Source organism: Hemicordylus capensis, chromosome 2, assembly GCF_027244095.1.
Source record: "Hemicordylus capensis ecotype Gifberg chromosome 2, rHemCap1.1.pri, whole genome shotgun sequence".
Lineage (NCBI taxonomy): Eukaryota > Metazoa > Chordata > Lepidosauria > Squamata > Cordylidae > Hemicordylus > Hemicordylus capensis.
The window spans coordinates 313764477-313836565 of NC_069658.1; the positions used below are offsets into that span (position 1 = coordinate 313764477).

Below are 72089 nucleotides of genomic sequence, written 5' to 3' on the forward strand. Positions count from 1 at the left end.
TAAACCACTCCTGTATTCTCCCAAAGACAACTACAGGGCTCTGTGTTTGCCAGGAGTCAACATATGTCAAGAAGAATCACCCAGCAAGTGAGAATCTGTGACATGGTTCAGCAACACAAACTTTTTCATATACTACTACCTGCTGTTTCTATAGCACACACTTGGTTTGTAGAAGTCCCAGGATCAAAACCCATTTTAAAAGCTCTAAGGAAGAGCTCAGCCTGAGAGCTGCTACCAGAACAGATGGACCAAAGGACTGGCCTCACTTTAACTCAGCTTTCATATCTTCATATTGTAGGGCTTCAATAATTGTAAGTTTGCTTTGTTTTTATATAAAGCTAAAGTATTTTTTTAACCAATAACAGGATATATACACAAAGCAGGTTTAGATGTCTGTCTTAAGAAACTGCTGAAAATTATGATGCATAATTCCAGTGATCATGGTGCTTGTAACACATTTTGTTTTTTATTGAATATCCCTGGTGAACTGAGGATGAGTATGTTTCTTTTTTGTTACCAGACTGTAGTGAATGTATAACACTTAATGTGGCTAAATTTTGTGGAGCAGCAGTCAAGATTAGATCTAAATTGTTTAGAGTAAATGGTATTAGAATGATTTGGGGTGTGTGTGTATATATATGTATATATTTACCCCTTTTTTGTATTCTGTCAAACGAGTTATATTGTTTTGTTTCTGTTATGGGTCATTGACCGTAATAAAGATTCAAAGTTCACATTTTGTTTCATTTTATAATGCTACTTTTCTTACTAAACTTCTTTGCAACAGAAAAGGTAGCTATACCAAGCAATCCCTTAAGCAAACTTAAATGAACATAAGTTAAGCAATGTAGTGCAAATGACATTCTCCTACTCAGTACAAATTACCTTCCAGATTATTAAAAAAAAGTCCCTTTAGTTGCTAGATATTACTGGCCTCACAGATTTTTTTTTTAAAGCTATACTAGAATATACACCACAATATCAAAATAGCTACATCTCACCTCTGAATTGTTATGAATACAAGGTTATGAATTGTTATGAATACGAGGTTCAATTGTTATGAATAAAGGACTGAATTACAATATTCTTGTATGAAAATGTCCCATAAAATAAGTTTCCGTTTTACCTGTGACGTTAACTTTTTCAAATTGTTTTTGTATAATTATTTGCAACAAAGTAATTAGCTGAAACAAAAGACCCTACATTTCTCGGTTCCCATTTCCTTGTGACCACATGCTCTCTCTCATTATAAAATCAGACTGAAGCTGCTAAGGAGCTTCAGTCTTATGACTTCCTCATTAAGAAAAAAATCTGTCTTTTCAGTGAAGTGAGCAAAGACCACGAACAGACTTGTCTGTATAAAATCTTTACTGAAAAGCTTTGAGAATTATAACAAGGGTGAAACAGTATTTACAGTATTACTTGCTGAAATATCCAGCACTTTAGAAATCCAACCAAATGGGCATGCACACTGAGAACTTTGGATGTGCTACTGAAAACTGCATTGGCTGTGCAGCGCATTTCAATTCTGCAGTAAAGCCAGAACACAACACATAACAACCAGCAGTTATAGAGACTACCTTCCAATTCCAATTGACTGAGTTCAATCAGCTTTTTGCTAGATACCACTGTATTCTGACTGGAGAGATAGGAATGGCATATTAGAGTACTGCTTTCCAATTTAACAGCACTGCCCACAGCTGAAATTAGGCAAGGAAAAGTAGCAGCAGAACGGTTGCTTAAAGGAAAGTTAGCTACTTATTTGGACTCAATGTGGGCACCATAAAGAAAAGGACTCACATGGACTAGGACAGCAAAATGGTTGTTCAAAGGGAAATCTCCTTGGGGGAAACCCCACTTTTTGCTTTAAGCATTAGCAAAGATGACATTACAAATGCAGAACCAAAGCATGGTTCTCATGTAGCTGCTCCCAGAGTTTTATCTGCTGCTTTAGGATGGATTATATGAATGGAAGAGTCACAGGAAATACTAAAGTCCTAGAAGTCTTTTAGCCTCTTCACTTTGAGCCATAAGAGCTTCACTGGCATATTTCTGAAGAAGTTCCATCTTCTTTCTTCGAACAAGAGCTTCTTCAATCTGCAGATAAACAACAATCAGCCTGAGAATACAATATGAAACTCCAAGGATTGCAGATGATTTGGTAAAAGTAGCCTAAGGAATATGCAGGTTCTTTAAAAGGAATGAGCCAATTAAAAGCATGGAATTGTGCCAAATACTACTTTTGTAACTACAGAGTCTAGTATTTATTGACTTAGTGTGCAGTTTTTGTTTTTATGGAACAGATGCACAAATTCAGGAAACTCTTCAATGGTAGATTCCTGACATTACAGTTAAGAATAGTACTGCTCCTTTAAAAGCAGATAATAAACTTGTGGGGCACCTCACAAGTTATGCAATAGTGTTTTCTAGTGTGTGTATAAATAAAATATATATGCATGGTAGAGAGCTGTGCCAATCTGTCTTCTTACCATAAAACCCATTGTTCTGGGACATGATGTGTGAAACAGCCCCAAGGATGGACAGTATATGAAACCTTTTGTCCGTACCTTAAGGTTTTAAAATTCAAGTGAGTACATTCATATTTCAATTAGTCATCTCAATATTCAGAATGTTTACAAGAAAGCAAACAGATAGCAAGATACTTCAAGTATTCTGATTTACAGGTTCCGATTTAAGCTTCCTATGCCAATTTTTCAGGTCAACAATTTGCTTCCTATACCTTGCCTGCCTGGAACTAGGCTCTAACAGAAGCTTATATGGCTCCAATGTTTATTTTTACTTTGAACCTATGTACATATGCATATACACAATGAAGGCTCTAGACTATAAAAGTTTGTCATGATAAATCTGTTTTTAAGGTCCCCCAACACTTTGTTTTTACTGAAACTGATACACATGGTTACCCCTCCAAAAGTTGAAACTAACTGTATATCTTTCATTTTCTCTTTTGTCTCTTACCTCCTGTTGTGATGGTACTGGGACATGAGCAATGAACTTCTGCTGGCTATCCTCTCCTTCCTTTTCCTTTTCACCTTCTTCATCAGACTGTAAACACATTCAAAATACACTGATGCAGTCTTAATTCATCTAAATTTGGAAACATTCCCCCTGCAGTTGACAACTGTGTGTTATCTGTATAGATGAAACTTAAATTCTACAGAAGGATTAAATTGTATCCATCATGTATATGGAAACAATAAAATATGAATTTGGTAAAACTTAAATGCAGAGTTGCTTAACTATTATTTAGCATTCATGCTATTTTAGTAGGACTTCAAAGCCTGAAACCACAATACCTCTTCATCGTTTACTGCATAGATGTTCACTTCCTCTTCCTCCTCCTCCTTGTCACCTCCTGCAAGTCGTTCTTCTCTCTCTGCTTTCCATTTTTCCACTGCTTCTGCAATAACTGGAAAAGCAAGAAGTTGCATCAAGAAGTATTTAAGACAGTGTTCTTCATTGCACGGCCCACTGACAGCCCACACAGACCCCACAACGGCGGGGAAGGTGCCTCGCAAGCACCTTCAGCGTGAACCTTTTGCACTTGCCACTGGGTTGCATGCCGCTGGGGTGTGTGTGCATGCGCTGGGCTAAGCACAAGGGATGTGTCGGCTGTCCCTGCTGCAAAATGAGTGAAGATCACTAATTTTAAGAGATATATCAAGAACACCAAAGATTGAAAGTTAAGCTCTTCTAAACCTGTAATACTTTTGGAACAGCAGGACAGCTGTCTCTTCCAAAAGGTTTGAACCTAAATATTTCATATTTAAGAAGCTGCTAAAATAGAAAGCAAAGAGAACCAGATTTTTCACTGAAAGGAGTCAACATTTAGTGAACCTACAACTGAATGCATCACTTTTTATTTGCACAATTCTAACCGCACTTATCTGAAATGAATAGATGAAAGATTGAAAAGGTAGACATGAAAGAGCAGGAATCTTATTCTTATTTTATTTATATCCCAACCATTTTTCCAGGGGCTCAGAGGGTAATCTTTTACCCCCGCAACAATCCTGAGGTAATTTGGGCTAGGAATAATGAATGGCTCATAGCAGCTGAGTAGGGATTCCAACCCAGATCTTCCTATTCAAAGTCCATTATACCACACTGGCTCTCCTAAAATGAAGTAATTCAGAGTGAGGGTTTTTGGTTTTAAATCGCAAATACACCAGTTTTACTTGATCATCAGGTTTCAATTTTATGGTTTAATTGCCCAGCTTTGATCAAACTCTGCATTCTCAGTACAAGTTAGACTTTGCTGAAGAGAAAGAGAAATAAAATAATCATTTTGTCAAATTTCAACTATTCAAGAATGTGTTAATTAGTACACATTGTAGTCCAAATGAACACCATGTGGCTTATCTTTCTCCAGGCAGAAGCTGACCAATTTTTTCACTCTCACTCTTTCATTGCTTTCACAATGGATCCTGCACTGCTATGGTTTCCAAAATATAGATTTAACATCAAAAAAAGTTCTATTTATGGTAACTGCTGCTAGATTATCTATAGCCAAACACTGGAAAAATCAAGCCATGATGCTGAACATCTGGTAAGAATTTATGGCATATCGCGATCTCAGAAAAGCTAACCCATATTATTCGGTTGCACTCAAATCAGGCCAGAAATAATGCTTTTTGTGTTATTTGGTCAGATTTTATTCTTTGCACTAATTGGGAAAATTATGGTTGTTTTCCCACTTTAGATAACATCAGAATTTGGATGGATTGATGAATCGGGGTTTTGGTGTCTCTGTGTGTGTGTGTGTGTGTGTGTGTGTGTGTGTGTGTGTGTGCTGTTTGTGTTTTGATTAATGTTGTTTAGCATTGTAATAATTTATTTTAATAGGGATATTTTAAAAAAACCAATTATTAAAAAACCACAGAGCTGAACAAGATACATACAAGTGAAGGAGCGCACCAGGCCAGGCAGCTACTGGGAACAATAGCCTGTTAGGGCCTGTTAGTTCAAGATGGGAGATACTTTGTTACATGAAATTTCAACCTCCCACACTGCATTCACAGCTATGAGAGTTAGGCAGCAGGCAAAGCATGAGTCCATTACGAAAGCAGTGAGGCAGACAGATAATGGGCAAACAGGCAGGGATTAGTGTGAATGGGAAGGAATATATCTAAGGCACCCCTTGTGTTTGCATGTAAATAAGAGTGAGGATGTTTGTCTACAAACACCATTGGACCAGGAGCCAAATTTTTATAATACAGAGACAGACCGAGTAAAAAGTCAAAAAAACCGCAGCTGAAGACAAGCTTCCAGGCACAACCCATAATGCTTAAACGTTCTTTCCCACCTTGCCAAACTTCACTATTGCTACACTACTAAAACTGGGTGGTACCAGGCGTTGCTGCTGAAACCAGGTTGTATGTACTGTCTAATTGGGGGGGAGCCTGTTCAGACATGCCACCACTTATCTCCTTTAGCTGCTGCAAAATTTCCATGTTAATCTAGTTTAATATTTCTCTCTTTGGAATGATTACCCAAAGAAGCTAAATGTTTGAAATCAAAGGCCATGGTTAGAAAGGGGGAAAGGACGGAAAGATAAAAATCACAGTGAGAGCAACATAAGTGTCTTTAAAAACCTAGAAAACTTGATGAAGGAAACTTGAGAGTAGTTTGAGGAAGATATCCGGCTTTATCAAAACCAAAATTAGGCTGCATCCTAATTTAACTTGGAAGTAAGACTCATTGCCATCAGAATGCTTATATCCTTCTTTGATACAGTAACAGGATTAAGCAAGGTAAAAGTAGTCAATATGATACATCTAGATTTCAGCAGGAATTTACTGATAGAGAGATGGGGAATTTATTCAAACACAGCAGCAAACAAAAAGCTGTCTTCCCAATCTTACACACAGAAAGATTGGCTAACTTTTCCACAAGGAAGCCTACATAGAGCATAGCATGCTAGCCAACCTGTACTCCCCTTGAAATGCTAAAACTTCAGTTAATACAGCATATCAGTAGAATGCTTTGAGAAACAAGCTGCAAGTTGATCCAAATTTAATTAGTTAATTAATCAGAAACACTTAATATACCGCCCACTCCGAAGACTCTGGGTGGTGTACAAAAACATGCAAAGCAAGACAACATTAAAATTTCCATTCTAAATTAAAAACTAAAGTAACTAACAAAAAAGAAAAAATCAAATAGGTAAACTATAGGGCAAAAGCCTGGCAAAAAAGAGAAGTCTTCAATAGAGATTTAAAAATTGGTAAGGAGGGGGCTAAATGAATCTGAAGGAGAAGGGAGTTCCAGAGAAGTGGGGCAGCAACCGAAAAGGCCCTTTCACGGATCCTAGTAACCCGAACCTCTCGGAAATCAGGGACCAACAAAAGGGCCATCCGAGATGATAAACAGCATCTAGTCCACCATCTAATCACTAAAATATTCCTTTATGAAAGGCATAACCAATTTTCTGAACTTACTGATAAGCTGTTGGGCATATTAAGTTAGTTAAAAAGTACTGGAATGGTGGTGAGAAAGAAACTCTGTTGGGAGGCAACCATTCACGTCTAATTCTAGTGATCTGCCATAATCAGCAGCAGCAGTTTAGTTATTTCCTATCTGTAATTCATCTAATTTTCTTGAGATTCATTTCTTTCCCGTATGTGAATTAATTTCCGCTGTATCCATGTGGTTAGCAACAACATAATTGAAGATCTATGTACTGAAGTGAATCATTAAGTAGTTTTGGATAAGTGCACTGATAAATTTCAATCATATTTTTGGAACTGCAACATCAGCAAGATCATTACTACTACTGACATTTGACTGCCTTAAGAAAAGGGGTCTTCAGCATCCCTAAAGTAGAGAAGGCTTGACACAGATACACTTATTTTATTATACTGTTAAGACTAAATTTGCAGAAGCACAGCCCCTGGCACTTGATTTCAGTAATTAAGTGTTGGTAGAAGCTTATTTTGTCCAGTATAAGAGTGGATGTCATGAACAATGGCTTTGGCATTGCTATCTACTGCAAATATTATCTGCTTTTGTCTTGTATATCATGCTGGTATGCACACAGGTACACATGAAGCATATGCAGAACTCTTTATTAAACCTGGCTTTTAGTTTATTTTAAAAAGTGTGTTAATAGATAACAAGTTCAAGTCATCCAGGAGCACGCAGCTAATATAATATGCAAGATTTAAATACTGAACAAAAATGAAATCAATTTTTAAAATGGGACAGACTATAAATTTTGTATCACACAGGTAATTAGATGTGGAGACTCTTGCAAAAGGCATTAAGTGCATCCCCAATCTACAGTAGCTTTACTCACGTATACCTTTCCTTTCATGTTCTTGTTCCAGTGGTTCTAAAACACCATCATCTTCATCTCTGTAGCCATAGTATTCTGCATCAATAGCCTTCATGAGTTCAGCTCGTGTCTTCCTTGGAGGAGGAAGAGCTGAAGGAATAAATGGATGGTCACTTTTAACTACAACACAACTGGAACTCACAGGTTACCCTCCTGGCACTAGCTTGTCAAGAAGATTCAACCAACTGATCAGGTATCCATAGCCAACATGCAAAGCACGAGTCTCCATTCTTAGTTCTCCCAAAGACACAACCAACATTTCCCTTTATTTCAGGAAATTAAGTGCCAGCCTTTTTGTATCTTCACACCAAACATTACTAGCATTCATGTTTTAAAAGCTGACATCATGAAAGAAAAACCTGAAAGATCCTGCAGTACCAGCGCTGCTTCACAATAAGCTGCATTCTGATGTTGCTTAAAAACCCAACAAACATACATAAGGGAAGGGAAGTCCAGCTTGTTAATCAGTCTGAATTGTTCCAGAAACAAAAGCCAGGCGTTGCCAGGGTCGGTAGGAGCTTAATGTGGATTTATACCTGATCCAAACAGGTGTTTATGTGGATAGACATTTGATTAGCTCTTTTCTAGTTGGTTAATAATATTTACACAAAATAATGAATATTAGTTTTTAGTTAATAAATAGCTGCTTGCAAATTGCACTCTTGGTCCTCTTTATTATATTCAGTATAATGTTGTGATTTGATGCATTTTATGTGTTTTTAAATAAAGTTTATTATTATTATTAATATGGATGACCTATCTGGTATAGTATTCATAAGGTTCACTTTGCGTAATAATTAAGTACTGACAAGACTACAATACTGACCTCAAACACTAATTATCCTGTGTTGTAAGATATAAACCTTAAGCACATTTTCATATTGGTGCAACTTTCAGCAATTTTTTTCTCTAATAGAGATAAACCTGGGGTCCCCTAATTAGGATAATTATTTATTTTTCAACCAGCTGCAGGGTTAATTCTGTACAGGACAGAGCTATGAAACTGCATGCTTAAATAAATGGGTTTCTATTCAATAAAACAACATTTTTACATTAAGACATTAGTAAATATACTGCAAAAATTAAGCAGGCCAATCACCTGCATTATCTCTTCCCACCCTCACATTTTGCACTACCAGAAAAGAATTACCGGAAATAACTCCCATCAAATTGTACCAGAAAATGCAAAGTTTGCAAAGAAAAAACTGTATGTTGCTGATATTTAACAAAAATACTTACGTTCTTTTTCAAAAAGCTCCCTAACTCCAGGTAAGTCTTTAGCAGCTCCAAAATATTTGTAACCCCTGTTTCCTGGAACTTCCTTTCCTTCATGATCAAGCATTTTTGGACCAATTCTCTAAACAGAAACAGAAGACAAGAACTTTGGCTGATACCAGTGTTCCCTCTATGGCGTGCACATGTGCTTGCGCTCACACAATTTTTGATGGCTGCTCAGTTAATTTTAGATTCCGCTCAGGTCGGCCCCACTCTGCATGCACGTGCATACATACTGCCTTGATACTGCTGCCCAGAACAAAACTAATTCTACATACAGATTAAAAAAATTAGAGAGAACACTGGCTGACATACAGATTAAGTTATTCTTAATAATATTCTTATTTGCTGAGATCTCTCAGCAGCCTTTGATACCATCAGCCATGGTATCCTTCTGGACTGCCTCTCGGGTTTAGGGATTGGGCGGTGGTACTTTGGAGTGGTTCTGGTCCTTTCTTGGGGAGAGTTTCCACAAGGTAGTGCTGGGCAACTTTTGCTTGGCTCTTTGGCCTCTGGCATGTTTATCATCTACATGTCATCAGGAGGTTTGGACTGAAGTGTCATTAATATGCAGATTACGATCAGCGATACCTCTGTCATTGGATCCTAGGGAGGTGATGGACGTACTGAACCAGGGCTGGAGGTGGAGACAGGCTGGGTGTGGGCTAGCAGACTAAGGCTAAATCCAGACAAGATGGAGGTGCTGCTGGCCAGTAGGACAGTCAATTGGGATAGGGTGATTCAACCAGCTCAGGATGGGGTTGTACTGCCCTTGAAGGAGCAAGTGCGCATCTTGGGGGTGTTGCTGGATCTGGCTCTGCTTTTGGATGCTCAGGTGGAGGTTGTGGCCAGAGGTGCCTTTGCACAGCTTCGGCTAGCGCACCAGCTGCGGCCCTTTCTCAAGAAGGCAGATCTGGCCATGGTACCCATGCCTTAGTCACGTTGCACCTAGATTACTGCAATGCACTTTACGTGGGGTTGCCTTTGAAGAATATTCGAAACTACTGTCAATGCAGAATGCATCTGCCAGGGTTCTCTCTGGAACAGAGTATATTACACCTATTTTCAAAGGGCTGCACTGGCTGCCAGTTTGTTTCCAGATCCAATCTGAGGTGGTGGTTATTACTTTGAAAGCCCTTAACTGTTTGGGCCCTGGATATCTAAAGGACCGCCTGCTCCCAAGGGTTTCTGCCCACCCAACAAGATCATCAGAAGGGCCTTTGTTCTATATGCTGACATTAAAAGTAAAATGTGCCATCAAGATTTCAACTCCTGGCGCCCACAGAACCCCGTGGTTTTCTTTTGGCAGAATACAGGAGGGGTTTACCGTTGCCATCTCCTGCACAGTATGAGATGATGCCTTTCAGCATCTTCCTATATTGCTGCTGCCCAATATAGATGTTTCCCATAGTTTGGGAATCTCCGCTGGTATGTTTCCCATAGTTTGGGAAACATACCAGTGGAGATTTGAACCAGCAACGTCTGGCTTGCTAGTCAAAATCATTTCCTCGCTGCGCCATTAGGTGGCTATGCTGACATTAAGAGAGGCGAAATTATTGTGCACACGAGGCAGGGCCTTCTCTGTTGTTGCCCCCAGATTCTGGAATGCTCTCCCAGTGAATGCCCACTCTTTGACCTCTGTGGCCGCTTTTAAAGACCAACTAAAAACCCTTTTAAGTTGTTCAGGCTTTTACCCCTTAGAGATTGCCAGCTTTCTTAGCTTTCCTGTTTCTGTATCTTATTTATGATTGTTGGGATGTTGGGTGTTTTGTTTTGGGTGTTTTATGGTTTTTACTGTTTAACTGATCTTACAGTTTTAAACATTATTTTTATGGAGTTGTGTTATATTTTAACTTTTGTGAACTGCTTGGGATGCTTTATGAAAAGCAGTATAGAAATTGAACAATAAATAAAATTCATGAACAGTTCCACTGAAATTAATAGGAGTTAGTCCTAACCTGTCCAATTCATCTCAATGAGACTACTCATGAGCAACTTAATCTGAATGCTGGCCTATGGCTATTAACATTTCATCCGTATTATTAAAAATATTTATATTCCGCCCCCTCCTGCACACTACTGCTTGGGGCAGCTCACAACACCACAAAACAAAACACAATATAGAATGAAAACCTCATCAGGTTTTTAAACTCATCCTTTCTGGTTTACTAGACAAAACCTTCCATTACAGGTACAGCTCCACATGGTTTGTCCAGATTTTAACCATGGTGTGATTAAAATCTGCTCAAACCATGAGGGAGAATTCACATAAACTTTTGGTACTTCACTCATGCATTTATATTATAAAATTATCTAGGTCAACGGTTATTTAAGATCTTAGTTGTTAGCAATTTATGACCAGTACATTTGAACTGCTTGCATTTTTCCAGCACATAAATCTTGTTATTGTAACAGACTTACCCCATAATCAGGTCCTCCCAGCTCTTTTATCCGGACCTCCCAGTGTCCCTTTTCTCTTAGGAGTTTATTTATTTCATCATTCAAGTCACGAATTCTGAATTCACCTAAACCAGCTATTTTTTAAAAGAGAAAAACCCGTTGTTTCAAGTCACTAAAGTATTTATACCACTTGAAGAGGACATTATCTTTATTTTGAATTTCTGCAGGAACTGAAGACTATTACTCCCCTCTGTCACTGTTTCTGGATAGTTTTAATGTCACTCACTTTCTTTAAGCAATAAGTTAAACCAGGTGATCCAGCAGAGAGCATCTGTGCCCCTAGTTCTCCCTGTCTCCCCCCCCCCATCTTTAATTCGTCTTCAGCCCCAGTCCGTTCTCCTCACCTCCCTTCAGCCCCAATTCGTTCTCCCCCTCCCAGTCCGCTTTCCCTCACTGCCCACCCACCAGCCTGGCTGCCTCTCTCCCTCCCCGCCAGTATCCAGCAGCTGCTTGCAAACTCTCACGAGACCTGCTATGCATGGCATTAGCAACAGGTATGCCTAAGAGAAATATATATAGAGAGAAAGGTGTTCTACAAAGTCTAAATTTATCCAAGTTAGTATTTCAGCAACTCAAAACTTAAAGCAGCATGATCAAAGAAGTTACCTAATATCTAATTCAAGGCTAACTAGCCCTTCATTGCAAACTTACCATTTTGAATTTGTGCCACTTTCTTGGAAATTTCACCAATAATCTTAAAAAGAAAGAGAGGTTATGTAGCAACTATTTTTCTTTCAAATGAACAACAATATGTTAAGTATTAAAATTGTACTACATACCTTCAGAAGCAAATTATGTAGCTTTTAAAAAATAATAATCTGCATATCCAGCCTATTTTGTTAAATTATAGTTTTTGTATTGTTTAGTAGGTGGACAAGGATATACTGGGATAGAGGAGTGCTTAAGACTGCAATATGTTGGGTTGCAGCAGGGCATTTTGGTCGAAAGGCTATGAGAATTATTTGGAGAATGACTAAAGCTCTAGGAACATGAAGACACATATTGTATACTTGTGCAATACTATTGCTCAGCTCAACCATCTGGGACAGAACTGGCTACAAAATAAGTATTTAGAACTCCTTTAATACATTAAAAAGTGTAGTCCTACTTTTCCAGACACATCATCGTAGAGACCTTAGCACAACGTAGAGAGATCAGCACTTAGTATTTTGTCAACCTTAAAACAAAAAAGTCTGCAATTTGTCCCAATCTCCATTTGACAAAGAGGGATTTAGACCACAGCAGCTTAGGCCATAATGCACATGTTAGTCTTCAAGGTGTCACAGGACAGACAACTAAGATATCCTCTATAAATTAGTCTAACTCAAAAGTCCCAAACTCAGTTTTCCCCCCTGACATCACTTGAAATAATGACCCTATGTCATGTGAAATAATGGCAGCTGCAGGTCGGTCATGGAATAAGTCGTAGTAAACAGCGCATCTTCTGAAATAAAAAATGACACAGGATATACAAGGCACTGCTCCTGAGCAGACAGTTAGCCCATGTCCACACCAGGAGTGTTCTCCTGTCACCCTAATCTAGTTGCACATTAGCACATCCAAGATGAAACCATGGGTTTCTGCTTCTGTAGAGAGGGCTTTATTCTCTGTTTCGAAGCAAGCACATCAAACGAGCAGAGATACTGGGAGGAGATCAATTCCTACTTTGCCTTAAAGATAAAGCATGCCATCGAGTCAGCATCGACTCCTGATGACCACAGAGCCCTGTGGTTGTCTTTGGTAGAATACGGGTACGGGTGTGTGTGTGTGTGTGTGTGTGTGTGTGTGTGTGTGTGTGTTACTATTGCCTCCTCCCATGCAGTATGAGGTTACAAGTGTCCAAATTTCCCCTGGGAGGCCTTCCTCATATTCTGAGAGCCACTGCCTAAACAGCAGCAAAAAACAGTTTAGACTAAACATGAAGAACAGTCACATCCAAGATGAAACAGTCTATTTTATATAACATGTTAGAGTAACAACTATATGTACTGTTTTGATTGGTAAAAATGTATTTCCTGGGCTTTCACTGCAAGATTGGCTGCTTTAAAAGGTAGTCTGGGAAGTATCATCAGATGTTAAGCAAATTATGACATCCCAAATTATGACATTTTTTAAAATCCTGCTAAATGGGTTGTAGGCTAACCTTTGGTGGTGCACAGCTCTATTACTGGAAGTGCCTTTCACTTGGAGGACAGTTCTGCTTTTGCAAGGATGCTTTCCGCCCAAAGAAGGACCTTTGAGAAAGCATAAATTTCCTTCTATGAGCAGAAGGCGCTTCCGATGATGAAGCAGGGCTTGCAGAACATTTGGATAGGATCCAGTCTTGCCAGAAGTAGCTTTAAGATCATCATTTATGCTGTGTGGATATCTTAATGCTGCATTTTAGTGTGATCTCTGAAATGTTTCAATTAACTTTTCTTCATGAAATACTTTCCCCCTTTTGATTTGCAAGGTACAAGTCTGTTTCCCCACCAATGCAGACACCCAAGCCTGACAAGACTCCAGACATATTTAAGAACCCACATACTGCTTAGCAGTGATCGGTGCTCTCATACCTCACCCTACCCCCAGCCCGCAGCGGTTTTATATGGTAAATATGGTGGGGTTTCCTATTCTGAACCCTACTGCCCCATGTAATACATAGGCCATAGAGGATATGGGTCATGTTTTATTATACTGTAATTTTTATAGGGACTTGAGTGAGTTGCTAATTTTACCCTTGGTTAAGGACATACCAGGCTGAGGAGATGGATATATATTTCAGTTCTCTTGTCAGACTATCAAGCCAATGTTATTTATAATGTGGCTAAGTTCTGTTTAATAGCAATGATTATATGACAGCATCTAATAACTAATGTAGTGGAGTAATTTACTATGTCACTATATTTGTAAAGACATGTTGTTGCTATATTGTTGTATGGGTATGGCACTGTGTTTTTTCATGCTTCTGTACTGGTCAAAGACTGTAATAAAGTTTGTCTATCCATCTATCTGTCACTCTAACCTAGGAATGGTTATGGCTTTCTTGTTATTCAATTACTACTACTTCCATGGTTATAAAGTAAATGCAATATGGAATGCTGGTGGACAAAGAAAGATAGATAGCAGGGCTGTGCCAATCTTCAAGGGCTGAATTGAAACGTCAGCCATTTCAGTGTGAAATTGTCCCAATTCAACCTGTCACTCCTCTTCTTGACCCCTGTACTTTTGGGGAAGGCAGAAGACACTGGTGAGATTCTCTTTACCTTCAATTTGTTCCTGGTGGTACAAGAGCAGCACCTGCAGGTGGCTTCACTTTCAAGAGACTCCCAGCTGAGGCCCCACCCCCACCCTGCCCTGATGTCTACAGTTCTGGGGAAGGTGCAGGGTCTCTTGGGAGTCATAGTATTTTCAGGGGCTGCAGCCACTGCAGCAGCAACTCTTGGAAAGACCAGGATCCCCAAGAGACGCTATACCGGGGAAGGGGAAACCTCAGTTAGAGGCTTTTTTGAAAGTGAAGCCATCTGTAGCTGCTGCTGCTCCCTTGCCAGCAAGAGAGAAGCTCCCCAGAGTTGTGGAAGTGTGGGTTGCAGACAAAGCACGAAGCAATGGCGTGGGAGGAATTGAATTGAGTCTAATTGAGTCTAATTCAATGACTCTGAATTGGAGTTAGAGGAATTGGAGCTCTGACCAATTCAGAGCAACCCCTAAATCTGGGTCAAAGATAAAACACCAAGGTGACCCCTCCCAAATTGAAGGGTTGCTCTAATGCACGGTCCTAAAAAAGTGTCTCTCTTTAAAAGTGTCGCAATGCCATGAATTTTGAGGTGGGAAGCCAGCAGAAACACACACAGATTCTTCCCAAAATGGAAAGAAGAGAGCTCCAGCACTCATCAGCATCCTCTTGAGATGTGGTGACAGACAACAACCTGGATGGCTTTAAGAAAGGTTTGGATAACTTCATGGAGGAGAGGTCTATCAACGGCTACTAGTCGGAGGGCTATAGGCCACTTCCAGCCTCCAAGGCAGGATGCCTGAGTACCAGTTGCAGGGGAGTAACATCAGGAGAGAGGGCATGCCCTCAATCCCAGCCTGTAGGCTTCCAGCTGCATCTGGTGGGCCCCTGTGCGAAACAGGATGCTGGACTAGATGGGCCTTGGGCCTGATCCAGCAGGGCTGTTCTTATGTTCATCTCCACTACCCCTATGAATGACACAATGTCAAAGACACACAAGTATTTCAATAAATCTCTAGGAACAGATACAACATTACTTTATGCAGTTATGACTATTACTCAGAACATACCCCACCATTTTAAACAGTGAATACCTGCCGTCTCCACTTCTCAGCTTTAGGCAGCTCGTTACATTCTGATGCAAGAAATGGCCTTCGCTCCTGTTTGAAAGGAATAAATATATTACCACCATACTTGTGTCAAGTTTGTGTGTACTTTCCAACCACCTAAATTTGCACAGGCTAGATACATGACCAAAGCAGTCAACATTTCATCCTTTATATGTTTCTTTTCTCTATAACAGTAGGTTGTTCAGAGATTAATACAGTAATAGTCCAGTTTCCTTTGCATCACCCTGCCATGAGAATATTTGACTTTCGGTTACTGTAGGGCACAAGTTCTTAGCCCAAAAATACTAACCGGCTTTCCCACTACAATATATTTTGTCTACTCGTCAGTCACAAAGGAGGCAGCAGGTAAGTCTTGCACTGCTGCTATTGATACTCTCTCCCACTGTTTCCTCTAAGGCGTTTACATGCTCACAAGTTTTTGGATATCTGCTCATTTCAATTTAGATCCCACTCAGGTCGAATCAGGAAGGCCCCACTCTGAAGGCATGTGCACACACACTGCCTTGATACTGCCACCCAGAAGAAAACTCATTCCACACAGAGATTAAAAAAATTAAGTGGGACCACTCCTCTCTCCTGTCAGAGAACATACTAAGGTGAAGTAATTCATTCTCTTAACAATGAGTAAATGGTACTTCCATCAGTGTTTCCCTGTAGAAAAGGAAACATAACTGCCAGCATCTGTGAAAGGCTATAGCCAGGGACATTTTGACCCATCATGGCTGCCCTGCGGTTTTGCTTCAGATAATCAAACAATACTGGCCATTTGGAGACATCTGGCATTGCAGATGTTTCGTGTGGAAGTGATGATTATAGAAGGTAGGAAAGAGAATCCCTGTTTTTCACTCCAGTGGGAGAAACTGGAGTAGGGAAGACTAGAAAGAATTGTATAGGAAGGAGGAACTAGAGTTCTGCTTAGGTGAACAGGATTTTGCTGGAAGATTACATTAATGTCTTTCTGCTTTTCCAAAGTCTTACCTTTTTTTTTGTCCCTTAAAGCTGTGAACTTACAGGACAGATTCTCTTACTATTTATACTTGCTTTATGCTTTTACCTTCGTTCAGCTTATGAATGCAACAGTATACAGATTTAGAACAAACCATAGAATAGCTGCATTATTTCACCAATTAGTGAATGCACTGATTCATAATGAGCGATCACATGGCTGGCCATACAGAATAGTATCATGTGCAAGACTCGCGCTCATAATTGCTTCAAAAGCAAAATGTTCAATAGTTGATTTTCCTCACAAGACAAATGTCAAGGAGCAGGGAAAGGCATGGGGATCTCTCTTCTAGTTTCCCCTGTATAACAGTGGAAGCAGACAAGTGGAAGCATATGAGCAAAAATAATGGATGTGTAAGACAGCATCCATTTTAATGCTCAAAAGTTAGAAGTTCGCCTGTGATTAGGGCACATGACTTTGCCCTTCTAAAGTAAGGATTCTGTCTGCTCTGGAAAATTCTGGTCTAAGTCTAAATTACTAGAGCTGCTCCTTCTAACCTTCCTTCTCAGCAGACAAAGCATTTGGAGGAGATGAATCCCATTTTCTTTTATTTCAGCTCCATACTTGATTAAGTATAGAGCAGAAGATTTAGCATCTTTGTCTTACAGCTAGGGGATTCACACTGTCACCAACTCCCTTGGTCTGAGGCACAAAACTCTAGCCATGCAAAACAAATACCAACAACAAAAAAGCTTGCAAGAGAAGGCGTTCATTATGCAGCAGTTAACCTTTAGACCTAAAGGTTAACATCTGCACAAAGTAATTCCAAAGCCATTTCTAGGATCAACTTACCAATGTCATTTTCATAAATACCAAACTATCTGTATCTGTTACTTTTGATTGGCCCCTTGCTTGCTTTACTATGAAGGACTTTCAGTTCAAGCCCCTTCTCCAAATAACTGCTACCATATTTAGCATGTGATGAATAAGAGCACACACACAGTACAACATGCAACCCTCTGAATAATAATAATAATAATAATAATAATAATAATACACAACCTGTCCATTGCAAGGACAACAGGTGAGGCAACAAACACTTCAACCAGTATTCATAGAGCATTCCAATTCAAGGTATTTATTTCAACAATTCTTCAGCTTACCTTAACTTTTCCCTCTTCTAGCTGGGCTTGGCGAAATCTCGCCAGGGCTGTCCTAACAAGGGGAAAAAACAAACGAACATCCATCAGTCTCTGCCTTTCAAAGTGCTCATGGGAAGCAGATCTCCATCATGAAGTTCAGCAACGTATATGTTTGTAAAAACAGATCTATTTCAGCATTAACAGAAGTTTTGCAACCAGAATACTCAAAACTGTTAAGTGTTTTATTAAGATACTAGTAGGTAGGGCCTGTCAACTGGGCAAAGTCATTTTGCACAGATTACACTGATAGATAAATTAAAGATATGTAACAGAATTTTATTACTGCATTTGCAAAAGTAAAATTTGACATTTGTATGAGTTCAACTTCAAATATTATTCATTTTATTGAATTATCATCATATATGGTAGATTTGAATAATAGTAAATCTAAATCTGAGAAAGACCTGCTTCTCTTGGGCATGATGTTTTTGAATTATTAATCTGATTATTGGGTGTTAAAAATCTGTTGAGAACAGTTAAAATCTGCTGATTATATTCAGAATTTCATATAATGATTTAAATATTTCCCCCAACATATTCCAGTCTAAAAGTAGTTTATCCAGCTAATTTCAGAGGCAAGGATTGTGGATGCAAAATTTGGTATCAGTAGGTCATCAGGAAGTTTGACTTTATTTCACACCAACCAACTCGTCACAATATATAATAGATTCATGCAGTGTAGCACTGGAAGCACCAAACAATCTTCATGAGGAACAGGAAAGTAGATCACATTAATGTTTCAGGAACGATTAGTTTGCTTATCACTTTGTGAAATGTTATGCACAATGTTGGTAACAAGAACAGGCGAAACACACCAAGATTAATACACTGAACACTGCAGAAGTGCAGCATGACATTTTTAATTGATAAAGAGCTCCCATATGCTGGTCTAAGACAGCAGGTAGATCAGCTGTTAGAAAATGCAAACATTCTCAGTGACAGAAAATCAATATTCAAACTGTACTTACATGGCCTTTTCTGCATTTCGAGCCTTAAAAATGTGGGGGGAGAAACATTAATATAATTATTCTTAACATGGAAAATACTACAGAGGCCTAACTACAAAAATCTGGCAAATCAACATAGATAATAAAAATCGATAGTTACAAAAATTGGATTTTTAAATTTTTAAATTGGATTTATTTAGGTATTCACATTGATAAAAAACAATTCATAAAGAACATAGGTCAAAGATATCATCATGAATATTAAGCACAACTTCTAATTATGTTCTATGAACATGTTAACAGCTGTATATGGGGATGAGAGATAACAGACCTGATCAGTCCTATTCTGCAGGTGGTATACATGAAGAGCACGCACATGCGCACGCACACGCACACACAGCCAAGTCCTTGCTCCTTCCCCCAAAAGTGCAGACAAAGAAATTCAAGAACTGATAGAGAATGTTTGGGGGGTTTTTTGCAGCGGGAGGGGAGGAGAATGGAGTAAATCTGAGCAAGGAGGAGGAGTCTGGATATAAACGCGCGAGATGGGGAGGGGAATAAAAGCGAAACCAAAAGTGAACAGAACATATTCATGCAGTCCTAAGGAAACATTTTCCAAGTGTATCCTCCAATGAAGAAGACAAGCATTATAATGGCAGCAGGCCATAACAGAGACCCAATTTGGGAATATTTTAATGAAGTTCCTGTACCTGTGGATAAGAAAGGCATGCGGTTTCTAAAAATGAAACCTACATCCATCTCTGAATATGTCTTAAAATTATATTAGAAAACAAGAATGTACTTTTATAGAAAATGATGATTAAATAGAATCTTCCTGCTAGTAGTTTAAATTGTGATTTAAATCATGATTGAAATTGACTGGATTTAAATCAAATCAACCCTGATGGAAATAAGGTTAGTCATTTCCCACTTATGCCAATATTATGGAGCTAAACGCAGATGTACATCTATGGCCTACAGGGCCACTTTAATATTCTGAGAGGCCCAGAGGACAAGTGTTCATTGGAATACCAACACACCTCGCTCCATGAATACTGCACAACATTACGCATGCGGTAGAACATTCGCAGTGTCACAAGAACACTGTTGTGCAAGCAAAAATTGTTTCAATAGAGTGGTGTGACTGACAGGATAGTGCATTACATTATATACTAGCCAGGTCAGGCGCAGAGCATCTGTGCTTCTGGCTGGCCCACCCACTGCTGCTGCCTTTTTCTCCCCCCGCCCAGCTTTTTGGCCAGCCCGCCTGCTTCTTCCCCCACTTCTTTGCTCTCCCCCCACCCAATGCTTTCTGGCTGGTGGGCCAGCCACCTCCTCCCACCCACCAACTCCCGGCAGCGGCCACCTTCTCCCACACATCAACTCCCAGCAGTGGCCACCTCCTCCCACCGGCCAGGCCAGCCTGCTGCCACTGCCGCCTCCCAGCGGCTGGGCTGGCCTGCCACCAGCCAGCACCTCTATTTTCTTCCCCGTCACTATCCTATCCGGCAGCTGCTTGCGTACTCTTGCAAGAGCTGTCACACATGTGATTAGTGACGGATATTTTTAAGAGAATTATATATAAAGAAGCTGATAATGGCTACACCATCACACAACTTCATTTGCACAATTTTCCACTTGCATACCAGTGCAAATGTTATGCTCCACCTCATGTTTAATGTTGTGCAGCATGTCAGCCACTTTATCCTATGTCGATGTAATGACCCAAAAGACTGAAATAATTTTTGGTCCTGAGATAATATTTGAACTGATTTAATCTTCCTGCCTTCAGTGAAAAGGGCTGATTTGACCATTTCAAATACTGAACCATACCTCGCATGGAAGTTGGCTCCATGTATGGGGCCTGGGCAATTTCCCACCACCACATGGCCCCAAAGAGACCCTAGAGCCATTAAAGTTCTAAACAGAACTTTACTGAATAGAGTTCAGTAAAGAACTCCACTGAATAGAAGGCTTCTAAGTGTTGAGGCTCCAGGAGTGTAGGTAGATAGATTAGATTGACCCATATACCCAATTATATAGGACTAGCTGATCCAGCACAGATCATCCGCACCCCTAGTTCTCCCTGTCCCTCCCCACCCGCAGCAACAGATCTTGCTCCCTGCCCCGTCTTCATTTCATCCCCATCCCTTAAGCCACTTTGTTCTCCCCCACCCCACCCCACCCCACCCACATCCCTTCAGCCAGTGCTGCTGTCATCGCTTTCTCTCAGCAAACCAGCCACCGCTTTCCGGCATTCTTCTTCCAGCAGCACATGAACTCTCGTGAGAGCTGCCACGCACGGGATTAGCCACGGGTACACCTTACAGAATTATATATAGAAATTGTTTGGATTATTTTTTTCCAAATGACCCTGCTCTCACATGATTAAGATAAGAGTACTACATCTCCCCACCCACCAGCATGTGTAGTGTCATGGGTGGCAGGGTTGGGGGGGGTGATTCATTCAAACTCATCCTCCCCATGCACTCCAAATACAGTAATCCCTCGACCTACGAACTACTCGACATCCGATGTTTTCGAGTTACGAGCGACAAAAAAGACCGGAAGTAGTTGCCGGTTTAGATTCAGCTTACTCGACCTACGAATTTTTAGATGCGGTTTCCTCGACTTATGAATGTTTCCAGACTTCCGTGGTGCGCACTTCGACTTACGAAAATTTCGACCTCTGAATGTGCGTTCGGAATGGATTAAATACGTAAGTTGAGGGACCACTGTAATGTAATATTTGGAGCATGTATATTGGGGTTGTTTGGACAAAGGCCTTTTTATTTCTAGACTTTTAAATCTGTGGTTGACTTTTTCCCATTTTTATTCATTGCTGTGCTTCATGTCTGACTGTTGCTTTATAGACTGATTTTTTATTTCATTTTGTCAACTGCTCTGGGAGCAGAAAACCTGAAGGTCAGGTTATATGTTGTTGAAAGATCAAAACAACTAAAATCCTCCAAAATTAAACCAGCTACTTAACTTCATTAAAAAGGACATCTAGAACTTCTACCTCAAGTTTTCAGAAATAACATGCTTAGCCATTTATCCTTCAAAAACTAAGTGGACAAAGGCTTCTGTGCCTTTATCATCATCATCATCACCAAGCAGAAAGGCAACAGGTTCAACATGGTCCCAGGGAAATCTGCATCTGTTGAATGTTTATCTGCTGGTAAATACATCAATTCTGCCCCCAAAAACGAGGTGTCCTGTGAATGAAGCCGTGGGAGTGACTGGTCCATAGTGATCTGGGGAGCATCATGCCCGATGAAAGACGTCCCCCCCCCCCCCCGGCTCGCATTCCAAACCCAACACTACGCCCGTGGCAGATACAAGGGGCGGGGGGCCTGGCCAAAGGAAACGGCTGGCCAGTGGAAGAAACCAGGAAAGACCAGCCCCAGCAGCAGCTTGGCTGAAGCACAGGGAGTCCTACGGAGAAGCACAGAACCGAAGAAGACTCTTCCCCCCACTCACCATCGTAGCCGCTCCTGCAGCAGAAGCCGACGCTTCTCACAGGCTCAGAACCGAGAAGCGCTGCCTTCCACGCAAAGGGACGCGCGCGGAAGATGCCCCGGAAGAGAATAGCGCGGAGGCTCCGAATACTTCCGGTTCCCGACTGTAGTTACTTGACTTTCTACGTGCGGCGTAGTATCACTTTGCCCTATTCTGGTATTTTAACCAGAAATGGAAATCTGATAGGGGTTTGGGGCAGAAAACGGAAAGGAGCTTCATTTAACCATACTGAGCATGCTCCAATGCTTTTGAGCATGCTCAGATGCATAGTGTACCACTCGTTGATGGATATGGCAAAGTGATACTACAAAGCTCTGTGTGTGTGAAAAGGAGAGAGAGCTGCATGGGAACTCCCCCCCCCCTTTTTCCCCCTCTTTAAACTCACGCAAAATAGATGGGGTTACAGTTTCCATTTTATTGTCGTTTCCTCTGACAACAAAAAAGCAAGACAAGGGTGAATTTCTTCCCCTCGCCCCGGGATGTGTGTTTGACGTTTATTTTTGTCTGCGTCCTGCAACTGAAATAATCTGAAACGGGAATGAATAGATATTTTTGAGTTCTTCCAGTCGGAAAGAATTACTTGGGTTGAAAGATAGGCGGAGAAGTGAGTTTCAAAGTGCTTTTTTCTTTTTTCATTTATACATAAAACAGTTTAGATTCATACGCTGAGTGCCTGCTTCTTTTAAGTTCTCTGCTTTCTTTCCTCCCTTTTCCCGCCCTCGCTAACAGCCCAAAGAAGTACCTTTTAAAACAACAACAGAGAGTTAAACTGTAAAAGAAGACGAGGGAACAGGCTTATGCGAATAACAAGATAACGTTTGGGTTAAAGACCATGATTATTTCAAAGCACTGTATTGAGAGGGATTTTTTTTGCTCTGTATGCTTTAAAAAAAATCTTTACACTTATTCCTGTGATGTTGACCACTTTTGCCTAGTACACGAAAGATGTGGAATCCTTTTTGACAGTGTGGGTGGTAGTTCCTTTGTTCGTTGAGACTTACATAGAATACCACCTAGCTACCAAATTGGTTTGGAAGCACCATTTTACAGCTTAGAGGTGGGAAAGTGCAACATGTCTGTATGCAACTGAATGGAATACATGCACATCTGCATACAGTTCAGCAAAGAAGCATTACTTTTCCTACAACCTAAGACATGGTTGTGTTGTGTGGGATCTCTTGCAATGTTGCCTGTTTTCAACATGGCTGTGATTATTTCTGGTGATTTAGACTCAGCACCTTGCTAGCGACATGTATACCATGCTCTGTAATTGTTCTGCTTCTGTCTGCAATACTAGAGTACCAAGATGCAAACAACGTATGGATAGTATCCATTGTATCCGACCCTCAACCTCAATCTGAGTCAGAATCCATATGAATATGGAGTAGAGGTCATAGCACAAGATGGTTTGTAATGCACCCCAGTCTGTAGTAGGTGGGCTACAATTCAGGATCATCGTAAGTCTTCATCTCACTTTCACCACTCAGAGAGTGGGGAGTGCCCTGAAAGTAACACAGAAAGGCACTCTTTTAGATAAAGAACTTGTTAGTCTAGTTGTGGGTGTTTTTTTGTTTTTTTTATGTCAGTTGCATGGATTCATATCTCTGTTGTTCAGTAAGTTGTGGGTGGATGGGTGTCTGGTTCTTGGAGACTTGAAACATACATATGCATTCAAATAAATACCAAAGTGAGCCTGGGGCCTAGGCACAATGTGTATTGCTTCATATTCAGGGCAAGATGAAGCTTAGGATCTGGCTTCAGCTTCACCCTTCTGCAAACTTGGCTGTGTGTGTGTACGCACACGCATCCACACCCAAACATGAATGTAATTTTCTTCCATTTGAGTAAAACCCAATATTAGCAGCAGGGGTGAAGCAGCTACTCAACTGAGTCCTTTCCCCAAACCTCTCTTTGAGGTTTGTTTTGCTGATGCAACTAAACTAAGCTAGCTTTTTCAGCAAAACATAGCAAAAAAAGGTGCTCTTACTTGCAGTAGAGTAGTGGCTTACCATATCTGTAGAATTTTTAAAATTTTAAAATACAAATTATGGTACTATATTTAGTATTCAAGCAAGCAGTTTCTGTGGTGGTTAGGCATTTATATACCTAGGAACATAGGAAACTGCCATATACTGAGTCAGATCATTGGTCTATGTAGGTCAGTATTGTCTTCACAGACTGGCAGCGGCTTCTCCAAGGTTGCAGGCAGGAATCTCTCTCAGCCCTGTCTTGGAGATGCTGCCAGGGAGGGAACTTGGAAACTTCTGTTCTTCCCAGAGTGGCTCCATTCCCTGAGGGATATATATTACAGTGCTCACACTTCTAGTCTCCCTTTCATATGCAACCCGCAGACCCTGCTTAGCTAAGGGGATGTCATGCTTGCTACCACAAGACCAGCTCTCCTAAGAACATTCCAGCTTATTGTTTGTTTTTATTTCTTTATTGTTAAATTTTTATACCGCCTTTCATTAAAATAATCTCAAGGCAGTTTGCAAAACATTTAAAACAATTTAAAAACCATAAAAACTGCACAATAAGAATTAAAATAGAACATAAAATACAAATTTAATTGTAAGTTTAAAAAGCATGTACAATATGACCATAAGATACAAAGCAGCAATAGGGAAACGATAGAAAAAAGGAAGATAGAAAAAAAGAAATGAAATAATTCAAACAACAACAGGAAACACACAGAAAAATTGTCATTGGGATTTGTACTCCCACACCTGTACTTATGGTATACATCCACCAGATGGCAAATGGAATTAAATGTTTTGAGTTTGTGCACTGGAGGACTCGAACAAGCTGTTAAAAATAAGCGAAACCCCTCCTGTATTCTACCAAAGAAAACCACAGGGTTCTGTGGGCGCCAGGAGTTGAAATCGACTTGACAGCACATTTTGCTTTTATTGGGGTACCTCCCGGCTGCTTGGTGCTTGTTTTTAACAGATCGTTAGTGTACTCCTGTGTACCAACTCAAAACTTAATTCCTTCTGCCATCTGGTGGAGATATACCATAAGCACAGGTGTGGGAGTTCAAATTCCAAATAACTATTTTCCCATGTGTTTCCTTCTAGAAACATATCTCATCAAGCTGTAAATGTCATCTTTAAACATATAGACAACCCTCTCTCTGTCTAATGAAGCATGTTTTCTTAGAGCTCCCACTGAGTTCCATCCCAATGAGGCAATCCATGAGAGAAGAGTCAGTTGCCTGCTGGTCTGGGAGCGAGAGGAAGCAACAAGCTTGTATTTCTCTCCTAAAGAAGACATCAAGCCAGGGAACACAGCAAATTAACTAACTAACTAACCAAGAAAACAAGAAAACAAGAGGGGAAGGAGAAATTGCGGTGCTTCATACGATCGGTGTGAAGCGCCGGAGGGGGTTCTGTGGGGAGGGAGGGCTTAGCCTGCTCTCCCTGCAGATGATCAAACGGCAGCCCTAGGCGGCCAAATCAGCCACCCACATAACTGCCGGCTCCGTCACGGGCTGCAGGGATTGGGGGCATCCTGGAGAGACCCCCAAGCCCAGGAGGCTGCTTGCAGTCTCCTGGTGGGGGTCTCCTCGTGTTTTGCCATGGTGCGGAGCCGCGCCATGGTGGCACATAATCAGAAAACCTGGGTTAGTAGAGTGCTCACTCCACTAACATGGGCCAAGGGGAGGGCTACTTTGGCGGGCTAGCTGCCAGAGAACCACCAGGCTGGCCTATGAGCCTGCTGGTTCTTACAATGGGGATAAACCAGGCTGGGCTTCTTTAGCCCGGTTTCCCCCTATTGTAAGAATAGCCTCACTAAGTCTGGAGATTTTCTAGGGTTTGTTTTCTGGCTGGGTAAAGTGTCTGACTGAAGAGCAGCCTGAGCAGGGGATTCACTCCAGGTGAGTGTCTCCGCTTGTGGGAGGGGTCACATTCCTGATCACAGCCAGTTTGTCTACTGGTCTTGAATACAAGAGTGAAGGCCTGAGAACATAGGAAACAGTGCATTAGAGTTTTGTGGGAGTTTAGCAGGAAGTGTGTGTGGGAGCCTGAAACAAGTCTGCTTGATCACAAGGAGCCCAGTGGGAAAAGAAGGTAAGTACTACACGCTCCTTCATATTCTTGAGAGAGGAACTTTGAACATTTAATAGCACCAATACAGCTAAGACCTAACTTGCTAATAAACTATCTCCAAATACTGTGAACAGCCAATAAAACAATGTAAGAAGTTAGAAAGCCAGCAGGAGATGGGGCACTTCCCAGTGTATTGCACACAGTGTCACATGTATGACTATTTTTACCATGGGCAGAAGTCATGGGTGTGTGCTCGGTGCAAGGAGCTCCTGGCTCAGGGAACACGTTCGTTCCCTCAAGACCAAGATGGTGGATCTGGAGAAGCTCAGAGAGGCATGGCGACAAGACCTTCAGGGATATGGTAAAGGAATTGCACTCCAAGGCTGATAGCTCCTTGGCCGTCAGGGAGAATGAAGGTCTTGGGCAAGGAGGACATCAGTCTGAAGATGAGGGAAATGACCCTTAGAAGGGACCCTTCTGTGGATGATGAGCCCATATCCTCTCGCACAGGGAATACTCCTCGGGGGGGGGCCTCCTTGTAGTGGGCAATTTGATCATTAGAGGTATAGAGAGATGGGCTTGTGACCCACGTGTTGACCACATGTTTACTTGCCTGCCTGGTGCGAAGGTTGCAGACATCACGCAGTGTCTAGATAGGCTGTTCAGCAGTACTGGGGAGGAGACAGTTGTCGTGGTGCACATCGGCACCAACAATGTGGGGAAATGTACTCGGGAGGACCTGGAAACCGAATTTAGGCTGCTAGGTAGCATATTGAAGTCCAGGACCCCCAATGTAGCATTCTCAGAAATGCTACCTGTTCCATGTGCAGGTTCAGTGAGACAGGCAGAGCTGAGGGATCTCAACGCATGGATGAGACGTTGGTGCCAGGAGGAGGGGTTTAGATTTGTTAGGCAATGGGATACATTTTGGGGCAAGCAAGGCCTGTACAAAAGGGACAGGCAGCACTTGAACCAAGATGGAACCAGACTGCTGGCGCTTAAAATCAAAAAGGTCACAAAGCAGCTTTTAAATGACACCTGGGGAATAGCCGACAGGAGCAGGGCAGTATCCGATTCAGCTAATACCATCCCGTAAAGTGCAAGAGTGTAAAAAATTCAGATAAAACAGAAAGGGACAGAGCAGAACCACATAAAGAGCAGACAGGAGGCTGTGCTAGCTGGTCAAAGAGATCAAAGAGCCAAAAGAAAGATAGCATACACCAGGTAAGAAAGAGATTCAGAGTATAGGTGCTTGTATGCCAATGACAGAAGCCTCCGAGCCAAGATGAGTGAGCTGGAGTGCTTTGTTGCTAATGCAGAAATAGATATAGTGGGCATAACAGAAACATGGTGGAACAGTGAGAACCAGTGGGACACTGTTATCCCTGGATATAAACTCTATAGAAAGGACAGGGAGGGGCGCCTTGGAGGTAGAGTAGCACTGTATGTTAAAGAAGGGATAGAATCTAACAAGGTAGAAGACCTAGGAGGACTGGAGACCTCCACAGAAACCCTGTGGGTGACAATACAAAGCCTAAAAGGAAATGTGCTACTGGGGACGTGCTACTGCCATCTGGATCAAAACGCTGACAGTTACTGGAAGTTGCAGAAAGAAATCAGAGAGGCAGGGCTGTAATAATGGGTGAATTCAATGACCCACACATAGACTGGGTAATTTCACAGTCAGGTAATGACAAAGAGGTCAAATTTCTAGATACGCTGAATGACTATGCCCTAGAATAGTTGGTCTTGGAACCAACCAGAGAGAGGGCGACCTTGGACTTAATTCTGAGTGGCACCCAGGATCTGGTGCGGGATGTCAGTGTCATTGACCCTTTAGGGAACAGTGACCATAGTGTGATCAAATTCAGCATATATGCGCGGAGAGAATCACCAAGGAAGTCTAACACAGACACTTTGAATTTCAGAAGAGGAAAGTTCTCCAAAATGAGAAATATATTGAAAAGAAAGCTGAAAGGGAAAGTCAGGAGAGTCACTTCACTCCAGAGTGCATGGAGTTTACTCAAAACCACAGTACTAGAAGCCCAGTTAGAATGTATACCAAAAAGGAAGACAGGTATCACTAAGTCCAGGAGGATGCCAGCATGGCTAATAGAAAAACTCAAGGAAGCCATAAAGGAGAAGAAGACTTCCTTCCGAAATTGGAAGGCCAGCCCAAATGAGGAGAACAGAAAGGAACACGAACTCTGGCAAAAGAAATGCAAGGTGACAATAAGGGAGGCAAAAAGAGAGTTTGAGGAACATTTAGCTAAAAGCATCAAGGGGAATAACAAAAACTTCTTTAAATACATCAGAAGCAGGAAACCTGCCAGGGAGGCAGTTGGACTGTTAGACAATGGAGGAGTGAAAGGGATTATTAAGGAGGATATGGAGGTTGCAGAGAAGCTAAATGAGTTATTTGCATCTGTCTTCACGGCAGAGGATACTGACCATATACACGTGGAAAAATGTGTTGGTACTCCTCCACGAAAAAAGAAGAACCCACAATTGTCTCTGAAATAACTTGAAACAGACAAACGTAATTGGCACCCATCATGGTTTATTCTGCATTTAACAAAAAACAGACTTTGCTTTAGAGTTTTGATGCAACAGAATATTTCAAATAATAACACAAATGAAAATGGCATGGACAAAAATGACCGGACCCTTAACCTAATATTTTGTTGCACAACTTTTAGAGGCAATCACTGCAAACAAGCGATTCCTGTAGCTCTCAATGAGACTTCTGCACCTGTCAACAGGTAGTTTGGCCCACTCTTCCTGAGCAAACTGCTCCAGCTGTGTCAGGTTTGAAGGGTGCCTTCTCCAGACTGCATGTTTCAGTTCTTTCCATAGACTAGCTGAACCGGCACACAGCATCTGCGCTGCTAGTCTCTCCTCGCCGCTTGCCCCCTCCCTCCCGCCCCAATCTATTCCTTGTCATTTTCACCCGCTGGGCGCCTCCTTTGCCAGGGCCCGCCTCCTCCTCCACCACTCTCCCCTCTCCCAGCCCCTATGCCCACCACAACAGCCCCAGTTGCTGTGCCAGCCTCCGCCCGGCCATTTTCAGGAGCTTGCCGCTGCCGCTTACCCAGCAGGGCTCAGCTGCCCTCCGCCTCCTCTCCTCACATCACCCCTTGCTAGCCACCCCCAGCTGCCGGAGCAGCACCCCCTCGGCCTCCTCCAGGATCATCCAATCCCCAACCGACGTTTCCCTCAGTCCCAAACTCACGCAGCGTGTCATGAGAGTTCCACCGCCAAATCCTGGGCACGCATAGTCCCAAAAGAATTGAATATATAGATGTTCAATAGGATTCAAATCAGGGCTCGTAGAAGGCCACTTCAGAATAGTCCGATGTTTTGTCCTTAGAAAGCTCTGTCTTAGTCGCAGGTCATGGATCCTCCAACAAGATAATGACCCAAAACACACAGCTAAAAGCAACCACGAATGGCTGACACTGGGCAGTACATTTCGCTCCAGAATGTTTTGTTAGTCTTGAGATTTCATTGTTCCCTGCACAGACTCAAGACACCCTGTGCCAGATGCAGCAAAGCAGCCCCCAAACATAACTGAGCCTCCTCCATGTTTCACAGTAGGTATGGTGTTCTTTTCTTTGAAAGCTTCATTTTTTCATCTGTGGACATAGAGCTGATGTGACTTGTCAAAAAGCTCCAGTTTTGTCATTAAAAAGCCAGACTGGAATTTGCTAAAATGCATATTGACAAGCCACAATGCTTCTGGGAGAATGTCCTTTGGACAGATGAGACAAAACCGGAGCTTTTGGGCAAGTCACATCAGCTCTATGTCCACAGATGAAAAAATGAAGCTTTCAAAGGTATAAATGGAGAGTTTTCACAATGAAGGGAAGTAAGAAGTGGGTTCCCCCAGGGATCTGTACTTGGACTGCTGCTCTTTAACTTGTTCATAAATAATCTAGAAGCAGGGGTAAGCAGCAAAGTGGCCTTATTTGCAGATGATACCAAACTCTTTTGGATAGTGAAATCCAAAATGGGTTGTGAGGAGCTCCAAAAGGATCTCTCCAAACTGGGGGAGTGGGCGACAAAATGGCAAATGTGGTTCAATGTTGGCAAGTGTAAAGTGATGCACATTGGGATGAAAAACCCCAACTTCAAGTATACACTGATGGGATCTAAGCTGTCGGTGACTGACCAGGAGAGGGATCTTGGGGTCGTGGTGGACTGCTTGTTGAAAATTACAACTCAATGTGCGGCAGCTGTGAAAAAGGCCAATTCCATGCTAGGGATCATTAGGAAGGGGGTTGAAAATAAAACTGCTAATATTATAATGCCCTTATACAAAACTATGGTGCGGCCACACTGGAGTACTGCATACAATTCTGGTCACCACATCTAAAGGACATTGTAGAACTGGAAAAGGTGCAGAAGAGGGCAACCAAGGACGCAGAGGACTGTCCTTATGAGGCAAGACTACAACACCTGGGGCTTTTTAGTTTATAAAAAAGATGAGTGCGGGGAAACATGATAGAGGTCTATAAAATCATGCATGGTGTGGAGAAAGCGGATAGAGAGAAAATTTTCTCCCTCTCACATAACACTAGAACCAGGGGTCATCCCATGAAATTGATTGCCACAAAAATTAGGTCCAACAAACGGAAGTACATTTTCACACAACACATAATCAACTTGTGGAATTCTCTGCCACAAGATGTAGTGACAGCCAACAACCTGGATGGCTTTAAGAGGGGTTTGGATAACTTCATGGAGGAGAGGTCTATCATTGGCTACTAGCTGGAGGGCTAAAGACCACTTCCAGCCTCAAAGGCAGGATGCTTCTGAGTACCAGTTGCAGGGGAGTAACAGCAGGAGAGAGGGCATGCCCTCAGCTCTTGCCTGTAGCCTCCCAGTGGCATCTGGTGGGCCACTGTGTGAAACAGGATGCTGGACTAGATGGACCTTGGGCCTGATCCAGCAGGGCTGTTCCTATGTTCTTATCCTCCCTGTTCAAATTGGGCCTCAAAGACCAAGGGAAAATGTGAGTACATGGAGGACAAGTTGTAAGTGAGCAGATTTTGTGCCATTGCACAATATAATTACTAATCATGTAACACGTATGTTAAGGCATCAGCCTTAGGTTCCAGTTTTCCAGCTTTGTGGAGTTTGAGCCAAAATGAGACAGCCTTAAGTCTGGCCTTAAACCAGCAGGGTTTTTTTGTTTGTTTGTTTACATAAGAACAGCCCTGCTGGATCAGGCCTAAGGGCTGTCTAGTCCAGTATCCTGTGTCCCACAACGGCCCACCAAATGCCTCTGGGAAGCCCACAGCCAAGAGAGAGAGAGGCAAGCCCCTCTCTTTCTGTTGCTCCCCTGCAGCTGGTTTTTAGAGGCATTCTGTCGCTGAGCCTGGAGATAGTCTACTACTAGCTATTGAGATCTGTCTTCCCGGTATTTGTCTAGGTAAAGATAAAGTGTGTCATTGTGTCGGTGTCGACTCCTGGTGATCACAGAGCTCTGTGGTTGACTTTGGGAGAATACAGGAGGGGTTTACCATTGCCTCCTCCTGTGCAGTAGGAGATGATAGGGATGTGCACAAAACCGGTTTGCCCGGTTCGGTTCAGATCCGAACCGGGTCCGAACCAGGAGGGGGTGGTTCGGTTTTGGTTTTGTCCGAACCACCCCCTGGTTCAGATCTCGAAAAGTAGCTAGGATGGTAGCTGGCACCCAGGGGTACCTGTCACCCAAACCCCAAAGCAATCGGACACTCGTACGATTTTTTATGAATTTTTGAAAATCATTTTTATTTTTTCTCATAGGATATAATGGGACTCGAACCAGGCCATTATTCCTTATTGTGGAGCACCCATGGGTGCCAACAACCATGCAAACCCTGAAGCAATCAGACACCCCTATGATTTTTTTTGAATATTTGAAATATTTTTAATTATTTTTCTCATAGAGTATAATGGGTTCCAAACCAGTCCATATCCCCTATTGTGGAGCACCTAGGGGCACAAAAGCGGGGTGGGTGGTAGATAGATAGGGGTGCCTACCACCCAAAAAATCCCAAGGCAATTGGACACTCCTCTGATTATTGGTGAATTGTTAAAGTATTTTTGAATTCCTCATAGAGAATAATGAGGATTGCAGCAAATGTATAGCTTCACGTCGGGGGGAAAGGGGTGTCGTAGAGTGCAGTGTGGTGGCTGGTAGTTCCTAGGGTGGGCAAGGAAGCTACCTGAATTATTTGAAAGGCATATTAGAGTGGATTCATGGTGGCTCATTGAAAATCTCATTTGCTATCATAGAATCCACACTCAATACCTCAGAAACAAGAGAACCCTGTACCCCATGGGTTAGAAACCCATGGGGGTGGTTGCCACCCTATGTGCACTACACCACCACTCGCTCTGGGCCACCGCAGCACCCCCCAATGCACTTATGGGGCTGCTTAAAGCTCCATTATAACTTATTATGAGGAAAAACCTTAAAGATGCGTAAACTTCAACAATTAACCAAAAATCGGCCCTCTTCCCAAATCCTTTGAAAAAATCCAGGTAGCTTCCCTGCCCCTAACCGGCACTACCACCAACCCCACACTGCTCTAGGCCACCCCTTTCCCCCTGACGTGAAGCGATACACCCTTCATTATATCTAATGGGGGGAAACCTTAAAGACACGTAAACTTCAACAATTAACCAAAAATCACCCCTTTGCCCAATTCCTTTCAAATAATTCAGGTAGCTTCCTTGCCCACCCTAGGAACTACTAGCCACCACACTGCACTCTACGACACCCCTTTCCCCCCGACGTGAAGCTATACATTTGCTGCAATCCTCATTATTCTCTATGAGGAATTCAAAAATACTTTAACAATTCACCAATAATCAGAGGAGTGTCCAATTGCCTTGGGATTTTTTGGGTGGTAGGCACCCCTGTCTGTCTACCACCCACCCCGCTTTTGTGCCCCTAGGTGCTCCACAATAGGGGATATGGACTGGTTTGGGTCCCATTATACTCTATGAGAAAAATAATTAAAAATATTTCAAATATTCATAAAAAATCATAGGGGTGTCTGATTGCTTCAGGGTTTGCATGGTTGTTGGCACCCATGGCCTGGTTCGAGTCCCATTATATCCTATGAGAAAAAAATAAAAATGATTTTCAAAAATTCATAAAAAATTGTACGAGTGTCCGATTGCTTTGGGGTTTGGGTGACAGGTACCCCTGGGTGCCAGCTACCATGCTACCAATTTTCAGGTGTATGAACCGGTCCAAACCGGTCCAAAACAAACCACCCCCAGTTCGGTTCGAACCAGTTCGCACATCCCTAGGAGATGATGCCTTTCAGGATCTTCCTATATAGCTGCTGCCCAATATAGGTGTTTCCCATAGTCTGGGAAACATACCAGCAGGGGTTTGAACTGGCAAACTCTGGCTTGCTAGTAAAGTTATTTCCCTGCTAAGCCCCTTTAAACTCATCCAAGCTGGTGGTCATCACCACATCCCATGCAGTGTTGGATTTAGGTACAAGCTAAGAAAGCTACAGCTTAGGGCCCCCCGATATGCCCCTCCCCTCTATGACTAAATTTCCAGTTTTACATAACTAGTTGAAAGAAGAAAGGGGGGGGGAGGGAAAGACTCTAAAACAGAAATTATTCTGATCAAAAATATACACATATGGCCATACAATTATTTATTATATTGAGTTTATAAATCTGTGCAGAAATAACTCAGTTATATCTGTTTTATTAGACCGGGACCTGATTTAGACCAGGACATGCAATCAGTTACAGACAACCCTTGCCTCTTCAGATGAACACTGCTGTAACTGTGGGCAGGCCGGTGAGGTGCCAGGCAGGACCCCACCCCCAATCCATTTTGTAATGCTATGAGGCCTCTTAAGCTTGATAAGAGTTTATGGCCTCAGCATTTCATAATTCAGCCCTGATCCCATAGCAGATAATTTCATGGATGAATGAAACACTGTGTGAAAAAGCACTTCCTTTTATCAGTCCAAAATTTCTGGCAGTTTCATGGGATGACTCTTGGTTCTAGAGTTGTGGGAGCGGGGCGGGGGATCATCTCTATCCACTTTCTCCATCGCTATAATGTCTTCCTTTATTTGTCTTTTTTCTAAACTAAAAAGCCCCAGATGTTGTGGCCTTGCCCTCATCAGGAAGGTGCCCTAGGCCAAATCATCTTGGTTGCCTCTTCTAACCACCAGATAGGGATGTGCATGAACTGAGGTTCGTGCAATGGTTTGGTGCCAAGTTGGTTCGTTGCCAAGGGGAATGGTGAGTGGGATCTTTAAAAATGAGGAGAGCTGATCCATACCATGCCTTACCACCATGGTCTCACCATTCTAACCATGCCAGCACTGCATGCAGTAGAGGTAAGGATCTGCTCTCCTCTTTTGAATATCTCTTTTGCAACTCCCCTCCCCATGGCACCAAACTGGTTTGGCACCAAGTCATTGCACAAACCTCAGTTTGTGCACATCCCTACACCCAGAATAAAAAAAAAATTGTTTTTATCCTGGTTTTAAGTGAGTCTGCCGATTGTATTTAGGTTGTGTCTTGTTTTTCTTTTCATGTGTATGAACCACCCTGATAGTGTTCATCAAAAGGTGCTCTAAATCAATAAGGCACATAGTGAACTCATTGCTCTAGACTCCATAAGAGAAACAGGAGAGGTCTATCAAAGGCCAGAAGACATGATGGCTACATGGAACTCCCATGTTCACAAGCACAGCATCTACGTTTAAAAGCCAGTTACCGGGGTACAACTGTGGGCAAGTTCTATTGTGTTCAGGCCCCAGTTGGTGGCCACCCAAAGCCTATGAGAGGCATTTGGGCAGCCACCATGGGAAGCAAGATGCTGGACCAAACAGCCCTCTGGCTCTTCCAGTGCTCTTGAAGGTAGGGTACTGTCTGTTTCTTGCAACAGCAGTGCCACCCATTGTGACATCACCAACTGCTAACATGCCCTTGTGGCCAGAGGGAGGCAGACTGGCAGTGGTGAGCTAGAAAGTGCCGGAGAGAGTTGGAAAAGGAAAGGCTCTGTGTGGGTGTAGTTTCTTCTTTCCCTCAATCTTCAAATATATATTAAAAATGTAAGTAGAATTCCTTAACAACTTCTGGTTCTCCCATTGTCCTTGATACTTCTGGTTCAAGACAATCTTAGAAAGGGCCTTGCCCTCCGCCGAGCCAGGGCAGGGTTTCTTGAAAAGTGATGTCCAAGGGCTAGGTGAAATGCCTGAAACCAACCAGCGTTACCCATTTTGTTCGTAAGCCTCTTCAGAATCTCCTGTGATAGTACTGGAAAGGACTTCCCTTCCATGCTTCCCATTTCCTTGGGCAGTGGGCAATTTCAGCACTGCCCTTGCTATTTCCTCTGGAGAAGAGAGCACTGGCAAATCTAGTGTACAAATGATCATGTGGTACCAGCAGTAATCTTTGCTTACAAGGTTGATATATGGGTCGCTGCCTCATTCCAAACATGTCCGCTGGACATGTCTTCAGAAAATTTAGGCAACTTCAAGTAACAATGAAAATATAGAATCTTCATAGCTGAATTACAAATATATCTTGTTTTGGATGGGTTCCTCTGAAAATGAGGTCCAGTTCAAAAACAGGATTAGTCTTTTTACCAAACTACTATTTTCCAATAGAATTCAGTGGATCACAAGAACAATTAAACTTTAGTCCACATGTACACACCGGTAGTAAAGATGCATGGAATTACCGTACAAACCCACGAACATCCAGAAACCAAGGACTGTACAAGTCTTTGTATCAGCATACTTGCCACTACTAATTCAATACTTAGCACTCTTTCAAATCACCCATTGAGCATGTCACTCATTAAGAGTTTTTTTCCACTGTAAGGCCTGGGAGCCCGTGGTGGCTGCCTAGTTGTTTTTTGGACTTGTGCAAAGCTTTGGCCGAAGCTGAATTCTCTACATATCCCCCCTGGCCCCATGTGGAAGCAACCATTCCTACCATGCAGTATTCCCAGTATGGGTAGGGCTCCATTAATGAAAACCAAGTCCCTGCACTGTCTTGGAAGGCATGCACAGGGTACTGGGGAATGTAGCCCTTCCTTATGCTTTTCCCATAGAGCTCTTAAGAGGTCTCAATCTTTCTGAAAGGGCCCTCCCAGCAATGAGAAAAGTACTGTATTGTGCAGAGTTTAGCACAGTGGGAAGTGGCTTTCACATTGAATGATTTTTTGCCAGTGACCTCTGCTTGAACAGTGAAGATCGCTGTATTTAGAATATATATTTTAGCTCTACTTAGTTCCTGCTACAACCCATTTAAATAGCAAGCACTGTGGCCAAGGAAGCTGTGCTGTATCTGTACAATATAGCGTTTGCTCCTTTCCGCCAGAAGCAGAACTCCACTTTTTCTTGCAGACATTCTTAGCTTTTTTCCAGTTTAATGTTTGTTAAAGTCTACTGGATAAAACTACTGCACAAGTGCAAGCCAGAATGGTAAGAGCATATCTGACATGAACCCACCCACAGATCTGTAATATGAGCACTGAAAATTCAGAATCACATCCAGCTGCTGTGTGTAAAGTAAATGCCACATAAAAAACTAGGGGTAGGCAGTGTTCAATAGTGTTTGTTATTGTCTACCAACCTCAAATGAGTTCTTAATAGGCAACTATTTCTAAAATCAGTTTTGTGAGCTATATGGAGCATGCTTGAGAAGCTCATTGTAGCAACATCCATGAGGAAAGAACCTTATTCTAATATCACCATACTTATTTGAAGAGTATTTTCCACATTATATAAATTGCACTAACCTGCTCTGCCAAAACATATGCTTGCCTAGCATAGCAGTTAATCTTTTACATTGGTTGCTAGGGAAAGTTTTCTAATAAAGGAATTAGGCCTGAAGAACACTATTACTGCCATTAAAGATAAGTAGCCCATTCTTGCAAGTGTATTCTGAAAGCAGTTCCTTTGTGTTCACTAGGGAATTACAATGCAAGACCAACCTCATCTTGAAAATTCAATGCTAAATCTAACTAAACACCTTGAAGTGTTGTGCAGAGTATAAACCTTGTGGCTGCACAGGCATACCCACTGCAGGGGTAAAGTCAAATGCCCTTCTAAACCTAGAATTAACAGCAGGTGTCTAGTACTTAAGGTGGCAAAAGCAAGCTATGCTTTATGAAACCAAATGGAGAAGGCTGTATGAGATTCTATTCTAGTGTACTCTAATCAAGATCCCTAGTGATTTTATTTACTCAGGAACAAAACTTTCATTACTTATGCAGCACCTCACACAGGCCTCTAAAACCATTTTCTTTTTCTAGCAGAGAGGGGGAAAAAACAGAGTATGCACAACATGGGTTGGTCACAGGGCCTGATATCTAGAGAGCTTCAAAGAATTCTTGGTAGATAATGCTAGAAGATCATGAGGTTCTACATGGCTATTGCACTACAGATAGAAAAATGGCCAAAGCTTTTTCTGTTTGTAGCATAATAGCCATGTACAACCTTAGCATTCCTTATTTGAGTTATCTACCATTAATTCTTTGAGGCAATGGCTGCAAATTTTACAAGGACTCAATCAACCTGTATTGAAATGAATGTATGCATGTAAACTGGGCACCCACTTTTTACTTTAATTTGGTCCAAGGGCAGAAGAGACAGCCTGAAAGCAGCACTAACTGGAATTTAAACCAGTTAAGATGAAGACGGTGAACTTTTTGTATCGAGGCAGAAAAAGGAGGTCTTGAACTTTCTTCAGGTAGTAGAAATTATGCAGGCTAAACATCAATTTTGTGAGCTGCTCTGAGCAGCAGTGTAATGGAGGAATAGGATATAAATATTTTAAATAGATGCATCTCCACCCGAGAAACAAAAGAATTTCAAACTTCTGCATCATTCCATCTTGACTGCAGCTAGATTCAATTCTGCTGAACCAACACTCTACCTTTTACAATTTTATATTATTTGACAGAAGGCAGAGTTCTAGCAGTAGAGCTACCATCATTAGCCTTCCTTCCAATTTAGTTTACCTTAATCAGAAGGTGATGGGGTAAAGGACAGTTATACTCCCAAAAGGCACATACACCACTTTTTCTCCTAAGCCTATTCTATTTACTTTAACTTGAATGAAGTCAGCAGGCTGCATTTCTCCCTAGGAAGAATGAAACTGGAAACACAAGAACTATCCCCTCCACCCCTTGCAGGCACAAGCTTCATTCCTTTAGGCCATTATTATTCCAAGATGTTTACTCCAACTTTAATCAAAGTGTTAATAGTTGCTGCTGCTTTGAAGTTCTCTGCCATTCTGCTTTCATTTCCAGAGATGAATTCATTCTTAGGTTATTTTTAAATTTAATATAAGCCACCAAGAAATCAGAGAGGCAGACCTAAAGATTTAAAAAAATGAAATGCAAGGTTTGGTCCACTGACCTTTCATCATGGCTTACAAATTAACTGGGCAATATTTAAGTACATACGAAAAAGGTTTCTTAACTATAAATCTGCAGTAGTCAATCTATGCAGATAAGAAAGAGAGCAAAATAGTGCTGCTGAAGTGATGTATTTGACAATTCTACAGTTTAAATGATACAGGAATTATTGTACCACAAATTATACAAAGTTAAGAGTCCCGTTCAGCTTTTATTCTTCCACATTTGCCTCTAAAGTTATTTTGCACTATGTACCTGAAAAATAAACCCCAAACAAAAAACATCAGCCAAACTCCCCTTCCTCCTCCAGCTTTATTGATAGTTTAAAATTACATTTCTATATTCTAGGACTTCAATTGCTTTTACCATCTGACTTTAAAAACTGATTACAAGCAAATGAAACTCAGTTGTCTAAGTGATATAGTATACAAAAATAACATCTTGATTTCTGTGAAAATGCATTTCTTTGCAAGTCCTGAATAACTCCAAATTGTGTATGCTCTAAGCACTGATGTTTTGGGTTTGATTTATTTAGTTTGAAGTATTGTTTCCCATTACCTTATCTCATATTAGACATTCATTTATTGTATTACTGTTACTTCAATTCTCGATTTCTCCCTCACTCTCATGGCCATTAACAGGCACGTGCATCGTTTTGTTTATCCCACTTAGCTATATGCTCTAGGTAAGGCCTGATACAGATATTACTCATTGTTGTTATAACTGCTACTGAGGTCAGACAATCCAAGGCCATTATTGTAATAAGAGTTACTGTGGAAGTTCAGACACTTCCAGTGTTCCTCCTGCATACGATCACTTCCACTGAACCAAGGGAAGCTTTGCTGGTCTGACTTAACTCTTTCCACTCATCCATCCCTATTCACCAGTGGCACGGAAAGGGGGTTCTTTAACAAAGCATTATACATAACACCTCTACCAAACTAAACATAAACATTTTTGTAGTTAAATGCAGAAAGTCGATTTTTCCACCCCTTTCCTCCTTTTACACGGCAAGTAAAGCTCACTGGCCTGGGAGTAGCCTCTATCTGCCAACCTTTGGCCAGTGAAGAGGATTCAGAGAAAAATAATACAACCATCAATCAGAAAAAGGAGGGGCGACAAAGGAAAACAGTTAAGCTGTAGCCTCAATTGTGCATTCCCGTGCAAGGTGTCCTGACTCGCCACAACGATAGCAGTTGACTTCGCTGGTCTTGCTGCAGTTGATGGCTACGTGGCCAGTTTCACCACACCTGAAATCAGACAGGACAAAAATTTCAACCCTCCTAGTGTTTCTGAAGACACTTTTCTTTGGCAATAAATTCAAGTCCACAATACAATCCCCGCTGGGGGAAAGCAACTGTCCCTATTCAATCTCTACACTGGCTATTGCACCTAGTTTCTTTTTAGATTGCGAGCCCTTTTGGAACAAGGAATCATCTTGCTTATCTATCTATGTAAACCACTTTGGGAACATTTGTTGAAGAGTGGTATATAAATATTCATAGTAGTACTGCAATCAGAAAAAACTTGCAACTGACCGACGTCCAAGAATTTTTGGGAGCAAGACAATTGTGCTTTAACTAGAGAACAGTGCTATTAAGAACAAAGTCAAGTACATTAAACTGATGTCTAAGACAAGACCCCAGAATAGTAACTTCCTTGATAAAATGAGTAACCTCATACTCGACAAGTCACAATTTTTTTAAAACTCAAATTTACTTTAAACCCAGTAAATTCCAAGGGTATTCCTTTGGTTATGCAACACAATTTGAAAATCTAATGTTTAAATTCATAAATTCTAGGGATGTGCATTGAATGGGATTTGTCTTCTGTTCTGAGCTTGGAACGGAACACAAGTGCCCAGAATGTTCCATCAGAATAGTCGAGCCAGTTATTCCAAAAGAAAGCTCGGAACACTGAGTGTTCCGAGCACCACTTTGGCAGGCTGTTTTCTCCCTGGTTACTTGTTTTGGAACTGGCTTGCGATCTCCTTGCTTGGCTTGTTACCATACAAATCATTTTATGATAACCAACCAATCAAGAAGCAAGGAGATTGCAAGCCAAATGGAAGCCAGTGTCAAACCCAGTCAGCAAGGAAAAAGTTAGCCTGCCAAAATGGTGCTCAAAACATTTGAAATGTTCCAACTTTTGAACGGGATAGTTCCAAGCTTGAAAGAGAGGCCCTTCATTTGAAGAGCATTTTTTCAAGTTCAACACATTCAAACAGCCTATTTCAAGTCAGAATGTTTTGAAGTCAAAATGTTCTGCACATCTCTAAGTCAATGCTGAAACAAATTTTTACCTATAGCATTTCACTTTGGTGCAGTCCTTTTGGATGTGTCCGAATTCCCCACAAGAATAGCACTTCTGCTCGTCTGCATGGTCACAGTCACGAGCCAAGTGGCCAGGTTTGCCACAGTTGTAGCAGCACTGCTCTCGCTCTCTCTTAGGCTCCTTGCAGTCCTTCGCAATATGGCCACCTCTACCGCAGTTATAGCAGGCTTCCACAATAAGGAAAAGAAAACAAAACCAAGACTATAAAACCTTGATGCAGCTGCATGACAGGTATTTAACTCAAGTTAAATCACAAATTCCCTCATATTTGTACTCATCTTTGCTCTCCAAAGTTTAGAAATATTTACCATCCTCCTGAAGATCACAATCCTTGGCAAGATGACCAGACTCACCACAGCGGTAACAGATGTCTGGAAGTGATGAAGACATGAACTGGAAGCCTGTTTAGAAAGGGAAAGTCATTTTGCAATCCAGTACAGGGTATATGTATCAGTTTAAGTCAGGACCCCTCAACTTTGGCCCTCCTGCAGATGTTTGCATACAACTCCCATAATCCCTGGCTATTGGCCACTGTGGCTGAGGATTATGGCAGCTGTAGTCCAAAAACAGCTGGGGGCCTAAATTGAGCAGGCCGGGTTTAAGTGATAAATGTGAAGTGATTAGCATCCCAATTGACTCTTGACCACTCTTTAGTGATGCAATTAGAAAGATTTTATCATCAAAGGGTAACATTTTACTTTAAACTCTTAACACAGAAGATTCTTGCGAGTAAAAGAAGGCGAGTACCTCTACCACGGCTTCGCATTCCACGGCCACGGCCCATTCCAGTAGGGCATTCCCGAGCCCAATGACCAGTACGCCCACACTTGAAGCACTCGTTACTGCTCATTGCTGCAATAAGGTTTCCTATGTATGAGAAAATAGAATTTAGTGAATGGTTCATATGAACAGCTTTTTAAAGTTCTGTCAAGTATTTAGGCTCTTGGCCCAAGCTCCTATATATGCTACTCAAATATAAAACCATGGTTTAATTTCCTATTACAAACAAATGATTAAGCCAAAATTTTATTAATATATATTATATAAAAGTGAGCTAACACAGTTTGCCCATCAGATAAGGACTACAATAATTACCAAGTACTCTGGGATGAACTAAATCAAGTTTTGCCAACCTTTAAAAATTGACTTTCAAGACCTAATGTTTGTATGTATTAACTTGCAACTATGGCAATAGCAGACAATTCTCCAACCAACCCCCCTTTCACATTATAATACTAACAGCTTCCTTACAAAACTCAGCAAGGTCAGAAAACTGCCACCATAACCTCCAACACCTTCCTGAAGTACAAGTGAGCACATTTTCTCCAATGCAGTTAGAAAGTGTGAGACTTTAGTCCACTAATCTCCCCCAAACTGGAATTACCTTAGAATACAATGCCTTGTTGACCAACAAATAAAAACTCCCCAACACCTATATGACAAATTATTATTCTTTATTAACTCAACTCAAGTGTTAGCACTAGGTAAGTTATCTGAGCCCCCAGGATAACACATGATCCTCAGGAGCTTCTCTTCCCCTCACAATATCCCTCAACTACTTCCTCCTATATAAGCCAACACAAAGGGTTCTTTAATATAGTATGGGGTTTAACATCAAATCTAGCACTGTCAGAAGTCTTGTTATATACTACAGCTTCTCACTTTCATTTGCCTGATTTTTCTCATGAACTGGTGTCAGAAGCAGACATGAACAGGAAGTGATCTGCAAAGACTGTTACTGTTCACCCTTGAAAAAGTGAAGTTAGAGACCCTTACTTGTGGCTCAGCTCTGTGCTGGAACAATTCAGTGGCTGGGAGCAATGCTGCTGACCTTTTAGCTTAGAACTTGAGCTAAAGTTCTGAGCTAAATGGTTCTTAGAAATTTAAGTGTGCTGCCTGAGCCAGGCAACGGATGGACAGACCAGGAGGAAGAGCAAGCAACTTGCTCCATCTCAACTGCTCTCTCCTGCTGGTCACATCTGCCTGGCTTGGGCAGGTGACTGGACAGACATGAGCAGGATTCTTCTCCCCTCTTCTTGGTTATTTTAGTCAATTGCCTGCCCAATACAGATGGACTGACCAGAAGAAGATGAAACCACCACTAGCCCCCACTTTGCTTGCTCCCTCCTCCTGGTTGCAACTGTCCATCGCCTGCCTGAGCTAGAATGTGCAAACAGGAAGAAGGAGCAAGCGAGCAGGAGACTGGCAAGCCTGCCCCCCACCCCACCCCACAGGAAAGCATGTTGCTACTGTAAGCCTGCCCTCACCCCATGGAGCAGAGGACAGTCTGTCTCCTAGATTTCCCCCAAAACAGTTTTGTTAAGGCCTGCTCTAGTTCGGTTCACAAGTAATACATTTAGAATCAAAGTGAAAAACCACCTCTTGGAGCCATGCAATCAGTTCATACACAGATACAAAACAAAGATTGTGTCAATACAGGCTTCCATATACTGATCAAACTAAAACAATAAGTATACATCAAAAATGCTGGTACTAACAGCCTTGTACAGATGAGCTCAGACCAACTAAGCAAACTGGCTTGGTCACCTCCAAAAGACGACAGGATCAAATAAGAGCATAAAACTCTGGTTCAACTAGTTTGTGTACTTTCTAATCCCACAAATGTATTTGATGGCTCTAGCAATATACCTTCTCTACAGTTATTCAAAATGGTAAATTGCATGGCTGCACTAAGATGATCTATCATATTTATATATTGCTTGATGTGTATCTCATAATTTAAAATATAGGACAGTAAATACTAAATACACGGCAGGATTCATGACGAAGGAAGGACTTTAAGTACCCTAGACCAGTGTTCCCTCTAAAGCGTGTGTGCGCTCACAAGTTTTTTGATGTCCGCTCAGTTAATTTTAGATCACAGGAACACAGAAACACAGGAAGCTGCCATATACTAAGTCAGACCATAGGTCCATCTCGCTCAGTATTGTCTACACAGACTGGCAGGGGCTTCTCCAAGGTTGCAGGCAGGAATTTCTCTCAGCCCAGAGGACCAGCAAGAGTGCCCTAAAATCACCTGCAAACAGAAAGCTAGTGAGCTAGGCAAAACATTCAGGGAAACCCACTCACATTTCTTAAAAGAGTGTGTGGTAGCCAAAAGAGTGTGGCAGGGAGTAAGCAAACTGTTAGAATGGCCTGATTTGGAAAAACAGACTTGGGAAGAACTAACATCGGGTTTGAGCGATAGAACCTCCTTTCGAGGTCCCAGAAAGAAACCTTCAAGGAAACGGGACGGAACAGGTGCCCTCATACTAGGGAATTGGAATGTTCCCCTCTCGTAATCAGGTTAGTAAACCTGTATGTCATTTATGCAATTCTCCTGCATAGGAATAGGAAGGGAAGACGCGACCAAGAGGTTCACGCAGATGAGACAGTAAATCTCTTCTGGAAAAGTTTGTATGGTTATGTGCAAAAAGACAAGAGTATCTCTTCTAAACAGCAATGGGACAAATTGTGGAAATGGACATCAGATGTAACACCCCCCCCCCCGATTACCTGATGTGCCTTTAAATCCCCCACCCCCGAGTTACAGTACTACCTGCATATACTTCATAACCTTGTGGGTTTCCAAATCATTGTGTGTAAATCTTTGTAGATATATCATGTACAAACAACCACTTTGTATATAATTGTGCTTTGGCAACATACTGTATGCTTTGGTAGTTTGTTGGTTCAATAAAAAAATCATGTCCTTTAAAAAAAAAATCTTGTCCTATCTTGAAGATGCCAGGGAAGGAACTTGGAGCCTAGATGCTCTTCCCAGAGCGGCTCCATCCCCTAAGGGGAATATCTTACAGTGCTCACACTTCTAGTCTCCCTTTCGTATGCAACCAGGGCGGATCCTGCTTAGCTTAAGGGGACAAGTCATGCTTGCTACCACAAGACCAGCTCTCTTCCCTGATCCTGCTCAGGTTGAATCAGGAAGGCCCCATTCTGAACGTAAGCATGCACATAATGTCTTGATACTGCCGCTCAGAACAAAATTCATTCTGCACACAGATGGAAAAAGTTAGAGAGAACACTGCCCCAGACCCAAGCTATTTGGAAGCTTTATCGGTAATAACCAGCACCTATTTTACTTGGAAACATATTGGCAGCCAGTACATTTTTTCCAAATTGGTGTTATATGGTTCCTTCAGGTTTTCCCAAAAACCAGTCTAGCTGCTACATTCTGTACCTATTGTAGTTTCTGGACTACATATAAAGGCAGCCCCATGTAGAGTGCATTACAGTAGCCAAGCCTGTAGGTTACCAGACTAGTCACATTTTCCAGGCTTCCTCCACCTAAAGCAAGATCTTATTTGCTATTTGCAATTACTGTGCAAATGGTGTAGCAGGGAAGTGACTTGCCTAGCGAAGAAGAGGTTGCTGGTTCGAATCTCTAGAATATGGGAGACACCTATATTGGGCAGCAGTGGTATAGGAAGGTGCTGAAAGGCATCATCTTACACTGTGCGGGAGGAAGCAATGGTAAACCCCTCCTCTATTCTACCAAAGAAAACCACATGGCTCTGTGGTTGCCTGGAGTCGAGGGCACAACTTTTACAGTGCAGGGAGAGATGTCCTGAGAGGGAGGGTCAAACAGTCATACTGTTCATAGGAACAGTGTTAGTAATTATTCAGATTTTTTTTTTAGCCATTTCAAATGCGTGTGCAGACAACAGATCATCTCCTTAGCAACTGGTACACAAGACAAGTTCTTAGAAGAATTCAAATGATGTCCAAAGGATGATGGGAATGTGTATGAAATACACTATAATAAGAGTGTATAGTGGAGCTATAATCCACATTGTTGGTTGGGGGCTGACTCAACCCACTACTTCTAGTACTCCTTTCAGCTCCCTCCCCCTCTTAAAAGACACTGGCTTCTATCTTTCCCCTGTTGCCTTGTCTTATCTCCATTTCCTTCAGACCGATTCAGCATTGCCTACTCCTATGAGCATATTTCCAGACATTCCTGTTTGAGTGTATATGAAACATTTAGACAGGCAAATTGTCTGAACCTTTATCAGTCATGCCCTCACTACCCCAAACACATACCCTGGAAAATGTATGCAGCTTCTCAGCATCTTGCTCTATCGTGCAGACATGTACCCAAGCTGTAGCTGTCCTGATAGTTGCTTGCCTCTAAGGCCACTGACTAGAAAGCAGGTGCTGAAAGTTGTGTTCTCGCACAAATTGCTCTTACTTCATACCAAGGAAGTAATGGGCTGGGCTAGAGGGTGGATAGTGCTAGGCCCAGAAAGGAATGTTCAGGAGTGGTGCTAATCTTGCAGAAAGTTGTGTATTAAGGTAAAGGATTGATCTACTAGCAGCTACTGTCAAAGGTACTCGAGGCTGTGTAACAAGGCAGTCTTGTTCTCCCCTTGCCTCCTAGTAGTTCAAGAAGAGAAGCTTAGGCCAAAGCTACACATTACCTTCTCCATCCTCTCAACTTTCCAACAGCAGCTCAGGAGGAGGGAGGCAAATGTGAAGGATTATGCAGAACATCATCTTTATGAAAGAAAAACCATATAGCCCATGATATGAATGGCAGTAAAAGCAATGTTTACCCTTAGAGCCACTTCTGGTTGTCTCATGTATGTATCCAAAGCAGAAAGGCCTAAATGCATGATAAGGTATATCTGTTTCCAGGGATACATGGTTTTGGCTGGATTTAGCAGACAGTGGCTACAAGCCTCATCTCTTCCTTTCACACACACACACACACACACACACACACACACACACCCCATGGTAGAAGAGCAGATCTAGTCCCAGAGTTTGTATTGTGGCAGTACTCAGAATGCCTCCAAAATGCAACATGTCAGATATGAGGGGACACTTACCAGGGAGGGATGTGGTGGTCACCTTTGTAAATATATTTGCAACTCCTTACCTCCTGAAACAAATGCCTTAGGTACACAAACTATAACATCTGAAGAGCTCAGTTTCTGAAGTGGGCACACTGGAAATCCACAGGTCTACATGCATTTTTAAAGAAATACAGTTCTAGTCACTGATGCCGCTTTTGAAGAAAGAATTCAAAAATTTTCCTAATAAGTGTATACTCATCATGAAGCAGCTAGTTTTACATGCACCACAGCAGATCTCACTCAGCGGACAGTCCTACAAGTTAGTTATTTGCACTAAAAATCAAGAGCTCAGGATATCAGAGGCAAGTTTTTTTTAACACATGTTCCTTAAAAGTTCCTCTGTCTGAGCTGCAAAAGGGACACTGTACTAGGTGTATGTGTATGTATGTATGTGTGTGTGTGTGTGTGTGTGTGTGTGTGTATATATATATAGAGTGTGTGTGTGTATGGGGTAATCTATATTCCTTTTGCCAAAATGCACACACAATTCTCTTAATGAAGTCTGAATAAGGACCTATTGGACGACCTGGAAACCCTGAAATTGCTTTTTTTACGATTTCCACATTAAAAAGCAAGGAGGAGTGGATCTGCTCAGTCCCTTAGATAAGAGACCATTTGGTATCCCAAACAGCACGCATGCATGTGCGCACACCTGCCTATGATGCTTGAACATAGAAGTTACTTAGGCCATTTGGTCATGGTAGCTACCATCACTCCAGTAGTCAATTCAGTTTTGTCCCATCTGTCAAGCTTGTATGACAACTTTTTGTATCAACAAATATTGAGCTGAACTTTAGCCAGCATTAAGTAACCACATTATCCACCCCACTGATCAGACTCCAGATGTGCTGAGAATCTTCATCACAACATCCGATTGCTTTGACTACAGATAGGTTTGTTAAGAGCTTTATAATGTAGGATAATTCATTAATTATCTTTGACTTCAACAATCAGTAACATACAGGTTCCCCCTATGTTGGAGGTGCAGAATGTATACCACAAGGAAAGGTTTTACAAGTGACCCCCCCTTTGGGGCTTTCTGAAAAAAAATTTTTAAGTGGGAGAACCAACTTCCAGTGGCTTGAAGACTACTATAAGAGCCTTTCATATAGAGCACAGAGCCTACTTTTCTGCAATTCCCTGTTACTTCTATCCTCCTTTATAGTCCAATTTCCCCATGTTTACTGACTCATTAGCATCTTGAACTGTGGGTATCTACAGCAACAGAATCCTGCGATACTATAAGGACTCTCATAGATTTTGGTGGCATAAGCTTTTGAGGAATTGAGTCCACCTTATTAGATCTGTGTTCTTCATTGTAAGGCCCTCCAGGAGCCAGTGATGGCTCCCATCAACCCCATGTGTGGCTCTGACTAATGTATTGGGCATGTGCAAAACTTTGGGAAAAGTTGAATATTCTGAACAATTCCCAAGCACCATATGACGTGACCATCCCCACCATGTAGTATGCACTTTGTCCAGTGCCAGTTGGATTGCCAGCCCCCTCTAGTGGCCCCACACAATCTAAGCATGCTGGGAAGTGTAGCCCTTCCCAGCTCTTTCCCCATACAGCTCTTAAGAGAGGCCCTCATCTCCCTTAGAAGGCCCTCCAAGCACTGAGAAAATTGTGCAAGTCAGTATAGTGGGAAATGGCTCTCATACTGAAGTTAAAATGGCCCACAATTTGAAAAAAATAGTGAATATCATGTTAGAATCTGGGGTTCCCCACCTGTGGTGTTCCAGAGGGATGCTGAACTATAGCTCATCCACAGCTACAATTTATTGTGGCTAGGGATGATGGGAGTTGAAGTTGAGCAACATCTGGAGCACCACAGGTTGGGAACCAGTCCTTCACTAGTAACAGGATGATAAACTATGCTATTATCTTGCTTTCAGAGAACCTGTTAGTACCAAACAGTCTGGTTATCTGCATTTGTTTTTGGCAAAACAGAACCTTCTAGCCAAGGCAACTGAATCCTCAGAACCTGTAAATCCAAGAGGCACCTTACAGGGGGTTGTGAACACTGACACTTCATTACTACCCTAAGTTTCCTACTGCTTCTTCAGCATTTTAACTTATTGTGCCTCAAAAATCCACCAAAACATAGCAAACCTAGCTTATTTCGAGGTTCCCAAGATCTACTTTGTTAAATGCTAGAGAGAGAGACTGCTACAATTAAATCCTTGGCTACCCACCCTTGCAGCAGGTTTTATACTTCCAAGTCCTCCAAGTTATTCTTTAAAGCACTCTACAACTTCACCACTTTTTATATGAAGCCTCTGATCAATCTCCACTCATGATTTAAGGTGCAAACTAGACCCAGATTCCACTGAGATCAGTGGGAATAGCAGTAACTAGCTTTGGGCTGGACTTCACTCATGTTAGAAAACGTACTACATTCACCGAGACAAGTAGCAAGCGTGCTCCAAATTTGGGCCTCCGTTCTGAAGCACGATTGATGAGCAAAGCGCTCTGAAAATCGTCCAGCGGGAGTGCGAAAGAGACAGCACCCTTCAGCCCTTCTGAAGAGTCACTCAGCCAAGCACGTGGAGAATGCGCGGGGGGGGAGAGAGGGGGGGAGCAGACGGTGGCGCCACCCGAGAGCGAGCGAGCGAGCGAGCGGCCAGTGAGAGAGCCCCCTTCCCCCGATCCCCAGCTAAGCAGAGGACGCAGCCCTCGCTTGGGGACCTCACTTCAGTCCCGTCAGTCCGTCAGCCAGGACACGGCTGCCCTTCCCGCTCCGACCACCGCCGTCCTGGAACGGGGCCTGCCCTTCCCACCATGCTCTGGTCCTAGAACACCCGCGCAGAGACACACGCCCGCCCCGCAGAGGCCCTGGGCAAGGCGGGAAAATCGATGCCTCCTGCAGGCAGTTGGCGCCCGGGACTTGCCTGCCCCCTTCCTCCCCCCAGCCCGCCCGCCCAGCGCAGGGAAGGCCCAGCCGCCCTCTCTCAGCGCGCCCCCCCTCCACACCAGGAGGCGGGAATGGGGACCTGCCCCACAGCCCACCTTCTCGCACGGCCTCAGTCCCCCCTGCAAGTGGCTGGCCGGCCCCTTTTCAACACCCCCCCCGCAAGGAGGAGCCGCCGCCTCCCCCCCCCCAGTAGGCCTGAACGAGCCAGCGCTCTCCTTCCTCACCCCGCCCAGGGACGTCCCACCCCAATCCACAGGCCGACTCGATTGGCCTCTCTTACTCCGCTTACCTTTCCCCGGTTTTCGGCTCCGCTGTGAGCTGACGCTAGACCGCCTAAGCGACAACGGGCTTCTCCGCCTTCCTGCTCCTTTCCCTCCGCGCGCGCGGACGACTCGACCAGCGCCTGGGCCAACCCGTCCCTACTGCCGTTGAGTCCCTGCTGGCTGCGCCACACGCGGTTTGCACACGACCCTACGCACCCTCCCTGCCGATCTGCGCACGGCTCCCTATCCCGACCCTGCGGCCAATGGCAGAGCGCCGATGCCTCCGCGTGATCTAGCGACGACAATGGTGAAAGGGGCCAATCATCACTGTGGAAAAAGGGGTGGAGTCCGCCTACCGGAATCTCCTACGTTTCTTCTTCCAGTCTGAGCGAGGAGGGGCGGGGTTGAGAGAGGAATGAGGAAAGAAGTGGAGGGGGGGGGGGAGAGAAAACGTGGAGAAGCGCCTTTCCCGCTCAACGCCTGTCATTACACCCAGGCTTCCTGCAAGAGGCGCTTGCTCGCGCACTTGCTGTCCGCCCTGTTGTTGGTGCACCTGAGCGGTTGAAGCGACGCTTCGCTCGCCGTCCTGGTGATTAAGTCCAGGGGGTGGAGGGAGATGAGCGGCGTCGCCTTTCCGTGAATCTGTCAGGGGGCTGTGGACAACGATCCACAAATGTGTTCAGAATGACACACACACACACAGCGCGAGTGCGCGTTTCAGGCGTTTTCCAGATAGTTTCCTTCTTTGGGCCCTTTCAACGCATTCCGCTTAAACAATGTTCCAGCGGTACACTTGAATGCTACAGTCCTATAGACATTTACCTGCTAGCAAGTCCCCTTGAATACAGTGGCGAAAAGATACGGGAATGGGTTGTGAAACAAAATCAAAGTGTGCATGCCACCATGTTTGCAGTCTCGGTCTGCAAACATGCGTCGTGGAACTTCTCTGGTCAGAGGGTTGGGACCGGCTGTGTGGCTCCCTGTCTGGTGAGCGCTCGGGAACAAACTTGGCTTTGCTGTGCCACGCGTCAAACAGCTCGTTGACAGATCTTGTCTTCATTTTGATCCAGAAGTGCCGTTTCGAGAGAACAGGCAGGGCATGAGGACCGACTGTGTGGAATTATGAGATTAGCAACATATATATGTTGGGCGTTTAGGCCCCGATCCTAGAGTGCTATCATGTGGTGTGCATCGACGAAGAAGAAGCTTGAGCGAAGCCAGAAGGGTTTTAATTTGTTTTTCCGGTAGCCAATCAGCCGGCCGAACTGATTAGTCAGTTTCAAATGAAAAAGCAGCTTGCTATTTCTGTTGAGTGATTGCTTGCAGTAAAAAAATTCAAAATACTTCTGGCTGTGTGCAGTGCTTCTTCCCTTCCCATCCATATGGTTATCTATCTCTGGTGTGCAGAAAAGGATAATGCAGAAGGGTCATGACAGCTGAAAAGACAGCAGGGTATGGTTCTGTAAAATTATACAGAACCAAAAATTATACAGAACCCCAAACCAATAATGAGCTCAAGAGCAGCAGTTTACCAATGCATTTCCATATTTTCTTACCCCCCTATAGATTCTCTAATGGTTTACAAACATGATTTAGAGACAGGTGATTGTTTTAAAAAGCAACCATCTTTAATGCATTTATAGTTATCTTTTGAATCCTATATAAGGACAGCATGCAATTTTAGGAAGTGAGTCATGTGGATAGCATTTGGGTAGGGCAGAAATTGTATAATTAAAATGCTTACTTAAGTAGATTATTAATAAATAAGATTGCTAAATTTTGTGTTACAACATTTCAACATACATTTAAATAAAATAGTGAAAACAATTTGGCTCTATCAGCTTAGCTGGGGACTTCTGTAGTTCCTTGCATACTTTTATGTACTAAAAATAGCCTTGTTCTCATTTTAGTAGCATGAGAAACCACAAGCAGAGGGTTAGCAGCAGAATCATAAAAAGGTACATGGCTGGGAGTTAAAAACAAACAAACAGTAGAGCTGAGAGTAGCAGACTGAAAAGTTATGGGTATGTCGAAAGGTTTTGTATCGTTTGAGTGAGCACTACATTAATGTCACAGCATATCTCATACCTTGTTATGGCTTCTTCTTTTTTATCTTAAACATTTATGTTTCGCTTTTCAGTAGAACTGGTATATACAATTTAAGAAATCAAACATGTTTCACAAATTTTAAAATCCAACAAGAAAACTAAAACTAATCACAAACCAAGAGAGCAAGAACATTTAAGAAATCAGCGATCAAGAGCTGCTGAAGTTAAGTTGCCTCTGGAAGGAAAGCAACAAGAGAGCTATATGTAGTTCATGCAAAAGGGCATCCCAAAGCTCCAGGCCTACAAGGAAGAAGGCCTTGCTTCTTGGGGAAACCATTCTAGCCTCCACATACAACAGTATATTCAACAAGACTTCACTGACAGGTCTTAAGTGCTGGTGGCAGGGAGTGCGATTTGTTCAGGAGACATTCCCTCAGATAATCAAGACTCAGGCAATTTAGAGCTGTAAAGATCAAAACTAGCAATTTGAATTGGTCTCGGAAACAGCAGTGATCAGCGAGTGCGAGTGTCTTAATATAACTGATATACGAGAATGTCGGACTTGTCAACAGGCAAGCAGCAGCATTCTGCACTAACTGAAGTTTCCAAGGGCTCCAGCATGGAGGAGGCAGCACCTGCTGGCCCTGCCCCACCTAGATACGAACACAGAAACTGCTCTGAGGCAGGCCTGATTCATGACTGTCACTGAAAAACCATTTCTGTTGTGGTTAAGACTCCATGCATCAGTGTTAGCATGTGCAGAAGCATCGTCACATACTATAGGTTGCTCTTATCACATGGATATTTCCTCAGCCAGCACCATACTTTTTATCTGAGATGGCTGGCATGGGAAGTTCAGTAAGTGGTGACCCATGTAGTTGCACATTACACATGTAACATGGAACCCCAAGGCATGCAGTAGTACAGGTTTTTTGGCAGCAGCTATCAGTTGTGATTTAGAAAGGGTTTCCACTCAAACTTAAGTAGAAGAAGTGGTCTGTTCTACCAATGACGTATAAATGCAGTATTTGAACTAATACTACTCTAAAGTTTAGAGGTGAATTAAGAAAATTATTCTCGCCATTTCCAGTTTCTTTCCTCATGTACAACTCATTTGAGACTTGACATGTGTGAAATGAGCTTTCTGTAATAATTGATTCCTGTCAAAAAAGCTCCAGGGATGGGGCAGAGACAGGACCCAGTCCCGTTATCTTTTTTGAAGGCCTCTTCGCTATCATTTTTAGAACACTACAAGGGAGCCACAATCTGGCTAAAAGTGGGGGAGGGGGGAGCCAGGAAGTGGGCTTTTGTGGATTTAATCAAACCCTCCTGCTTTTTTCTCCCATAATTTGAGCATTGCCCAGCTGAACAGCAGACCTAGCCATATGCTTTGGTTTCAATCTGTAAACGCATTCATAACCAATACTGCATTTTCCCCCTGTTTAGCAGCTATACAACTAATTTAAATACTTTGTTCTGTTATCAAAATGAAATGGAAGGAAAATGGTATTTATTTATTAATTATTTATTTACACAGTCAGACAGGTGTTATTGACTGGTTTGCTTTATCCAGACATCGAGTCCTTCCCAAGGACCTGGGATGGCTGAATTTTATTGTCCGTTGTTATAGATATCGTCGCAGAATATAGGCTGTTCCCAGTAAAGCTGCTTTTTGTAATTGGCTGATGGTGATTTCTGTGGCCCCTATGGTGTTGAGGTGCTCCTCAAGTTGTTTTGGAATTGCACCTAGGGAGATGATGATGATGATGATGATGATTGGTATTATATATTCTAATATCTGTCAGATAATTGTATTATTATCTAAGGGATACGTAATAGAAAAAGGCAGTCCGGGTGTTCTATTTCAGTTGCTAGAACTTGAACAGATTGGTTCACCTTAGAGGTTCTAAAACCATTTACCCCTAATTCACAGGTGTCCAAGTGGATAAAACATAGGGGGAACAACACGTCATTGTCATCATCACTGGCCAGAAGACTGAGACTGGAACAAGAAACTTGCAAAACTGCTTCAGGAATATAACACTGGATCGATACCTCAGAGATAGGGCCGGAATCGGAGATAAGGCCTTGTTTATCAAATTCCCACTCCCAGCTACTATAAAGCCAAGCCATCCCTTCTTTTATATTACGTCATGTGTGTTCATAGCTAATCAACATGAAACATGATAGCCAGTGCTTCTTTCTGAGGGATGCATGACACACAAATGTGTATGCCAGAATCCACTGGCCGTTTTCTTTTTGTTTTACGGAAAAACAATAAAAGCTAAAAGACTTTAGGAGGAAGTTATTTGGACTGCAGACATGGCAGGGAAGGAGGCGATTAGCCTTTTCTGTGCCCTCCACTTCTGCATCTCAGCCCCCAACCCTCCATGCTGCCAGCAGTAGCTGGCAATCGCCTGGGCAGACAATCCATCCTCCCAGGAAGGAACGCTTGATCACGTCTGCCAGGGAGGTAAGCATTTTAAGGCTTCCTCCCCTGCAGATAGGAACCTTTTTCTCACTATCATGTATGGATGTAATCATAGAAGAAATCCACCCAGAATATTACTGTTCAAATCTCATCTTACATTAAATGGCTGCTCATGGTAGCAAACAATTGTCTCTCAGCCTCAGCCCTACATCTGCAATAAGAGGGTGATAAAAACCTCTTTATATCTTATCAGCAATAAGAGAGTGATAAAAAAAACCCTGATCTATGTCACAGGGTTGTTTCGGGAACAATTCGGATGCTTTTTCTTCCGCAGGGCTCCAATTGCATATCTACAAAGGCCAACACAGGAAGAAAAGCACCTTTGGGAAGCATCTTGAGCAGAGAAATGAAGGGGCAGGAATGGCTTAAGCACTCTTGCTTTTTCTCCATTCAAAACTGCCTTCTCATGAAGTAGCTTTCCCTGAACATAGCCTCTGGGGTTCAACGCAGACTTTCTTTTCCCCCTAGACTGCATTGTTAAGCCCTGAGACTTCTGACCAAAGCACTTCCAGAACAGCTGGTACATCCTTAATGAAAACAAACTTTCACAAGGGAAATCAGGAAGTGAGAGGCAGACATTGACAGGTCATGGAATGCAGTACAGAGACTGGCCGACTTGGACATAGCATGAAACCTTGGGTTAATAAGGTAAAGGTAAAGTGTGCCATCAAGTCAGTTTCGACTCCAGGCACCCACAGAGCCCTGTGGTTTTCTTTGGTAGACTACAGGAGGGGTTTACCATTGCCTACTCCCATGCAGTATGAGATGATGCCTTTCAGCATCTTCTTATATCGCTGCTGCCCGATATAGTACCAGTGGGGATTCGAACTGGCAACCTTCTGCTTGTTAGTCAAGCATTTCCCCACTGCGCCATTAGGTGGTTCTAGGTTGATAAACCCACAGTTAATTTCTGGATCCAGGAATCATCCAGCAGATGATCAAGCAACCACTGGCAAGCGGTAACCAACAGTTTCTGGGCAGAGGATCCCCTCCCTCTTACTGGTCCTCTGAGGCTGAATCCCAGCAAGCTATGTGCTGCTTGTATTGCCAGTCTATGGGCAGGGCACCAGTAAAATGTCTACCTTTGGCCATGATCTTTGAGGGGGCATGATCGGCATGATTGTGGCTTTTTGGCCTTGACTGCCTGTCCTTCAGCAGTGCAAAGACATTTTAACTCCTTCCTCATGTCACTTGCACAACTGCCTTTGCAGGAACTTCCAAGCTACACAGTCATGCAGAAGCACAATTACTGATACCCCAGAATGGCAAGGGGCACTTTGAGATGGCAACGGGGTCTTGGGGGATACACGCAGAATGGCAAGCAAGACCTTTGGGGTAAGGGTGGCTGCGTCCTTGCTGGGTGCAATGTAGAAGGTAGGTGCAAACATAAATTTATCCCATGACACAACTATGCAGTTGCTCCTGGAGCCTGGGGTTGGTCTTATGCAAATTAATTGTTGATGGGTTTTCTGGAAAATGTGACCTGCCCGGAAAGGTGGTGCCTCGTGAAGCCATGTGGCCCCCACCTTTGGACAAGAGGAGTGAACTACATTCTATGCATCCAAACTTTGAATAAGGGGCTGGGGGTTTCTGAACAGTTTGCAGTCACTGCATTTTAAAGGACTATGGCTGGGGTTCCCCACCATTACATTCCTAGTGCTGCTGCATAACCTGCCATTGGATGATAGCCTGAGAGCAGCAAGGAAACTCTCCCTAGGGAGAATCTGCTTGCTCGCTTGGCCACGGTTATCAATAAACAGCCAGAAAAATGGTTGTTTATTGATGATCACTGGGGAATGCGCAATGATCACTGTGTTGATGATTACTGTGTTCCTGGAGCCTGACTGCCGCTGGCCCATGTGCGGCCTCTTCAGGAGCTAAACTAAGGCTTGCACTAAAGAGCTGCTCCTGGCTGACCTGTGAACACAGCGCCAGCCTTTTAATTCCTGAAGGGGCCACACGGCCCCTTCAGGAGCTACTTAGGCTGGCGCTGCATTCGCTGCGCAGCCAGGAGAGCCGCTCCTGGCTGCGCCAGCCTTAGTTTGGCTCCCAAAGGGGCCGTGCGGCCCCTGCTCGGGAGCTAAACCAGCACCCCCTCATCTGATGTCAGATACGGGGGGGGGTGTTGGGGCCACAAGGCATGGCCCCTGATTGGGCACAGCCTGGGTTCTTTGAGCCCATTGGCCCAATGGTGGCTCCGCCCCATCCCTGGGGAAAGACAGACTGAGGCTCTACACACAGTCCAAGTGTAGAGCCTGAAGGGCTGCTGTGGGGAGAGCTGGCTTAGCCTGCTCTCCTTGCAGACAATCAAACCTTGAGCCCTGGGCAGCCGGATTGGCTGCCCACACGACTGTCAGCTCCGTCACGGAGCCGGTAGGGGCAGTGGCGATCAGGGGCTGCCTGGCTCCCAGAAGTGCCAGGATGCCCCACACAAGGGGCATAATAGCTTCAGAGTCTTCTTCAGTTGGTGAGGAATGGACTTGGAACCCCCTTCCTCACCCCCCCAACCTGGGAAGAGAGGCTTGGGCCCCTCTTCCCACCTTAACTGTTTAAAGATAGACTGACTGCACCTGGCAATCCCACCCATGCCTGATCCCCATTCTGCTTTAGCTTGACAAAGGGGGAGTTACTTAGAAAGGAAGGCGAATGAAGAGAATAGTGCACGCTTCATTCCAAATAAGGGTTATCCCTTTCATGGTTGCTGTTCCTTTTGAGGGAAGCATTCTACCACATCTGTCAGGGATGCCTCCTAATCAGGGGGCCAGGCTATACATCCATAGACATCCCTATATACAAGAATTTATATAATTCCTCTGCACAATTAGAGGGAACACAACTGTCCATGTCTGCAGTAAATATACAGATAATGTCCAGCCATGGAACGAATCCATAGTAGTGCTGCCCGGCCAGACCACACACGGAACACCTTTAACAGAATGCCCTCCATGCAGATACGCTAGACTGGGTGTTAAGCAACTGATAGGGTTCCCTGCACGTGTGCCTATTCTCCTTGTTCAATTGAGAGCTGTCACAATATTTCCTATAGAAATTGCAGATAGAGGTCCCTTACAATGGAAGGATGGGGGAACTGAGTGCGATCAAGATGTGTGTTGTCGAAAATGTGTTCACGTATTACTATTAGTGGGGAACAACGTGTTTGTGCAACAAGCACTGCAGTGATGAGTTCTCTGAGACCTATCCTGTGGTCTCCATCTTGTCCTCCCATCCTTTTTTGTCCAAGGAACCAGGGAGTTCCAAAAGACGAAGGGGAAAGCTGGCTGTCTCCAATGCGTTTCTGTCCCTTTCAGTGCGGGACCTGTAGGGACAAGCTGGGCGGGAGGAGATAGGAAATGGCAGGGGGTGGGGTGGGGTGGGGTGTCAGCTCTGTGAGGCGACCAGTGAGAAATGTGGCTGCCCTAGAACTGACACATTTTTGGGCTGCTCTGAACCGCCTTTCAATGGTAGCGGGTGCAGCTTGGGCATGGAACCCACTTTACAGTAGTGGCAGATTTCGGCAGTGAAACCCACTACAAGCTGAAGGTTCAAATTACGGTTTGGGGTTGAAAACCAACCCAAAGTTGGGTGACGAAACTGCAGTTTCACACATTTGGACGATCACAAAGTCGAACCTCTAGCATGTTTGCCTCTGGTTTGGCATTATGTCCATGGGCAGCCACTGTCATGTCATCTCCTTGCACGTTTTTTTGCAGCAGGTTGTGTGAAAAACTCTTGTGCTCTGGTTCCTTTGTGATATACTGGAACCAATGCTTGTTGGGCAGCCTGGAAGCTGTCTTGAAGTTGAAAGGCAGTTTTGTCCTCTCCTAGAATTTCAATATTGAGAATACACCCAGCTGTGGAATTTTCTAAATCTGTACTTAGTGGGTGAATGCCCATTTTCAAACACAAAACCAAACAGAAGCTAGTTATTTCTTAATGGCTATTTTACAGCTTTGTGCACAACGACTGCTTGTTTTTAATCAATAACATTTTTATTGTATGGATGTGGTCAGTTTGGTGTCAGTCTGCATAAGATTTTTGTGCTAAAGAAGTTGGACCAATATTTTAAAAAAGAAGTGACAGGGTTTCCAACCCTCCTAAAGAACATTGGGAACTGTAGTTTAGTTTCATACCCAGGTATTGTGCCCAGACCCCCCAAGTGTTGGAAATTCTCTGTGGTGAGAGAATCCCTTTCTCATTATAGCAGAGTGCACAGAGGCACAACACAGCGGATTTAGTTAGGCATGCGTGTATGCTGAGAGTAAAGTAACTTGGAGCCAATTCATAGTTTCAAATCAATATAAAAGGCATTTATTAAGGAACTCCATTCTAGATAGGTAAGTGAGGAGTTAGGATCTCTAATCTATCTATCTAGCTGGATGCAGATGAATTCTGCATCTTCTCTGCACACATGGTGCAGAGGGAGAGGCTTGCCATGTTGCAAGGTAGAAGGGCAGGTAGGGAAGAGAGAGGGAGAAAGGAAGTTGATCCCTAAGAGCAGCAATCTACATTTCAAAGGGATAGTGTCAGAGCAGTGGAGAAGGGATGACCAATGTCTTGACCCTCTAGCCCTCTGACTCACTAGTCTGTCCTCCACTGTCTGAGACAAAGAGACAGCGCAAAGTCCTTTAACTTCCAACACCCAAGGAGACGCGGAGACATTGCTATGGAAGAAACGGTCAATTTTATTGAAGTTTATGGTACAGGCTGATTGGCTGGGATTGCATAGACATCCCCCCCCACAGCAATGCGTTGCCTAGTAGGCCGGCCATGCCGTGGTCGCCCCCCACCTAATAGACCGTGGCGATAGCACCTTGGCTCCAGGCAGGTCATCCGCTCTCCAGCGGAGGTGCCCTTCTCCGCTGACCTAAGGTCAGGTTTCTGACCTCCCAAGCGACACCCCCACCGACGCTGCACAGCCATATGGACAGGGTGTTGCTTGAGGAGGGGCAGGAGTCAAGCGTCATCCCTGATCTGTCAAGCCTCAAGGGATCAGCTCCTCCTCCTTGATTTACATCTTACCTAAGGTGCCACACCCCCTTAATTAGCATTTCCCTCACCGCACTGTACCTGCCGACCCACTGAAAATAGCCCTATTTAATCCACTACCTAGCTACCTGGGAACTCAGATATAGCCTGAGGCAGGCGAAAAAAGGTGCACACCAAAAGCCAAACAGGCGTGGACCCAAAAAATTCCTGCCCGGCCCTAAATGGCGACCAGCGAACACCCAGTCTATATCTAAGGGATGGGTGGGAGGGTCTGAACGCGAGAGGCAGACTGAGCCCGCTCAGGCGCGCTGCGGGCTCAGCACTTCCGGTTTGCACCGGAAGTGCCTGGGAGCCAATCAGAAGCGGCTCCCAGTCCCCACATGCTCCCTGGGAAAGGGTGCTGGGACGAATTGGCCGCGCCGCGGAAGAGCGGCGAGCAGCCTCCTTCTGAATCAAAATGGTGCAAATTGCTCAATTTAGCAGTTCCAACAAAATAACTAGCTTTACAATTGCAGCATAATACATGTCAGGCAAGAACAATTGCTTACCTTTTCCAAAGGAATTTAGAACATTTTAGGGCTGTCAGTTGTGTATAATCTGAAGCACATGCTGGTATTCTTAAGACCAATGTAACATTTTACTGGTAAAAATGTGTAACATAGCCTTTTCTGCTTTATGTAGTATGATGTTTCAATTACTTTGTAATTTTTGAATTTTAATAATCTGCTGATATTTGAAAAAGAACTTGCAGATTTTGAGAATTCATCTAGATGTCTATAAAGGTTATAAGAACATAATGGCATTTATGCATGTGTTGGCAGTAGCTAATATTTATGAGGCACACTTGAAATGGCTTAGGAAGACAAGATTTTCCTTCCTCAATTTTCATTAGCCACAATTTCTGGAAATTCATAAAACTCACATGGACTTACTAAATATGTAAACAAGTTTAAATGTATTCAAGCTATTCCCTTTGCAGTCAATCGGGATAATGTTGAAATTTTGCAACCAATAAACATACATATTTTAATAGTCTTACCCCCACATATTCTGGTGAGCATAAATTGGAATATTCTCAATTTAGAGTTACAAAAATATCAAAATAAAAAGTATTTTACAAGTTGGGATAGGATTTATCTTCATTTGTGCATGTAAGAGGAGAGGTTAAACATGTCTTTCAGTGCACTTTGACACATACCAGTAAGTAGATTTGTAGATTTGTGAATAACTACATTATTCAGAATGGCGAAAACCAAAACAGTCCATGAAGAGCTCTGAAAGGACCTCTCCAAAGAGGTCCATTCTCTCCTCTCCAATGGGTGGTCAATGCTCCTGCCTTTATCACGACAGACCTGTCAATACTTTAACACAACAGACAAAATTCAGGTGCCTCTTTCCCAGGCATGGAGATGCAGTGATAGGGAAATCCTCTGCCTGCTGGATTTTTGTCTGCCATGTAGCTCTTAAACACACAGGAGATCTGCCAAACAAAGCACCTTTAGAGCCAGCATAGCTGTTAGAGCCGATGCTTATCTTAGTACAGCTACATCTCTCAAAACTGCTGCTTATCATCTGTCACCTTGTCCCCTGCTAACAGAGCAAAGAGGCACCTTTTACAAGTGGTGATTCTCTTTATTTAGCAGAGGGGGAGCAACTGGCCCTATCCATCCCCAGCACAGATCCCTCCAGTGGCTGTTGCTGGTGTCACTTTGGGAACTTTGGTTGAAAAGCAGTATATAAATATCCATCGTACTTGTTGTTGTATCATATGCAGGATGAAGAAAGCGTGCAGAGGAAGAAAAGCAAATAAATAAAAAAATAGTTGTATAAAGCTTCCACCATGTAATTTATAATATACTCATTAGTAAATTGTTCAAGACAGATGCCTAACAAAATTTAAATAGGATAGTATACACACATGTTTCTTTCCATATACCATACAGCTGCTGATGCATCTGTTCCAATTATACCAGCTTGGGAAGATACCTCAAGCTTCTCCACCCTGCAATTAAAGCCATTTCCCCTGACAAACCTGGCAACAGACATTTCTTCTGTACACTTCTTTGTGACTAACATATTGGTGAAATTCCAGGAAGAGTCATCCTTTTACACAGGAAGAATAAGAGTTTATTTGTTTTTATTTATTTATTTCTGACATTTCTATACCACTCCATTCAGAAAAGTCCCTGGGTGGTTCACATCTAAAGAAACCATTAAAACATTGACACAATTAAAACAATTTCAAAAATACAGATAAAAACCCTAAAACCCAAAGCTTGGAAACTATAAACATTCACCTGGCTAAACAGGAATGTTTTCAAGTCCTTCTTAGACACTCTCATTTCATTAGGGAGTGCATTCCAGAGTCCCCGGGCAACTCTAGAAAAGGCCTGGTTCCGAGTCGCCATCAACCAAGCCAGTGGCAACCGCAACCGGACATCCTCAGATGATCTTAACAGGAGGCAGAGTTGATGAAGAAGATATTCTCTTCAATTTAGATGTCAGTTCAGATCCACCAGTGCTTTGCTCTCTGGATGATGGATGTGGTCCTAGCTGCAGTAATTTTAACTCCCTTAAGTTAAATAATAAACCACATCTTCTATTCCAATCTCCTCTCTGGGGTTATGCATGCGTGCCTGACCTGAACATTTGCTAAAAGGTGTGCTAGATGAACAAAAACAAATAGTGATGGACTACATTACTACTCTCTTCTCCATATATTCCAGCCTGCATATCTTAAGACCACAGATAATTTGAGGAGGGCAGGAGGCTGGGGAGCACATTTTGCCAAATGTTCTTCCAGTTCCTTTTCCAACTGCCCATTTTCACTGATTTCTCATTTTAATAGAATATAGAACTAAAGAATAAGAAATAAAAGGATGGGTACTTGTCAACAGAAGCTCCAACCAACAATGGACTGGCTGCCAGGTCGTACAAAGCCTGGCAGAGGGGGAGGCATTTTCCTTTAACTGTACCTATTCAATGGGGAAAGTTGGCAGCACTGCACTTCCTGCCTTGTTCCTTTTCAGGTTATGACATTCACCTTCCAAAGGAATCTCACAAATCTATTTCATTCATCTTTGATCCTCTTTCATGTGTGATTTAAGATTCAGGTCAGAAAAAGTAGAGTCAACTACTGTATAGGGATTATTCTTGAAACACACCTTTGGCCCCTAGGGATGAATCTTGATTACATAGTTGCAATGGGAGGAATCGAATCACATTTAGGCCATGGCATAAGGGAGGGCAAATAGTGGCATGGGGGAGAGGGCTTTAACCCTTTACCCTTCCCATGTATTGGGGCCCCATGGTTGCTATTTCCTTTGAGAGCGAAGCTCCCATTGGCAGAAGTCTCATCAGAGCAGCAGGCAGGCACCAGGGTGATTTCCAGACTAGCTGCTCATTAGCAGCAAAATGCCTCCGTTTGGGCAAGTCGCATTCGGAACGGAAACAGCAGGGGGAGCAGTCTTGCAGTAACTAACAACCCAACAAAACAGCAACTTTTCCATGCCGGGTGTACGATGTCGTAGCTCCATTTCGCAGCAATTAAATTCAAAACAAGGCATTGGAAATGTGGATGGTACCCTGCTGCCTACATAGGGACTGTGGACACAGGAAATGTAGAAGCACACTTCCGAGATGCGTCCTGACCCCGTTGCAGAGTCTAGTCTGGAAAGAGCCCAGAAGACAAAGTGAGCCGGTATTCAAGATCAACTTTAGCTAATCTTACCCTCTTCTTTCTCTTCTTATGAACTCTGGCATAGCCTATTTATGAAGAGCAGTTCTGCTAGTCTTAGGAGTCAGGGCCTTATTTTTAAAATAGAAAATGTGATTTGAGGCAGAGTGACAGTCATTCAAAGGAATATTGACAATGGTAGATCAGAAAGCCAGAAGTTTCAGGGCAATTCCATAAGTAGGTCACTGGCCGTAAAGAGTCATGATGTGAAATTAGGAGTCACGCCCTCAGTGAGAATTACTATACTTCAAGATGAGAGACATTAGATGTACTGAATCACATCTGATAAAAGGAAACTGGGTAAGAGTAAAAGGCCTGAGGGAAACTACACATTATACACAAATTTGTATAACAAACCCTCAGTGACGTTTTAAAAATGAAAAGCAGCTTTGGAAGGAGTATTTCTCAATGGAGGAGTGGTACAAGTAAGTGGGGTGTGTGCTTAAGTCTCCCTTCACCAGCCATTTCACCACATCATTGCCTCCCCTGAGTTGCTTTCTCCTTGACAGGGTTCCAAGTGAATATATAATCTCATATACACACATTTTGAATCCCATAAGGGTGACAGGAGAAACATAGAGATACATTATACATATTTGTTTGTAATGTGTAGACATCCACCTTGCTGATGGCCATCCTCTTCTCCTCTGTCTTTCAACTCTTCCCAGCATTATGGCCTTCTCAAGGGAGCTGGATCTTTGCATAATGTATCTGAAGTATGCAGGGGCAGAGCCACCGTTGGGCAAACGGGTTCAAAGAACCCGGGCTGTGCCCAACCTGGGGCCGCGATCATGGCACCAGACACACCACTCCGCGTCTGATGTCAGAAGTGGGGGCATTATTTCAAAATAAACACCAAAATTGGCCCACGCTGTGTTGGCAGCGCGGCCAGAGCGACTCTTCATGCCTCAAGGCAGGGAGAGCCACTCCTGATCCTGCTGCCAATGTAGCGTAGCTGATTAATCTTCCTTCCAAATGGGGCCTCGCAACCCTGTTTAAGAGAAAGACTGGCCTGCACTGCTCAAAGTAGTGCGGGCTAATCTCCTTTCCAAATGGGGCCACGCTTTCCAAACAGGGAGACCACGCCCCCGCATCTGATGTCAGATGAGGGGGCATGGCTAGCTGGGCATGTTTGATATCAGACGTGGGGGACAGGACCAGGGGGCCATGGCAGTGGCCACACATGGGGCCCCGCTAGCCTGGCTCCACTCCTGGAAGTATGACAGTTTGTGCCTGGTCATTTGTGCCTCAAGTGAAAATTCTAGATTGATTTGTTCTATGATCCATTTGTTTGTTTTCCTGGCTGTCTATGGTATCCTCAAAAGTCTTCTACAGCACCAAAGTCCAAATGTCTCAATGCTTTTTCTAACTTGCTTGTTCAAAGTCCAGCTTTTGCATCCATAGAGTGTCATGGGAAAAACCATTGTCCGAACTATTCTAACCTTTGTAGGTGTAGACACGTCACGGCATCTGAATATCTTTTCCAAGGCCTTCACTGCAACCCTACCAAGTGCTGGTCTGCGGCCTGTTTCTTGACTGCTGGATCCTTTACTGTTGACAATCGATCCTAAAAGGCAAAAGCTACCCACCACATCAATGTCTTCATTATCAATTCTGAGGCTGATTGCTGTACTCGTTGTCATTAGTTTAGTCTTCTTTACATTTAGTCATAGTCCCATTTTTTCACTCTGCTCCTCGACTTTCATTACTAGAGCTTGCAGATCATCTGCATTCTCAGCTATCACAGTGGTGTCATCAGCATATCACAGGTTATTGATATTTCTTCCTCCAGCTTTAAAACCATGCTCATCTTCTTCCAATCCAGCTTCTCTCAGAATATGTTCAGCATATAAATTGAATAAATATGGAGAAAGTATGCAGCCTTGTCTTACTCCTTTGCCAATCTGGAACCAGTCTGTTTCACCATGTTCCGTCTGGACTGTGGCTTCCTGTCCTGTATATAGGTTTCTCATGAGAACAATGAGATGTTCTGGGACGCCTATTTTCCTAAGGATATTCTACAACTTCACATGGCTGACACAATCGAAGGCTTTTCTATAGTCAATGAAACACATATCGACTTCTTTCTGGTATTCTTTGGCTTTCTCAATTATCCAGCATGCATCAGAAACGATGTCTCTTGTTCCTCTGCCTTTTCTGAAAGCAGCTTGAACATATAGCTTTTCCCTTTCTAAGTAGGGCTCTAATCTGCGTTGGATGATCCTGAGCATTATTTTGCTAGCATGTGAAATTAAGAATATTGTGTGATGGTTTGCACAATCTGTTAAGTCTCCTTTCTTTGGTATGGGTATGTAGACTGACCTCTTCCAATCTGTTGTCCACTGTGTTGTTCTCCAGATTTACTGGCATAGTTGGGTTAGAGCCTTGGCTATTTCTTCTTCTGTTGCCTGCCATATTTCTGTAGCTATTGCATCAATTCCTGTAGCTTTCTGACTTGGTAATGACTGGAGTGCTGATCTAACTTCATCTTTCTGTACTAGAGGTTCTTGCAAGTACGGAATATCTTCTAGAGTAGCTTGGATGTTGATGTCCCTGCTGTACAGATTTTCAGTATATTCCTTCCATCTCTGTTTGATCTTCTCTGAATCAGTTACTGTCCATCCTTTGGCATCCCTTAACATACCAATTTGAGGTTTGAACCTGAGTTCAGAGATCTTTTGGAAAACATTCCTTGTTTTTCCGTGTCTATTTCCATCTTCAAAGTCTTTACAGATGCTCCTTGTCATCTTGAGCAACAGCTTTCTGAAATTACTCCTTGAGTAACAGCTTTCTGAAATTCGCTATTAGGTTCCTTCCTCAGGTCTTTATCTTTCTTGACTTTGGCTTCTCTCCTCTTCTGGGCAATTTCAATCATCTGTTCTGACATCCATCTTGCTTTCTTCTGTTTCTTGGTCTTTGGCAGTCTCTTTTCACATTCATCCTTAACAACTTCTTTGATTTCATTCCACAGTTCCTCCGGTACCCTATCAATGAGTTTCAGAACTTCAAAGTGGTTCCTGATGTTCTCCTTGAAAATAGTTTGTACATTCTCAAGATCATATGGTGGAAGTTGGATAGCTTCCCTCCGCTTTAGCTTGACTTGGAATTTACACATGAGCAGTTCGTGATCTGTTCCACAATTAGCCCCCGGCCATGTCTTTGCTGTTATAACTGAGCTCCTCCACTTCCTTGCACCAATAATGTAATTGATTTGATTTCTATGTACTGCATCTGGTGAGGTCATTTGTATGGCACCGCTTTGGTTGTTTGAAGAATGTGTTAGCAATGAAGAGATCATTGGTTTGGCAGAAACTAATAAGTCATTCTCCTGCTTCGTTTCTGTTTCCTAGGCCATATAGGCCAACTGTGTTTTCCTCCTTACCTTTTCCAACTTTGGCATTCCAATATCCAACCACCAGCATCACATCTTGCTTGCATGTTCTGTCGATTTCAGACTGGACTTGAGCATAAAACTCATCAGCTTCCTCTTCTTTTGCATCAGTCATTGGGGCATTGACTTGAAGAACTGACATGTTAAAGGGTTGTCCATGAAATCTAATTGATATTATTCAGTCACTGACCACATTGTATCCAAGTACTGTCATTGCTATATCTTTTCTGACTATGAAAGCAACACCATTCCTTCCTTGGTTTTCGTGTCCTGAGTAGTAAACGGTATGATTTTCTGACTGAAAATGTCCCTTTCCAGTCCATTTTAATTCACTGATGCCCAAGATGTCAATCTGTAGTCAATTCATTTCATCTTTCACTGTGTCGAGCTTTTCCATATTCATGCTTCTTACGTTTCACGTTCCCATTGTAATTCTGTCTTTGCAGCTTCAGATTTTCTTTTCCCGCATGGCAACATCAGCCACTAGATGTCCAAAAGGCCTTAGTCTAACTGCATCATAAACACCATCGGTACTCTGAGAGATCTTCAGCTCTTCCTCAATAGCATGTTGTATACCATCTGACCTGAGGGGCCCATCATCCAGCACTACATCGACAATCATTCCATTTTGTTTGTCCATGTGGTTTTCTTGGTAAAATACAGGAGTGGTTTACCATTGCCTTCTCCTGCACAGTATGAAATGATGCCTTTGTCGTTGTGACTGAAGTCATCGTCTGCCTCCAGCACCTTCCTATATTGCTGCTGCCCAATATAGGTGCCTGCTTGCTTTAGCTGGGCAGCTGCGATGACCTTTGCGCTTTGGGTGACCCTACTGGGAGTATACCTCCTGGGGTACTTCACTCATCCCTCCCAGGAACACCCCACCACCACCACCACGATGAGGCAGAATAGCAGGACTTTGTTGGGAGGGTGACCTACCTGAGCTCCCCAGTTTAGCAGGGAGTTGTACAGATTCTATTGCTTGGGCAAGTGTGCTGAGGAGCGATCATTCTAAAATGAGATCAGGGTTTTGGCAAGCCTTTCAACCACTTTAGTGAGAAAGTCTCCAAGTTTCATCAGGAAACTATCTGGAAACTATATGTGTCAATACACCAGGGGAGACCATCTGAATGGGTCCCAGACCCTTGCAGAGGTCAGAAGCAGCTAACAGCCCAAACATATGTAAAATATACACATTATAAACATTACATGTATAACACCAATCTTAAAAGAACTGCACTGGCTGCCTTTATGTTTTTGAGTGAAATACAAAGTGCTGGTTATTACCTATAAAGCCCTGAATGGCTTGAGTCCAGGTTACTTAAGAGAGTGCTTTCTTTGTCTCGAATCCTGCCCCCATTAAGATCATCTGGGGAGATCTAGCTGTGTTGCCACCGGCAGCTTCTCTGAGTAGCCCAGGCCTTCTCTGACAGGGAATGCACTCCCTGTCAAAATAAGAGCTTCTACATCTCTGATTGCTTTTAAAAAGACCCTTAAGGCACCCCTGTTTTCTCATGCTTTTAATTAAAACTAACTTTAAACTGTTTTTTATTCTGTGAAAGTGTTTAAATTGTTTTTATTTTGTTTTATATTTGTTGCATTGTGGATTATGTACATCACTATATCTATATCTATCTCTAACCACCTTATGTGGTGCAGTGGAGAAATGCTTGACTAACAAGCAGAAGGCTGTTGGTTTGAATCCCTGCTGCTACTATATCTGGGCGATATAGGAAGATGCTGAAAGGCATCATCTCATACTGCGCAGGAAATGGAAAAGGTAAACCCCTCCTCTATTCTTCCAAAGACAACCACAGGGCTCTGTGGGCACCAGGAGTTGAAATCGACTTGACAGCACACTATATATAAGACAGTATATAAATATGATACATAAATAAAATAAAATATGCATTTTGCAGACAAAATGGCATGTAGTCAAAACTGTAATATTACACATGTGTGGTTAAATCTAATAAAGGGCTAATGTTGGCAGCATATTGTATTTACCCAAATAGAAGATGACTCTGAATGCAAGACGATGCCTTAAAAGATAGAGGTGAAATACAGGCTTTATCTGTAGTATTTACCCAAAAGAAAGAGGACTCTGAATCTAAGATGACACTCTCATGTTTAACAGGCAAGAACTAGTGGAGGGAAACTCATCTTAAATCTGGGTAAATACTGTATGTTAATTCTAGCTCTGTATCTTGTATGCCCCCATTCTAAGTCATTGTGAGATTACTAAGCATTTTCTCTTGAGGTTGCCAGTGGATCAAACAAATGGGGAAAGTGGGGAGGACATGAACTGAACACAGCCAAACCTACAAATTAGTAGCTCATCAACTGGACGAACAGGACGTGTCATGATATTCCTGCCAGCATGAGCTGTAAAGTTAAAATGTCACCTCTCTAGCATGGAATGCAAACTGTAGCCAACACTGCAGAATTACATGTTGTTGCCTGCTGCTTACTTGTCAGATTTGCACTGTACTTGCATGAGGAAGGAAAGGTGACATAGAGAGTTGCACGTTGTGGGTATTAGCGGGCTGTCTCCTCAGTGTCTTTCAAGTGTACACCTCCTTTTTTAGAATTACATCATTCACAGGTCTTTGTCACAGTTAAATTAGTGGACTATCATTCATGCATTACAACTGATTTTCAGATATGGGCGTAATTTTAAAATGTGATGTAAAACATAGCCTTTAAAGAGTTAAACATCAGTGGCACCAACCTGTGTCCCAATATAATATGGCATTTAATGCTCCCCCTCTCCCTCTTTCCATAATCAGTAATGTGGAGTGCAATAGTCCCTGGGAGATTTCCCAGACAGCAAGCTTTATCACGGGCCTACTGCAAGACTTTTATGCGAGTTTGCTGCCCCCCCAAAACCCCAACACAAAAAGTGAGGTTTTTTTTAACCCCAGATATAAATCGGGCTGCATTCTAACGTGCAATGAAAAACCCAAATTGTGTGTGAAGTGCTCCCTGAATGCTCGCAGGGACTTTGGGGTACATCTGGCCAAAATGTCAATGCACCCCCTCCATTCTGGAGGAGATGTGAGATAAAAGCCCTGTGTGGAAAACTTGTGGGCGGGAGCTCCCTTCTTCCACAGCTTCTGAGACTTACCTGAGAAACACTGCTCTAGGTCTTGGCTTTTTCCTCACTGTGCAAACAGGGAAGAAAGGATTTACTGTTTTACACTGAGACCGTTTTTGGGGTCAGGGAACCATCTTCTTATTTCTTTTGGTAGTAGACTGCTTTGAGAACTTTTTTGGTTGAAAAGCAGTATGTAAATCTTCTAATAATTATTAGAATGATTAGAACAACTTTTCCAGTGTCTGCCTGGGAGAAATGTGAAAAATCTCTTCAGCAAATCATAAACCTACGGAACAGTCAATTCTTACAAATTTCATGCAAAAGAGAGTCCACAAGAGGCACTAGAGATTTAACTTAGCATAAGAACATAAGACCAGTGCTGCTGGATCAGGCCCAAGCCCCATCTAGTGCAGTATCCTGTTTCATACAGTGGCCCACCATTTTTACTTTATTTACTCTTATTTATATACCAAGGCCTCAGGCTGAGTGACCTGTGGAGAGGAGGACAGAGGACCTTCACGCAGACTGAGCAGACCTACAGCTCACCTGGTCATCAGCTTCACAGTGGAGAGCTGTATTTATTATCAAATTATCCACTTTTTATCAAAATATGCATATATAATACCAATAAACATATGCACATTTATGCAAAGTGGAAACTTTCCTTGTTATCCACCCTTGTTGTCTACCCTTTCCTGTCCTTGTTATCCACCCAAGGATAACAAGATAGAAACAATTCAATAAAAAATATAAACTCAGAACAAATGCAGCTAAACATTTAAAAAGAGGAAGGGAAGCTCAGTTGCCCCTTATATTACTATATAATAAAATAAGAATTATATTATAGTTCTTATAGCTGGAAACAGACATTAGCTTTTAGGAGAGAAGATGATAGAGCCAGGTTTTGCAGGTTTTTGAAATGCTACCAAAACCCCTCAAAGTCTATTTATAGCAAGAATAATGAAAGAAATGTTCATACCATGGGCAAGGATACTTCTCCTTCCAGTTTCGGCTCTCAGGTGCCAACTCTCTGACATGTCATTTTTTAAAATCATAGCTGCAGAGAGCTCCAATCAGGATAGGATCATGCTGTGAGTAGGGTTGCCAGGTGCAAATGGTAAAGAAAGTCGATATCCATCACCAAAAAAGTGAAAATAGAGGACACTTTTCATCAAAAAACATTCTTCAAAATGTTTCCACTTTGCATAAATGTGCATATGTTTATTGGTATTATATATGCATATTTTGATAAAAAGAGGATAATTTGAGAATAAATACAGCTCACCACTGTGAAGGTGATGACCAGCAGGGGTGTATCTAGGGTGGGGAAGGCAGGGCACGTGCCCCGGGCGCCACTTGAAGGGGGGTGCCATTTCTTAAAATTAATAAAAATGGCCGCCAGAAACAAAATGGCCACCATGGATGCTCAAATGGCCTCTGCGAGGCCCTAGGCCATGCCAGGCCTCGCAGAGGCCATTTGAGCATTGTGGTGGCCATTATATATAGCCACCACACGTGCTCAAATGGTCCCTGCGAAGCCCTAGGCCTCGCCAGGCCTCACAGAGGCCATCTGAGCATCCATTGCAGCCTCCAAAATGGCCACCACGCCGATCTTTTCAGGCCCGAATAGGCCAAAAAATCAGCCCGGGGTGGGCTGTGGCGGTGAATTAAGAGGCTAGTAGCGGGAGGGGGAATGATGAGTTTGTCTTTGAATCAGTGTGAAATTCTTAGTATTAAGGCCCACTGGGAGTTTCAGAAAGAAAGTTAAAATGAGAGAAAGAGAGCAAGAAATACTAGACTATATTCCAAGCAGTGACACAGTTTACTCTGCATATCCTTTAATTATTTACAGAGTATCTGGGAAAAGTCCAATTCTCCATTTATTTTTAAAACTTATGTAATAGTGATGCTACAATGCATAGTAGAGAATTAGACAGGCACTTCTGTTTAGTTTTCCAAGTACACCTCCACATAGTATATGGGTATTTCATGAGCCCCAGCATACTGAAATTTGTCGTTTTCCAGTATATTTTGGTCTGGCTACGTCCACTGCTAAATAATATTTGAAATATTAAAAGATTAACGAGCTTGACTTGTATTTTTGAGCTGATATTATGGTAAAGTTATCTGAAAGATGGGTGTCAGATGTTTGAACAGGGGGCGCAATTTCAGTGCTTGCCCTAGGCGCTATTTTCCCTAGATACGCCTCTGATGACCAGCTGAGTTCTAGGTCTGCTCAGTCTGCTAGGTGCAGAGTTCTCAAGGCCCCTGCTTCTTAACCATAAATTCACCTTCTGGTTAGGTTTACTACACACACTGTTCTCTCTCCTCCTCCCCACAGAACACCCAGCCTGCTGTCCCCAGCCAGGCCAGAAATTTCACCACTTAGTTCAAGGCAAGATATCAAGGCCAGCCTCTTTGCACGTGCACAGTCTCTCTCA

The 72089-nt window shown here is 42.9% G+C and overlaps 2 protein-coding genes across 4 annotated transcripts; both read right to left on the reverse strand.

The window, feature by feature from the left end:
- Window positions 1-1350: 1350 nt before the first annotated feature.
- Window positions 1351-22192, reverse strand: ISY1 (ISY1 splicing factor homolog). 2 transcript variants are annotated; one of them, XM_053301686.1, is made up of 11 exons: window positions 22015-22192; window positions 18553-18575; window positions 17546-17597; window positions 15401-15466; window positions 11744-11786; window positions 11054-11166; window positions 8597-8714; window positions 7319-7447; window positions 3318-3430; window positions 2980-3066; window positions 1351-2097 (listed from the first exon to the last, which is right to left on the reverse strand). In XM_053301686.1, the coding sequence occupies exons 1-11, from the start codon at window positions 22015-22017 to the stop codon at window positions 1990-1992; spliced, it is 855 nt and encodes a 284-aa protein (XP_053157661.1). In that variant the 5' UTR covers window positions 22018-22192; the 3' UTR covers window positions 1351-1989. The 2 variants fall into 2 exon arrangements, with proteins under 2 accessions (XP_053157661.1, XP_053157662.1); XM_053301687.1 differs by having other exon boundaries at window positions 7325-7447; window positions 22015-22189.
- Window positions 22193-38626: 16434 nt separating this feature from the next.
- Window positions 38627-50135, reverse strand: CNBP (CCHC-type zinc finger nucleic acid binding protein). 2 transcript variants are annotated; one of them, XM_053297086.1, is made up of 5 exons: window positions 49926-50135; window positions 41593-41712; window positions 41154-41246; window positions 40814-41012; window positions 38627-39761 (listed from the first exon to the last, which is right to left on the reverse strand). In XM_053297086.1, the coding sequence occupies exons 2-5, from the start codon at window positions 41693-41695 to the stop codon at window positions 39644-39646; spliced, it is 513 nt and encodes a 170-aa protein (XP_053153061.1). In that variant the 5' UTR covers window positions 41696-41712; window positions 49926-50135; the 3' UTR covers window positions 38627-39643. The 2 variants fall into 2 exon arrangements, with proteins under 2 accessions (XP_053153061.1, XP_053153060.1); XM_053297085.1 differs by having other exon boundaries at window positions 40814-41015; window positions 49926-50134.
- Between the last annotated feature and the right edge of the window lie 21954 nt (window positions 50136-72089).

Bases quoted from the DNA above. Each gene is read 5' to 3' on its own strand.
- ISY1 (XM_053301686.1), bottom strand. The intron at 11,787-15,400 runs GTATTCACTGTT...TTTCTTTTTAAG, and splicing joins CTGAGAAGTGGAGACGGCAG to ATTATTGGTGAAATTTCCAA. The intron at 3,067-3,317 runs GTATTGTGGTTT...ATGTGTTTACAG, and splicing joins ATGCAGTAAACGATGAAGAG to TCTGATGAAGAAGGTGAAAA.
- CNBP (XM_053297085.1), bottom strand. From the start codon at position 41,695: ATGAGCAGTAACGAGTGCTTCAAGTGTGGGCGTACTGGTCATTGGGCT. The intron at 41,247-41,592 runs GTACTCGCCTTC...CTTTCTAAACAG, and splicing joins AATGCGAAGCCGTGGTAGAG to GCTTCCAGTTCATGTCTTCA. The intron at 39,762-40,813 runs GTAAAAATTTGT...GTCTGATTTCAG, and splicing joins ACCAAAGTGAAATGCTATAG to GTGTGGTGAAACTGGCCACG.